The sequence below is a fragment of the Staurois parvus genome, unplaced genomic scaffold, assembly GCF_062004578.1.
Source record: "Staurois parvus isolate SC_StPar_1 unplaced genomic scaffold, SC_StPar_1.0 ptg000186l, whole genome shotgun sequence".
Classification (NCBI taxonomy): domain Eukaryota; kingdom Metazoa; phylum Chordata; class Amphibia; order Anura; family Ranidae; genus Staurois; species Staurois parvus.
This window is the reverse complement of record NW_028317982.1, coordinates 3,925,360-3,997,448: the sequence shown is the minus strand read 5'-3', so window position 1 is coordinate 3,997,448 and position 72,089 is coordinate 3,925,360. Positions and strand designations below refer to the sequence as shown.

The following is a 72,089-nucleotide window of genomic DNA, read 5'->3' as shown; positions in this document are numbered from 1 at the left end:
ATTCTGCAGCACCCATACTTCCCCCATTCACTGTCGAACCCGGAATTCAGGTGGAAACAGTGAATTTAACTACTCCCCTTGATTTTTTGGAGCTGTTTTTCACAGAAGATCTGTATGCATTGATTATGGATCAAAGCAGTTTATACGCACAACAGTTTATCGCCGCCAACCCAAATTCAGACCTTGCCAGACCAATCGTATGAAAACCCATTAGTTTCCAAATTTGAAGTTTTTTTTGGGCCTAACCATCAACATGGACATTACTAAAAAAATTTTACTGCGGTTGTATTGGTCCATAGACCAGATTCATGATATGCTCATGTTCTTTGCTGCCATGGCCAGGTATAGATATGAGAGTATAATGCATTTTATGCCTTTCAATGACAACACACTCTGGCATCCTCGGGTGACCCTGAATCTGACAGGCTCCACAAAATTTGACCCCTCGTAAATCACCTTAACCAAAAATTTCCAGATGTCTATACTCCCCAGCAAAACATCTGCGTTGATGAGTCCCACATTAATTTTTCTGGCCGCCTTGCTTTCAATTTCTCCCCAGCAAGCGTGCCGGATATGGAGTCAAGATATATAAGACTTGTGAGAGGGCAACAGGCTATATATATAAGTTTCGGATTTGCAAGGGAAAAGATAGTCACATGGAGCCCCCTGGATGCCCAGACTACATGGGGAGCAGTGGCAAAATAGTTTGGGACTTGGTGTTATCCTTTTTCCATATGGGGTACTACTTATACGTGGACAATTTTTATTCAAGCATGCCACTATTTAGACATTTGTACAATCTTGGAATTGGCGCATGTGGCACCATGCGACCTAATCGCCGGGGCTTCCCCCAACGGCTTGTAAATACCTGTTTTACAAAGGGGGGAAAAAGTCTGCTTGAGAAATGAGTATGTCATTCAGCTGCAGCACCGACTTGTTTATTCTGACAGCAACAGGGTCTTTCTCTCAGAATATACATAAGTAGATGTGTGCAGTGTTGTTGGATGAGATTTTTCATCTGCATTTAAAAAAAGAGCATATATGCCGGGGGGCCTGTGGATGACCTATATGAGATAAAACATTGCAGCACCCACCATTTTATTCACTAGGGTGTATGCTTTAAAAAGATATATAATGTTTTGGGGTTCAAAGTAATTTCCTAGCAAAAAAATACTGATTTTTTTTCATGTGAACACAGTGTCAGAAAAGACTTGGTCTTCAGATGGTTAGAAGAGTGAGTGATGTGTGGCATAAACTTCTAATGCTGGGTATAAAATGCCCCCACCCCCCAAAACGACCTCTTTTTGGAAAGTAGACACCCCAAACTATTTGACGAGAGGCATAGTGAGTCAATAGAATAATTTATTTTTTTGCCACAGGTTTTTGGAAAATACCATATATATATATATATATATTTTTTTTTTTTTTTTTACACAAAATTGTCACTTAAATGATTTATTGCTCACACATGCCATGTATATATGTGGAATTACTCCCCAAAATACATTCTGCTGCTTCTCGCATGTGGGGATACCACATGCGAGAGACTTTTTGGCAGTCCTGCGTACAGGAACTCAAAATCCAATAAGCACCTTCAGGCTTTTAAAGGGCTTTATTTCCTCATTACACTTCCTGACTACCTATCACAGTTTCAGAGGCCCTGAAATGCCAGGATAGAACCTCAAGAGTTGGTTCTGGCCAGCTCAGTGGATTGCTTTAACCACTTGCACTCCTGAGGTTTTACCCCCCTTAATGACCAGGCTTCTTTTTGCTACTCGGCACTGCACTAATTCAACTGATAATTGCGCGGTCATGCAATGCTGCACCCAAACGAAATTTATGTCCTTTTTTTCACATAAATAGAGCTTTCTTTCGGTGGTATTTGATCACCCGTGCGCTTTTTATTTTTCACGCTATAAACAAAAAAAGACCGAAAATTTTGAAGAAAAACAATATTTTTTAATTTCAGCTATAAAAAATATATAGTAAACTCAAAGTTAGTTATAAATTTAAGCCAAAATGTATTCTGCTACATGTTTTTGGTAAAAAAAATCCCAATACGTGTATATTGATTGCTTTGTGTGAAAGTTATAGCGTCTACAAACTATGGTATACATACTTTTTCACACAAATAGAGCTTTCTTTTGGTGGTATTTGATCACCTGTGCATTTTTTATTTTTGACGGTATAAACAAAAAAATTTTGGAAGAAAAACATTTTTGAAGAAAAAAAACTATATTTTCTCATTTCGGTCGTAAAAAAAAATATCCAAAACAAAACTAAAATTTCATCATAAATTTAGGCCAAAATGTATTCTGCTACATGTTTTTGGTTAAAAAAATCCCAGTAAATGTATCTTCATTGCTTTGTGTGAAAGTTATAGCATCTACGAACTATGGTATAGATAATGGAATTTACACAGCTTTTACTTTCTGACTGCTCATCACATTTCTTAAGGTGCTAAAATACCAGGGTAGTACAAACACCCTCAAATGACCCCTTTTTGGAAAGTAGATACCCTAAGCTATCTGCTGAGAGGCATATTGAGTCCATGTAAGATTTATTTTTTTCCACAAGTTTCTGGAAAATGACAAAAACATTTTTTTATTTTTACACAAAGTTGTCATTTAAATTATTTATTTCTCGCACAAGCTGGGTATATGTGGAATTACACCCCAAAATACATTCTGCTACTTCTACGAAGTATAGGGATACCACATGTGTGAGACTTTTTGGGAACCTAGCCACATGCAGGATCCTGAAATCCAATGACCACTTTTGAAAGCCTGAAGGTGCGTAACTTCCTCATTTCACTTCCTCAATACCTATCACAGTTTCGAAGGCCGTGACATGCCAGGATAGCACCAAACCCCCCCCCCCTAAATGACCCCTTTCTGGAAATTAGACACCCCAAGGAATTTAAAAAGAGGCATGATGAGTATTTTGCAGATCTCATTTTTTCTCACAAGGTTTTGAAATATAAAAAAAAATAGAAAAAATATGTTTTTGTTTTTTTTCTTCATTTTCCAAAAACTTGTGTCAACAAATGAGATCTGAAAAATACTTACCATGCTTATCAAATTCCTTGGGGTGCCTACTTTCCAAAAAGGGGTCATTTGGGGAGGTTAGGTGCTATCCTGGCATTTCACGGCCTCCAAAACTGTGATAAGTAGTCTGGAAGTGTAATGAGGAAATAAAGTCCTTTAAAAGTCTGAAGGTGCTTATTGGATTTCAGGGTCCTGTACTTGGCTAGACTGCCAAAATGTCTCTCACGTGTGGTACCCCCATCCTCGGGAGAAGTAGCAGAATGTATTTTGGGGAGTATTTCCATATATACCCATGGCATGTGTGAGCAGTAAATCATATAAGTATAAAAAAAAAGTGTCATTTTCCAAAAACTTGTAAAAAAATAAATTCTTCTATTGATTCAACATGCCTCTCAGCAAATAGTTTGGGGTGTCTACTTTCCAAAAAGGGGTTGTTTTGGAGGGTGGGGGTGTTTTATGCCCAGCATTAGTTTATGCCAGACATCATTCACTCTTCTAACCACCTGAAGATCAAGCCTTTTCTGACACTTTTTGTTAACATGAAAAAAAATCTGTATTTTTTGCTAGGAAATTAATTTATATTTCAATTTTTTTATTGAAAGATAGTCATACAGTGGCATAAAGAGAGATGGTAACAAATCCCACCTACATGGTGAAACAAAACGTGTGACCACAAACATAGAACAAATGAGCACATGAAAAAAAATATTAGCAGGCAATGGCAATGTACACGAGAGCGCCATCTCCACCCAGTAACATACGTTTCAGAAAGCAATAAACATAGGCTTAACCGTAGAAATAAATCAAGCATATCCAAGGCAATTCAACAGAAGAAAAACAAAGAGAGAAGAAGAGAAAAGAAAAAAAAAATAGAAAAAGGGGGGGGAGGGAAACTCCAAAGGGGGAAAGGGGAAAAGGAGAGGGTCAGCTGTAGAACTCTCAGGATATAGAAATATACCTGATCCAAGGCTCCCACGTCACCTCAAATCTCGACACATCATTATTGACAATACTTGTAAGTTTATCATTTACCATTATCCAATTAAGTTTTTGCTTAACCCCGTCTAGCGGGATCAGTGATTTTTTCCAACGTCTAGCTATGGTAATGCGAGCCGCCAGTAAGAGGTATAAAATGAATTTAGTCTATTTTTTGGGAACGTCAGTGGGTAGTAAATGAAATAAGGCTACTTCCGGTGATCTACGAATATTAATTCCTGTTACTTAATAGATACAATTAAACATGCGGATACAGAAACTACTCACTATCGGACATTTCCACCAAACGTGGAACATAGTACCCTCTTGACCACTACGTCGGAAACAACTAGATGATACTGAGGGGTACATTTTAGCAAGGCGCATAGGAACCAGATACCAGTGAAGCAGCGTTTTAGAATTAGATTCGATAAGATCAGTATTAATCAAGATTTTTGATAAAGTATGGGCCGCATTCCGCCAAGTATCCAGGTCTAATGAGCTATTCAAATCTCATTATCCCAGTTGCCCCGCAGGAGACCCCGAGGGGAGTAAGTGCACAAGGTTCTGAGAGTAATCTAAGTTTGCTAGTGATAAAAGAGCTAAGTTGGTAATAGCGAAATATTTCCCCCGGGAGGCATATGATACTTTGTCAAAAAATGTTGAAGAGACCGAGGGCAAAACCCATCTAGATAGTCTCCGATACGCAGCAAACCCTTATTCATCCACCATTGAAACACCAATGGAGATAAACCCGGAACAAACTCAGGATTACAAAATACTGTAGCCAATGGGGTATGCAGGGAGAAGAAAGGTTTGCGAGCTCATCATCTATTCCACACCGTTAACGAGTAGGATAGAGTAGGACACAAAACAGGAGGACGCAATCGACTGGGAAGCCACATGAGAGTACCAATAGCATTCGGATGGCATGATAAAGCCTCAATCCCAACCCACTGGGGGCCGTTGAGCCGCCTAAAAGTAGGCCAAAAGATTGGGAAAGTCACAAACCACCATGCCTCTTTAGAGAAAATAAGGTAGACTTATTATTCCTAGGGCGTTTTCCCCTCCAAACAAATCTGAAGATGGCTGCTTGTAGTAGCAGCAGTTCCCATTTGGGGCCATCATTGGTAACGTCCGTAAATAGTACAACAGTCGCGGTAAAAAGGTAATTTATAATAGAATTAATTCTACCAAACCAGGAAAGTGGAAGATCCTGCCAGTCTAGTAAGTCTGATTTAAGTCATTTGAAAAGTGGGAGATCATTGGTCTTATATAACGTCGAGATAGATTTTGTGAGGTGAACCCCCAAATAGGGGAGAGAACTAGGGGCCCACTGCAAGTCAAAATTGTCCTGGAGGTAATGAACCTCCGAGTGGGGTAACGAGATATTTAAGGCAACCGTTTTAGAAGAGTTAAGCGAAAGACCAGAGGCCTCAGAGAAACGATGAAACAGGTGGAGGAAACCAGGTAAAGACGTTCGAGGATTAGATATATACATAAGAACATCATCCGCGAATAAAGCGCATTTATGATCCCGTTGACCACAGTGGACGCCCGAGATGGTGGGAACAGAGCAGATAGTAATCGCAAGTGGTTCCATTGCCAAAGCAAACAGTAATGGAGAAAGAGGACATCCCTGTCTAGTTCCTCGTTCTATCGAAAACGAGGCTGATTTATATCCACGAATGGAATGGCTATATGGGGAATCAGGATATCAGGGAAAACTTTATAATAGTTATGGGGAAGACCATCCGGTCCTGGGGCCTTATTAGGGGCAAAAGATTTCATAGCACTCCCGATTTCTTCGCACGAGATAGGAGATAGGCCGTTCCATCAGTTCCCTATGGGCCTCCTGGAGGGGGGGAAGCAAAACAGAACTCAAAAAGGTGTCGAGAGATGAAGAGGCAGCCCCTTCAGGCGAGCTATAACGTTTAGTGTAAAAAGATTGAAATTTGTGGAGGATCTTACTAGGGTCTTGAGATAGTGTTCCATCATCCAATCTGAGTTTGGGGAGAGCCATCTGGGAATGTTTGGCAGTCAGTTTGCTGGCTAACAAAGTGCCAGGTCTGTCCCTCCAAGTAAAAAATGTATGGTTAGACTAACGAAGCTGTTTGTCAGCAGTGATAGTAAGACATAAATTAAGTTCCAGTCAGGCCTGGTCAAGTTTAAGTAGCAAGTCTGGACTGGGATTTTGCTTATGTTGAGCAACCAAGTCACTGTATGATTGGGTTTTTGTGGTAAGTAGGTAATTTCGGGCTTTTTTAATTTGAGAGGAGAGTTGAATAATACACCCCCTGACCGAGGCCTTATGGGCTGCCCAATTAATCGCCGGGTTTGTGTCCTCTGCTTTATTAAGTTCAAAGTATGCTTGTAAATGTGAGGAGATTTCCCAACAATGAGAGGGGTTACCCAAAATAGAATCATTAAGACGCCAGTGAAAAGCCGTCTTACCAAGTGTCCAGGATGACAAAGTTATGGAAATTGGGTCATGGTCAAACCAAGGCGTGGAGAGAATTTTAGCAGTGAGGAGTCTGGGGAGTGAGTGTGTATGAAGAAATATATGATCAATGCGAGAATAACAATTATGAGCCCTGGAGTAATGGGAGTATTCTCGAGAAGTAGGGTTAGATTCCCTCCACGCATCAATAAAGTCATAACGATACAATAGTTGGGCCAACTTACGGCTCCGTCTAGAAGGGGCTGAAGCGCGGCGGTTTGGGAATGATCCAGAATCTGGTCCAACGCCAAATTGGGGTCACCAGCCAGAATAACATCACCCTCGAATTCCTTGGCCATAGAGCTTAATAAGGATTGAAAAAATTTCACCTGATTGGTATTTGGAGTGTAGTAGATTAGAAAGGTGAGGAGGTTTCCTCCCAAGTGGCCCTTCACCAGAAGATATCAACCCTCCCTATCCCGGACAATTTTAGATTTGGTAAAGGACAAACGGCGAAAAAAGCAAACGGCCACCCCCCATTTTTTCTCTGTAGCATTAGCAAAAAAACAGACGGTGTAATTTTTATGAACATATTGTGGAGAGAAGGAGGGGGGGAAATGGGTCTCCTGCAGGGCAGCTATGTCAGCCCCAAATGAGTGGTATGAATTAAAGGCCTTTATGCGTTTGGAGGGGGAATTGAGCCCCTGAATGTTGTGAGATAGTAGACGAATAGCTCCTCTATCAGACTGTAGGGAAGACATAACCAATAGTTAAGGAGCTATGTAGGGTAGGAACCATCCATTCCCAAAGAATGGAAATATTCCAAGGAGTCCATAGATGTTGCCAGCTGACCCTGGGAAAAGACAAAAAATTCTGAAGTAGCTCTATCCAGTTTGCGCTGTAGCAAATCTGCGAACCAAGCTATCAAGGTTGCATCACCTGAGTATTGCGGTGAGTCTGGAGGAACTGTTGGCGAGGGAGCTGGGCTGTCATCTATGGGCTCTGGGCCACTATTCTGGCTAGAAAAAATAGCAGCGATTTCGCTGCTCAGTGGCAAGGAGGCAGGGGAGTCATGGCCCAAGGAACAGGCCAAAGCCTGAGATTCTGGCAGTATAGGGCTGGAAGGCGACCGGGGGGCCGCAGGGGGTCACCCACCCTAGGAGGCGAAGCTGCCGCAGTCCCCTCTAGTCCAGTGGAGGAGGTGCCTGATTTTTCCCTCTGGGGAAAAGGTGCTCCTAAACGTGGAGCAAAGGAGGTGACAGGAGCCGCGGGCGCCGAGCCAGGCGCCATCTTGGATCTCCCTATCCCCGCAGGGAGCATCATACGGAGCCTCCGCGGCTCTTCCCTGCCGCATTCCCAGGCATGATTCAAGGGCCCGAGGTCTGAGCAAGGTCCGGGGGGGGGTCCCAGGAGCTGGGAAAGCACAGTGCCCTTATATGGGCTGTTATCGGCGCCGGAGGTGTGCGGAGCTATAGCTGGGACATCCGATCCCGGAGGCCGTGCATGCGCACTGCAGGAAATTAATTTAAACCCCCAAACATTATATATTTTTTTTAAAGCAGACACCCTAGTGAAAAAAATGGTGGGTACTACAATTTTTTATGGCACATAGTACTTGCGCAGCGATTTTCAAATGCAATTTAAAAAAAAAAAAACAACTTTTTTTACTTTTAATGCACAAAAACACAATATATTGGCCAATTATTTGGTAAGATATAAAAGATGATGGTATGCCGAGTAAATAGATACCAAACATGACATACTTTAAAACTGCCCTGTGCAATGGCGGTAGTCTGCATACATTTGTAATATCCATAGGCAACGCTTTAAAAGCCTTTAAAAACTACCATTTTAGATTTACAGAGGAGGTCTAGTGTTAGAATTACTGCCCTTGATCTGACATTCACGGTGATACCTCACGTATGGTGCAACCGCTGTTTACATTTTGGCACAGGGTCAACGCTTGTGCACACAGGTGTGTGTAAATAGGTGGGGCGAGTTTTTTTTTTAGCTACTTTGATTTTTTAAATTATTTTTACACTGTACCTTTCATTTTTTTTTTATCACTTTTAATGCTATCACAGGGAATGCAAATATCCCCTATAACTTCAATGGGCATTGTCATATATTCTTTTTTGAGAAATCTGGAGTCTATCATACTCTAGATATCTCCTCTGCCCTTACATTATCTAACCAAACCAAGATCGGTGTGATCAGATGCTTTTCCAATTTACAAATGGCGCTGTTTATATCCTGCGAAAATGAAGTGATGAAATGCTTATAGCTTCCAAATTTTTAGACTATACTATAGAGATGATTGGCACCACTCTGGTCTCCAATCAGCTCTATGGTCAGCAGGCAGAAACACCAGCTGCATTCTCAGGTTCCCCCGATGGTACGGGACTGCCCGAGAAGGCGTGGAAGGCAGCGGGGGAGGGGGGCATCATATCCCGTTGCTTGTAAAAGCAATCCTGCAGCTAATTAGCCACTAGGATTGCTTTTATATGAAAGCCAATTGCCGGCTGAAAAAACTATACCAGGATGATGCCTGCAGCTGTAGGTATCATCCTGGTATAACCATTCAAAGTCCAGTGATGTACCAGTACGTCGCTGGTCCTTGTTGGGTGTATATGCTATGTTCTTTTTTTTTTTTGTATGCAGCCTGTGGACTGAATGAAAAAAAGAGAACAAATCTCTGCCAGAAAAAGTGTGTGGTATGTCCACCATTAGAATATATCACCCTGCATCCACCCACTTCTAATGGTGGGCACACATTAGGTCACACTTTGCCACATGCGCTAGTTTCAAGATTGTACAAATGTCTAAATAGTGGCACGCTTGAATAAAAATTGTCCACATATAAGTGGTACCCCATAAGGAAAAAGGATAACACCAAGTCCCAAACTATCTTGCCACTGCTCCCCATGTAGTCTGGGCATCCGGGGGACTCCACATGACTATCTTTTCCCTCGTAAATCTGAAACCTATAATAATTATATTAAAACCTCTCACGGGTCTTCTACATCTTGACCCCATATCTGGCACGCTTGCTGGGGAGAAATTGTTTGAATGCAAGGCGGCCAGAAAATTAATGAGGGACTCATCAACGCAGATGTTTTGCTGGGGAGTATAGACATCTGCAAATTTTTGGTTAAGGTGATTTGCAAGGGGCTGAATTTTGTGGAGCCAATCAAATTCAGGGTCACCCCAAGGATGACAGAGTGTATTGTCGTTGAAATGCATAAAACACATTATACTCTCATATCTATGCCTGGCAATGGCAGCAGAGAACACGGGCATATGATGAATCGGATCTGTGGACCAATACAACTGCAATTCATTTCTTTTAGTAATGCCCATGTTGAGGGTTAGGCCCCCAAAAAATGTAAATTTGGAAACCGTAATGAGTTTCCATGCGACTGGTCTGGCAAGGTTTGAATTTGGGTTGGCGGCAATTAGAGATGAGCGAATCGAACCAGGCGAAGTGGAATTCGTTTCGAATTTCAGGAAATTCGGGTGCGCGAATCGGATTTTTCCCGATCGGCCGGCAAAAGTGTCCCTGCAGAGAGCTCCGCTATTTCTGACAGTTCTCTGACAGTTCCTTCACATCTACAGCGGTTGAAACATTGTATCTATTTGTTTCCATTTAGGATACAGATGTTTTTATTTGGAAATAGATACAATGTTTCAACCGCTGTAAATGTGAAGGAACTGTCAGAAATAGCGGAGCTCTCTGCAGACACTTTTTGCTGTACTGGAATACTTCTTCTTTTCATTCTTCTTTTCATTCTTCTCATTCTTCTTTTCATTCTTCTTTTCATTCTTCTTCTTCTTTTCATTCTTCTTTTCATTCTTCTCATTCTTCTTTTCTTCTTCATGAAAAGAAGAATGAGAAGAAGAATGAAAAGAAGAATGAGAAGAATGAGAAGAAGAATGAGAAGAATGAAAAGAAGAATGAGAAGAATGAAAAGAAGAATGAAAAGAAGAAGAAGAAGAATGAAAAGAAGAAGCAGAATGAAAAGAAGAAGAAGAATGAAAAGAATAATGAGAAGAAGAATGAAAAGAAGAATGAAAAGAAGAATGAGAAGAATGAAAAGAAGAATGAAAAGAAGAAGAAGAATGAAAAGAAGAATGAGAAGAAGAATGAAAAGAAGAATGAGAAGAAGAATGAGAAGAATGAAAAGAAGAATGAGAAGAATGAAAAGAAGAATGAAAAGAAGAAGAAGAAGAATGAAAAGAAGAAGAAGAATGAAAAGAAGAATGAAAAGAAGAAGAAGAAGAATCTTTTCATTCTTCTCATTCTTCTTTTCATTCTTCTTCTTCTTCTTTTCATTCTTCTTTTCATTCTTCTTCTTCTTCTTTTCATTCTTCTTTTCATTCTTCTTCTTCTTTTCATTCTTCTTTTCATTCTTCTTCTTCTTCTTCTTTTCATTCTTCTTCTTCTTTTCATTCTTCTTCTTGTTCTTTTCATTCTTCTTTTCATTCTTTTCATTCTTCTTTTCATTCTTCTTCTTCTTCTCATTCTTCTTTTCATTCTTCTCATTCTTCTTTTCATTCTTCTCATTCTTCTTTTCATTCTTCTTCTCATTCTTCTTTTCATTCTTCTTCTTTTCATTCTTCTTTTCATTCTTCTTTTCTTCTTCATGAAAATAAGAATGAGAAGGAGAATGAAAAGAAGAATGAAAAGAAGAAGAAGAATGAAAAGAAGAATGAGAAGAAGAATGAAAAGAAGAATGAAAAGAAGAATGAGAAGAATGAAAAGAAGAATGAGAAGAAGAATGAAAAGAAGAATGAGAAGAAGAATGAGAAGAATGAAAAGAAGAATGAGAAGAATGAAAAGAAGAATGAAAAGAAGAAGAAGAAGAATGAAAAGAAGAAGAAGAATGAAAAGAAGAATGAAAAGAAGAAGAAGAAGAATCTTTTCATTCTTCTCATTCTTCTTTTCATTCTTCTTTTCATTCTTCTTCTTCTTCTTTTCATTCTTCTTCTTCTTTTCATTCTTCTTCTTCTTCTTCTTTTCATTCTTCTTCTTCTTTTCATTCTTCTTTTCATTCTTCTTCTTCTTTTCATTCTTCTCATTCTTCTTTTCATTCTTCTTCTTCTTCTTTTCATCTTCTTCTTTTCATTCTTCTTCTTCTTTTCATTCTTCTTTTCATTCTTCTTTTTCTTTTCATTCTTCTTCTTCTTTTCATTCTTCTTTTCATTCTTCTTCTTTTTCTTTTCATTCTTCTTCTTCTTCTTTTCATTCTTCTTCTTCTTTTCATTCTTCTTTTCATTCTTCTTCTTTTTTTCATTCTTCTTCTTCTTTTCATTCTTCTTCTTCTTCTTTTCATTCTTCTTTTCCTTCTTCTTTTCATTCTTCTCATTCTTCTTTTCATTCTTCTTTTCATTCTTCTCATTCTTCTTTTCTTCTCATTCTTCTTTTCATGAAGAAGAAAAGAAGAATGAGAAGAAGAATGAAAAGAAGAATGAAAAGAAGAATGAAAAGAAGAATGAGAAGAATGAAAAGAAGAATGAAAAGAAGAAGAAGAATGAAAAGAAGAATGAGAAGTAGAATGAAAAGAAGAATGAGAAGAAGAATGAGAAGAATGAAAAGAAGAAAGAAGAATGAAAAGAAGAATGAAAAGAAGAATGAAAAGAAGAGGAATGAGAAGAAGAATGAAAAGAAGAATGAAAAGAAGAATGAGAAGAATGAAAAGAAGAATGAAAAGAAGAAGAAGAATGAAAAGAAGAATGAGAAGAAGAATGAAAAGAAGAATGAGAAGAATGAAAAGAAGAAGAAGAAGAATGAAAAGAAGAAGAAGAATGAAAAGAAGAATGAAAAGAAGAAGAAGAATCTTTTCATTCTTCTTCTTTTCATTCTTCTTCTTCTTTTCATTCTTATTTTCATTCTTCTTCTTCTTCTTTTCATTCTTCTTCTTCTTCTGAGGATGAGGATGAAGAAGAAGAAGAAGAAGTAGGATGAAAATAAGAAGAATTCCAAGCCGGCAAAAAGTGTATCTGCAGAGCTCCTCTATTTCTGACAGTTCTCTGACATTCACATTTACAGCGGTTGAAACATTGTATCTATTTGTTTCCATAAATGGAAACAAATAGATACAATGTTTCAACCGCTGTATGGAGTGAATGTCAGAGAACTGTCAGAAATAGCGGAGCTCTGCAGATACACTTAGCGGAGCTCTGCAGATACACTTTTTGCCGGCTTGGAATTCTTCTTATTTTCATCCTACTTCTTCTTCTTCTTCATCCTCATCCTCATAAAAAGAAGAAGAGGATGAGGATGAGGATGAAGAAGAAGAAGAAGAAGTAGGATGAAAATAAGAAGAATTCCAAGCCGGCAAAAAGTGTATCTGCAGAGCTCCGCTAAATGTATCTGCAGAGCTCCGCTATTTCTGACAGTTCTCTGACATTCACTCCATACAGCGGTTGAAACATTGTATCTATTTGTTTCCATTTATAGAAACAAATAGATACAATGTTTCAACCGCTGTATGGAGTGAATGTCAGAGAACTGTCAGAAATAGCGGAGCTCTGCAGATACACTTAGCGGAGCTCTGCAGATAGATACAGCGGTTGAAACATTGTATCTATTTGTTTCCATTTATGGAAACAAATAGATACAATGTTTCAACCGCTGTATGGAGTGAATGTCAGAGAACTGTCAGAAATAGCGGAGCTCTGCAGATACACTTAGCGGAGCTCTGCAGATACACTTTTTGCCGGCTTGGAATTCTTCTTATTTTCATCCTACTTCTTCTTCTTCATCCTCATCCTCAGAAGAAGAAGAGGATGAGGATGAAGAAGAAGAAGAAGAAGTAGGATGAAAATAAGAAGAATTCCAAGCCGGCAAAAAGTGTATCTGCAGAGCTCCGCTAAGTGTATCTGCAGAGCTCCGCTAAGAAATAGCGGAGCTCTGCAGATACACTTTTTGCCAGCTTGGAATTCTCCTTCTTCTCATCCTTCTTCTTCTTCTCATCCTTCTTCTTCTTCTCATCCTTCTCCTTCTTCTCATCCTTCTTCTTCTTTTTCTCATCCTTCTTCTTCTTCTCATCCTTCTCCTTCTTCTCATCCTTCTTCTTCTTCTCATCCTTCTTCTTCTTCTCATCCTTCTCCTTCTTCTCATCCTTCTTCTTCTTCTCATCCTTCTTCTTCTTCTCATCCTTCTCCTTCTTCTCATCCTTCTTCTTCTTCTCATCCTTCTTCTTCTTCTCATCCTTCTCCTTCTTCTCATCCTTCTTCTTCTTCTCATCCTTCTTCTTCTCATCCTTCTCCTTCTTCTCATCCTTCTTCTCATCCTTCTCCTTCTTCTCATCCTTCTCCTTCTTCTCATCCTTCTCCTTCTCCTTCTTCTCATCCTTCTCCTTCTTCTCATCCTTCTCCTTCTTCTCATCCTTCTCCTTCTTCTCATCCTTCTCCTTCTCCTTCTTCTCATCCTTCTTCTCATCCTTCTCCTTCTTCTCATCCTTCTTCTCATCCTTCTCCTTCTTCTCATCCTTCTCCTTCTCCTTCTTCTCATCCTTCTCCTTCTTCTCATCCTTCTCCTTCTTCTCATCCTTCTCCTTCTTCTCATCCTTCTCCTTCTCCTTCTCCTTCTTCTCATCCTTCTCCTTCTTCTCATCCTTCTCCTTCTTCTCATCCTTCTCCTTCTTCTCATCCTTCTCCTTCTCCTTCTTCTCATCCTTCTCCTTCTCCTTCTCCTTCCTCATCTCCAAGGGCATTTAAATTAAAGGTACAGTGTTCTGCACTAATATAAAGGCTCTCTGAAGCCTAGAAACCCTTTTTATAAGTTAAATTCGTAGCGAATAAATTCGCATCGAATCGAATTTCTTCCTCAAATTCGGCGAATCAGCCGAATCGAATTTTTGAATAATTCGCTCATCTCTAGCGGCAATAAATTGTTGTGCATATAAATTGCTTTGATCCACAATCAACGCATACAGATATTCCGTGAAAAACAGCTCCAAAAATCAAGGGGAGTAGTTAAACTTGCTAATTCCACCTGAATTCCGGGTTGGGCAGCGAACGGAAGTATGGGTGCTGCAGAATTTGTGGGCTGTCAATCGGGATTTGCAAGCACATCCGGAAAGATACTAGGAGCTATGGGTCTGTGTGCGAATTCTTGGTGGCTTCGGGACAATACTTGAGCTCGCCAACGCACCAGCTTGTACTGCACTTATGGGACTCGCCAAGTCATACTGCAGTGCTGGTATTATTATTATACAGGATTTATATAGCACCAACAGTTTGCTCAGCGCTTTACAGTATAACGGGAGACAATACAGCAACAATACAGTTCAATACAAGAGGGTTAGGAGGGCCCTGATCCTGGGAGCTTACAATCTAAGAGATATGTAAAGACCAAGATGTACTAGACCGCTGGTATTCGCCAGTTCACCAAAAGGTAGCACGGCACTAGTACTGGCACTCTGCTGCATGAGAGTCATCAAAATTTACCGGCAAGTGCTAACAGAGATCAGGCCTGATTCTGCGAACACTACGGGTTTGTGTGCAATGTATCAAGTGAGTGACCTACAGACACTGCACTTGCTGGGGAGAAGGAGGGGGGGTAAGTGTAGGGGCTAAATGCAGGTGCTGGCCGGTGCCGGGGCTGATCCCGCTAACGCTGCATTTTTGGGGACACTATACTAATGTGAACGCTGGTATAGTGCTGATCTGATCAAAGATATTGATCCGTTCAGACACTATACTAGCAATGGAGGTTTATTGTGCATGAGCGTCTTCCTGGCAGTCAAGAGGTTCAATGTGATGACTGGTGTGCTGACGGGCTATCTGGGAGAGGCGTGAAAACCACGGGAGCGCAAATCATATATATATATATATATATATATATATATATATATACAGTATATATGTGATTTTGCGAACCAATGCCGCCCTGTAGCAGTATTTCTGCTATAGAGCGGTCAGGAAGCGGTTACAGAAGCGGTTTGTGTTACATCGCTGCGTTACTTTAACTGACAATTGTGTGGTCATGCAACACTGCACCCAAATTAAATTTACGTCCTTTTTTTCCCACAACTTGAGCTTTCTTTCGGTGGTATTTGATCACCTGTGTGTTTTTTATTTTTTGCGCTAAAAAAAAAAGGCTGACAATTTTGAGAAAAAAAACAATATTTTGGACTTTTTGCTATAAAACATGTCCAATAAAAAAAATGTAAAAACCAACTGGGATTTTTTTTTATACTAATAATGGCGGCGATCAGCGACTTATGGCAGTGATCAGCGATTTTTGAGTGATCAGCGACTTATGGCGGGACTGCGGCGGACATTTTGACACTAGGGGGGAACTGACTTGGGGTCACTGACATCCCCAGTGACACCAATATAGTGATCAGTGCAAAAAAAAAAACCCACTGACACTGTACTAATGGCACTGGGGAGGAAGGGGTTAACTTTTTTTAGGCAATCAAAGGGTTAACTGTGTGAGGGGAGTGTTTTACTAGTGGGCGGTGTCACAATCATGCACACAGGGAGAGGTGCAGTTCTCCTTTTTGCTCCAAATTTCTGCATTGTGGTATTTCTCTTAAACTCCCAACTCAGTATCCCTCCTCCGATTTCCCCCCTCCTTCAGGAATGCGTTCAGCGTACCTTGCTAGTCCCTGCCTTTAAACAATCCTCTTGCCAAATAAGGTATTGGCTTGTCCGTGGTAGGGAGTCACCCATTTGATTTTTGTAGAAAAGAAGTGTTATCTTTTGTGTTCAGAGAAGTGAGGACGGCCGGTCGGCTCTGTACCGAGAGTCTTGTTGTACCATCGGAACTAAGTGTGAGACCAGAAATCCCTTCTAGCTCATCAGATTCGACACTGCTTAACTCCAGGCATTTATTTGGCAAGTACTTATTTACCTAAACTTCTTTCTGTTATCTGTTTGCTGTGCTGTTGTGCTCTGTATATTTACAGTTGTGTTCAAAATAATAGCAGTGTGTTGAAAAAAGTGAATAAAGCTCAAAATTCTTCTAATAGCTTTTATTTCCATACACACAAATGCATTGGGAACACTACACATTCTATTCCAAATCAAAACATGAAGAAAAATATATCAAATGTGTGTTGTTCCTCTAAGAAATTTGAAGAAAAGTGAATATTAGACTGTTCAAAAAAAATAGCAGTGTTTATATTCTTCTTTACAAACTCAAACATTCACTATATAAACTGAAAAATGTTTGAAGATTTTGCTTTCCTTTGAATCACTTAATGAATATTTAGTTGTATAAGCACTGTTTCTGAGAACTGCTGTACATCTGTGTTGCATGGAGTCAACCAACTTCTGGCACCTGTGAACAGGTATTCCAGCCCAGGATGATTGGACTACATTCCACAGTTCTTCTCTATTTCTTGGTTTTGCCTCAGAGACTGCATTTTTGATGTCACCCCACAAGTTTTCTATTGGATTAAGATCCGGGGATTGGGCTGGCCACTCCATACCGTCAATCTTGTTGGTCTAGAACCAAGATGTTGCACGTTTACTGGTGTGTTTGGGGTCTTTGTCTTGTTGGAACACCCATTTCAAGGGCATTTCCTCTTCAGCATAAGGCAGCATGACTTCTTCAAGTATTCTGATGTATTCAAACTGATCCATGATCCCTGGTATGTGATACATAGGCCCAACATCGTAGTATGAGAAACATCCCCATATCATGATGCTTGCACCACCATGCTTCACTGTCTTCACAGTGTACTGTGGCTTGAATTCAGTGTTTGGGGGTCGTCTGACAAACTGTCTCCGGCCACTAGACCCAAAAAGAACAATCTTACTTTCATCAGTCCACAAAATGTTGCACCATTTCTCTTTAGGCCAGTCAATGTGCTCTTTGGCAAATTGTAACCTCTTCAGCACGTCTTTGTTTCCCACAGTGGGACTTTGAGGGGGCTTCTTGCAGATAGCTTAGCTTCACATAGGCGTCTTCTAAATGTAACAGTACTCACAGGTAACTTTAGACCTTTTTGATCTTCCTGGAGCCGATTGTTGGCTGAGTCCTTGCCATTTTGGCTATTCTTATATCCATTTGAATGGTAGTTGTTCGCTTTCTTCCACATCTTTCAAGTTTTGGTTGCCATTTTAAAGCATTTGTGATCATTTTAGCTGAGCAGCCTATCATTTTCTGCACTTCTTTATATGTTTTCCCCTCTCCAATCAACTTTTTAATCAAGGTACGCTGTTCTTCCGAACAATGTCTGGAACAACCCTTTTTCCTCAGAATTTCAGAGAGAAATGCACTGTAACCAGCATGTACAACATTTGCTGCCTTCCTTCCTTAAATAAGGACAATAATTGCCACCTGTTTTTCAAAGAATGAATGACCTCACTAATAGAACTCCACACTGCTATTATTTTGAACATGCCCCTTTCAATTAGTGATTCAATTACACAGAATCAGCAGCATGCATGTCATGACTGTTGGGTCTGTTGAATTTCTATTACTCTACTACACCTGCTAGTAAATTATTTGCCATGTAGAAATATAATTTCTACCAAAAACAGTGAATAATCAGGTTAGTGATGTCTGACTGCTATTATTTGTAACACAACTGTACCTCACAAGGATTGGACGTCGGTTGCAAAAATCGTGAAGATTTGATTCGGGACCTATTGGAGCATGATATCCGAGCAGAGCAGAACTCGGGGGAACTTGACCATGACGGGGTTCCCACTACATCCGATCCCAGTGGCTCAGAGGTGCCCTCACAGGATAGGCATACAGAGACTGACACTGGAGGATCACCGAATGTTGTCATCACACCACCGCCTAAGCGGGCCAGCACCGAAGTGCCTGTAACCAGCAGAGTCTCTCCTCAGATGCAGGAAGCCCTGAAACGCATCAAGGAGACAGATCTTGAGGCATACCTGCGGTTCATGGAACGCCAGGCTGACAGAGAGGTGGCGGAACACCAAGCAGCAGCTGACAGAGAGGAACGCCAGGCGCAGAGGAAAGCTGATCGTCGGCACGAGCTGGAGATGGCGAGGCTCCAGCCACAGTGACAGGTGCAGAACCCCGGGTCCCTAGAGCACAGGGACGCCACTCTGGCCGTGGGCACAGCCGCCAAGTTTCCAGTGATGGACAAAGATAGTGACATTGACACGTATTTACTGTCATTTGAAAAAACGTGCCGTCAGTACCATGTGCCCCCAACTCAATGGGCTCGATACCTGACCCCAGGGCAACGAGGCAAGGCCCTGGATGCGTTTGTTGAAATGCCAGAGGGGCAGGAAAACGATTATGAAGGTTTAAAAGAAGCCATCATCCGGAAGTACCAGATGACCCCGGAAGTGTACCGCAAGCGGTTCAGGTCCAAGCAAAAGGGACCTGGGGACTCTTACACGGATGTGGCGAGTTGCTTACGCACCACATTCCGACAGTGGACTAAAGGACTGAAAGCTCCTACGAGTCTTTAGAAGATCTCATGATACGAGATCAGCTCCTACATATCTGCCCGGCAGACATCAGACAGATTGTCTTGGAAAGAGAACCAGCCTCTGCTAAAGCTGCAGCCGATTTGGCAGATACCTTTGTCCACACGCGGGTGTCTGACCCTCGCAAGGCTCCTCTGAACGGCTGGAAAGGAGGGAAATCGCCCCTAGCAACCCCTCCTACTCCAGTGAGTATAGATCCCCATCAACCAACAATTGCAGCACCTGGGGCCAAGCCCTTCCTGACTGACAACCGCAGATGTTTCACCTGTGGGAAAGCCGGACATCTCAGGACGCAGTGTCCTGAGCAGAAGCAGGTGACATCATCTGGCCAGCCGGCCAGCAACTCTTTTTCAGTGCTGTTTGTCCGCAGGAAGATGCGGGTAACCCCCGCCAACTTGCAGCCAGTCACTGTGGGCAACCGGTCTGTAACTGGTTTCTGGAACACCGGAGCCGAAGTCACCTTGATCCGGCCAGAGGTGATTAAGCAAAGGAACCTCCTTCCAGGAAAGTTCCTTACCCTCACGAGAGTTGGGGGGACCTGTTCACGCATACCCTGTTCAAAGGTATTCATCGATTGGGGTGCGGGAAGGGGGATGAGGGAGGTGGAGGTCTCGGATGAAATTCCCACACCTGTTTTTTTGGGTGCCGATTTGGGTACTCTTGTGTCCTATTACGCCCCTGCCGAGAATACCCGGAAGGCCCCCCTGGAACTCTCTGGACATGCCGAGGTACTGTGTGCAGATGTTGCGGTAATGTCTGGGCAACCTGTGAATGGACAGAGGGAGGGGGCTGGGAATGGAGTGGGGTGGCAAGATTCTTCATTAGCTGGAGAACGAGAAGAAATCCCCTTGCAGGGGGAGGTATCGAACTCATGTGTCATGGACATTAGAAACGTACCTGTTGATAATGATGACGATGAAGCTGACATTGATAATGATGATAATGTTGATACGGTCAATGATAGTGACGATAATGATGATGAGAATGCTGATATTGACAATGTCAATCACGTTGATAATAATGTTGATAATGCTAATGATGATGATGGTCATGAAGATACAAATGATGTATTTTCATTGTTGGGGGGTCAACCACAGTGCTGTGAAGGGGGCAGAGGTACAATCTCTGGGGGCTGAGCAAAGGGATGGTCTGGATAGACCTGTTCCTTGCCTAGGCCTAGAGGATTCTACCTTGATAAGTGTCCAGGCGTTGTCCTTGCATGGTACTGGACAGCCGTCTGGGACTTGTAGTTCCACGTGTAAGGCAGCACTGGAAAGCAATTCACACATGGACCTCAGCAGCCAGATAGCTGTAAGCTTCCCTGCTGAGAAAGGTAAACAAAGGCCTGACAGGGAGACTGAAAGCATGTCATATGATCTGACCTGTCCTGGTGTGTCACCAGGCAGACAAACATGTGTCCTAGGCAATGGGAGCACACCTGGGGCCTCATTGGAGTTGATCAGCGGGTCTCCGAGAGGTGGCTGCAGCCTTCAGCTCCAATCACCTCTCCTTTCCATTCCGGTACAGGAGCTGCTGGCAAGGCCTATGAGAGATGGTGTCAGAGTTCAGGAAAACCCGGGGAGAGCTCACCGTGCTGTTCATGAGTTGGACGACAGGGTGTTTCCTTCCCCCATGCCTTCAGCCAACCTCATCTCACAGGAGGTGCAGACTGAATGGGCCAAAGAGACAGAGGAAATGGTGCCGTCAGGAATCCAGGGGTCAGCTAGAGTCTGGGCATCCCCAATATTCTCGGTCCCCAAACAGGATCAGATGACCAGACTTTGTGAGGACCGTGGAAAACTGAGCGCCAGTACTGTGGCCTACCCCATGCCTAGGAGCCATGGGGTAATGAAGCATCTGGAAGGGGCCCGCTATCTAACCATCATGGACCTGAGCAGAGGGTCTGGGCCACCGTCTCTAACCCAGGAGGCTCAGGACGAGTCAGCCTTCACCACCCCTTGTGGCTTGCCTGAATTCCCAGGAAAGCTACTTGGGGTTGAGAATGCACCAACCACCTTCCCAGGGGTCAGGAATGGCCTACAATGTGGAATGGAATGGGGTGCAGTTGCCCACTTTAGGGGCCTTGTGGTGTTCGGCCCTGTCTGGGAAGAGCAACTCAGGCCCGTCACTAGTCAGGAACAAACTGCCCGTGCCTAGTCTGACAGTCAAGAATTGTAACTGTCAGAGGGGCATGTCAGTTGTTCAGCTTTGGGAACTACCGGTAGGAAGAGGCCCCCAGAGGGCTAGGAATGGAGAGACTGAGGCTGTTATGGCCTGGCCAACTCCCAAGGTCAAGAAGCAGGTTTTGTCAGTCTTGGATGCAGCTGGCTACGATAAGACGCCTGGGTGCAACTATCATGGCTCAGCTGGACCCGTTACTGACCTAGCAGACAGAAAACTGACGGAACTGGTGTCCTGGATGCTAGCAGGTAAAGAGGACTGTTCATCTTGGACAAAGGTACCTGTGGACCCATCCGGGCAGCGATTTCCAGAACTCGCCTGTCCGGTTCCGATGCACACAGGTGCCACTACCTTTGGGTCAGATGTAGTCCTAGTTCAGAGGAAGGAGATGGGAGAGGAAAATCTCACTCTCTACCTTGACAAAAAGCTACATCTCAATATGTTAGCGGATGACACCCCTGAGCCGAAGTGTTTTGTAAACAGGTGGGCACCCCGGCAGTCGCCACGATGTCCGGATAGTCACAGCCGACTGGTGCTCCCCCGTTACCACTCACTTGATCGGCACAACGGATGGAACCTGGTTCTCCCACAGTGCAATGGCACCCTGTCAATCCAAGGTGAACCTCTGGGCAGAGGTTGGTTGCATCAGGAGGGAAATTGTAGTCCCCTCCCATGCAACCACTTGAGGGGGAAGGTGTCACAATCATGCATACAGGGAGAGGTGCAGTTCTCCATTTTGCTCCAAATTTCTGCATTGTGGTATTTCTCTTAAACTCCCAACTCAGTATCCCTCCTCCGATTTCCCCCCTCCCTCAGGAATCCGTTCAGCATACCTTGCTAGCCTCTAAAAAGAGCGCTATTATGTGTGTTTAACCCTCTGTATAACCGGTCTGTGGAGATAGCGGTATACTGTTGATTAACCAATCATCCTAGTGTATTGCTGAGTTTCCTCTTTCTCTATACAAAAAGGAGGTGGTGGCAGTGTGAAGGGTTAATTGCGTAATTAACCTGACCCAGTAACAATCGTGTCCAGGCTGCAGGTACATAGATTGTAGTCCATTATCTGGAAAATCTTTCTGCAGGGTGCAGCCGGGCGTGGCATTGTTACGCACGTGACAGCGCAGTTTTGGATTGGCTAGTCCTTCGGTCACGAGTTTGGTGAGAAGGGCTGGGGTCTGACGCCGCGCCCATCACAGGCGGGGGGTGTGTTCTTCACAGAAACACACTGATCCCGACAGCTAAACTCCACTCTCAGGATCAGTGTGTTAGGAACTGAAATTGAAAACAATGCAGCTGTGGTCTGTGTCACTGTTTTCCGGCAATCGCCGAGACCCGGTGATTAACACCCATGGCCGCAATCGGAGGCATGCGCCCCCTACCTGTTTTGCAAAATCACATTTTAAAACGTGATTTTGCACAGTGGTGCTGCCCTGTGGCCCGTTTTTATACAGTGGCTGGTCGGCAAGCAGTTAAAAAAGGCCTGGATTCTTTCACAGAATATAACTGGATACTAACATTTATAGGTAAAGTTGATCCAGCTAATAACCGATTGCCACTCGGGGGATCAGGAAGGAATTTTTTCTCCCTGCAGGAGCAGATTGGATCATACTTTGCTGGGTTTTTTTGTCTTCCTCTGGATCAACTGTGGGTATAGGATTATAACTTTTTTTTTTTTTTTTTTTTTTTTTTTAATGGTTGAACTGGATGGACTTTTGTCTTTTTTCAGCCAGACTAACTATGTATGCATCCTAATTCTTTGTAGTGGACATGATGCCCCACTACTAGTACCTGGCCTATCATCTGGGTGTACTGTACTGCTGGTGATCACCATTTCACTAGGATAATACAGTGCTGCTGGTGGATGTCTGCTCCTCTACAGACTGCCCGAATCTCTTTGAACCCCTTTCTCCTCTGTATCAGTTACTGACCCACTGGCACCAACAGATGTTGATGTTGCACTGGGACACTATTGCAGATGGTAATGGTTTACTGGGACACCAACAGATGTTGATGGTTCACTGAGGATACTGACAGATGTTGATGTGCAGTGCAACACTGACAGATGTGGATGTTGTAATGGGACACTGAGGTTGATGGCCCACCGGCAGATGTTAATGTTTCAATAAGAAGACACAATTGCAGATTTTGAAGTGCACTGGTACACTGTGACAGATGTTGATAGAACATTGGTACAGATGATGCTGTGCACCTGAACACCGGCAGATGGTGCTTGGTGAACCTGGTACAGATGGCTGCACTTTGTAGGATCTGTGGGATCACAGGACCATAAACAACTACTCACAGGGCCCTGACAGGCTGCATGGATTGGTTCTGACTGGGCCAGAGAGTAGATCTCCCAATCTGTGTTGGGCTATGTCCAAGAGACACAGCCATAACAGGATCATGCCACTGCTTGGCCCTGAGGCCACGCACAAGTAGCGAGAGGATGTATGGGAATGTCCTCTCAGAACTGTACTTGTCACACCTGGCCTTTTATGTACAGTGGCTGGATGGGAAGTGGTTAAAAACACCCACCCAAAAATGTTGCCTATGGAAAACATAGGGTACAAAAGGTCAGCCATTTCCTAGGCGCATGCAATTTAACACTTCACAGTTTAGTTATCTACTGTATTTGTGTACCCTAAAATGTTTTTTTTTTTCACTTTTGTACATAAACCACTGCACAAATCTTCTGACACAAAATTAGAACTACAATTATTTTATGCTTCAGTGTGTCTGCTTTACAAAATATATGTTGTTTGGGGGATTTCACTAATCTTCAGGCCTAAATGCTTTTTTTAATGTGCATAAAAAAGTTAAAAAACAGTTCTGGAAGTGAAATGGTTAATGAAAGACAGACAACACTAAAAAACTGACAGGAGGTTTAATTCCTCACCACTCTACTCAAATGCAAAAAAAAGTTTTGACTTTAGATGTACACTACTGAGCAAAAGTTAAGAAATTAGGAATGTGTTCAAAAATAGAAGTTTTAATAGTTTATCATCAACAAAATGGAAAGTAAACAAAACAGAAGATAAATCAATGTAACGTGACCGCCCTTTGCCTTCAAAACAGCATCAATTCTTCTAGATACAGTTGCACACAGTTTATGAAGGAACTCGGCAGATAGGTCAAACATCAGGACTAACCAGAGATCTTCTGTGGATGTAGGCTGCCTCAAATCCTTCTGTCTCTTCATGTAATCCCAGACAGACTCGAAGATTGTGAAATCAGGACTCTGTGGGGCCCAAACCATCACTGCTTTACACTGAATATAGTTCTTAAATGACATTGGCTGTATGTTTGGGGTCATTGTCCCATTGCAGAATAAATTTGGGGTGAATCACACGCCTCCCTGATGCTATGACATGATGGATAAGTATCTGCCTGTATTTCTCAGCCTTGAGGACACCATTGATCTTGACCAAATTTCCAACTCCATTTGCAGAAACAGCCCCAAACTTGCAAGGAACCTCGACCATGTTTCATTGTCGCCAGCAGATGCTCCTTTTACCATTTGTCTGCCCTTCAGCAAACTAACTACCTCCTGCTACAGCCAAATATTTCAAATTTTGATTAAATTAGTCCAGAGCATCTGCAACCAGATTTTCTTCCCCCCAGTTTCCATGTTTTCCTGCATAGTTGCTTAGCCTTGTTTCCATGTCAGAGGTATGGCTTTTTGGCTGCAATTCTTCCACGAAGACCACTTCTGGCCAGTAGATGAGTGTACCTGTGTCCCACTCATTTCCATCGGTTCTGTGCTGATGACACTGCTGGACATCTTCAACAGACTGAATCCACAGGTCTTGAGACACCTGTGACCCAGAGAGGGCAAACTGTAATATACATCATTCCACTCTTAGGAGTGAAGATGCCCCTTCATTGGGGAGGGGTTTTTGGGGAAGACTTGGTTGGCTTTGTGGGCCAAGTCTTGCTCCAAAAGAAAGGGCTGAACTTGCGCTTAGAAGTGGAAGCCTGACTACAGCACTGAAGTGCTCTGCATATTTAGTAGATTGTTGCTCCTGCAGAGGGGGGCTTTGGAACGTTCCTGTGACATCTTTGATGAATTTGTGACGTGCCTCAAACAGTTGTCCTCCGTCAAAGGACATAAAATTGTGAAGCATCTTTCACAGGCAGCTTCAGCTAACCAAGCTTTGAGCCATAAAATTCACTGAATGGAAATCAGAGCCAAAACCTTTTCTCAATCAAGGCATGAGGTAAATGCTTAAATAATGTACTGTACTGGAAGACAAGATCGTGTTGATTGTTCATTGCCCTAGTCCGGTTAGCTGAAGTTTGACAGACAGCCATCCCTGTATATAGCAGGTTGCAGAGCTGCACCTGTGAGGGTACCAAGTCTTTAAAAGTGTCTCAAACTTCCTATCAGCAGAATCTTCAATAGAAACATTGGGATATTTGTTTAAGACTGAGAAAGCAGGATCTAATATCAGAGCAGACCATTTTTTTGCAAACTTTTTCTGCACTAGAGTTCCACAATTATTTTTTGAAGGGGTGAAAGTATTTTCTGGATGGGTCCAATTGTCATAAACTGCATTCTATTTGTTCATAAACAGAGAATGTCTTTTTAGATTTAGGTTTCTTTGCACCTAAAGGAGCACAGCAAGACAGAGAATATTCAAATGCGACAATATTGAGACTTTCGCATGCAGCAAAAGTGGTCATATCAATATTGGCGAACTTGAAGCCAAAACATTAGCTGTATATGAATAAGGGAGTGAGAAATCCTCTGTAAACTCATTCAACGCCCCTTCTGGGTACTCTGCTTCTTCTAGAGCAAGCAAATTGAGTTCAGACTCAGGTAGAGTTAGTGGAGCTAGAGAAATGGGCTAGCATTTTTGAGCCCTGGACAGTGATGGCTGTAATAAAGTTATTTTCCCAAGAAATTGTGAAACAGTTACAGAAAAATCTGCCTTAGTCAGGTAGGCTGCCTGTTGCGTGCTTGAGAAAAAGCTAGAAGCAGAGACCATGTTAAAATTAGGTTCTGGTCCAGTTCAAGGAAAGTATTGTCACTAAGCCTGAGTGCTATGCTGGCCCACAGCACAACAAATGTTTGAGTGAGCTTTTTCCCAAGGCACATGTTAGCCCAGTTTCCACCAGTGCCATGGGTGTGGGTATTCCCCAGTGGGTTACTCAGAATTGGGTGCGGAAATGGGGTAAGCATGTCCAAGAAAGAATACTCAGCAAGCTGGGTGGTGTAGTCAAGGCTTTGTGGCAAAAGGGTGGGAGATAGCACCTGAGAACCTTATAAAGACTCTATGCAGAAGTGGCAGTAAATTGTAGTGTGATGTCACACTTGGTCATCCAGCTCTAAGTGGTAAAATATTAGTGCCAAGTCTTTTAACATTTAATATAAAGATAACCTGGTAAACATGTAAAAGGGAGTCTAGATGAATCAATAAAAGCATATAATATATACAGTATGCCATATTTTATATGTACTTGACAAAAATCTGGAAAACATATTTTTAAAATGTACATTTTAGTCAGATATAGGAGATCTATTTTAAAACACTATATATCCATAAACATAAATTGTTAAGTATACAGTTATAACAAATGCTAAAATTGGAACTTTTTTTTTTTTTTTTTTACAGAAATTTGATTCAGTGAATAAAATTATTGAATTTTACAAGAGGTCACCTCTACTGCTTGTTGATGGAAAAAGCAGAAGAAATTGTCAGGGAAGGCATTGTTTTCTAACCCGCCCTCCTCTTCTGATTGATTGACTCTTTGAAGAACATTTAACTTAAAATTTTGCCAAATCTGAACAAAAACATGCCAGGTACTCAAAACCACCTAGAGAGACTCTTATTTGTAAAGTGCAAGTTCAAGATAAAGATAGGGTTTTATAATTTGCTATGTCTGACTTGTTCATCTTTGTGGTTATTTTTGGCATCTACTGTCTTATAGATTTCCATTAAGATAGAGACACTGTATATGAGAACTGAAATCGAATTAGAAAGCTATGGGCAAAAATGTATCTTGGGTTCTTTTATTGATAATTTATGTCTACTATTGGGAATAAAACTAAGTTATCCTGTTCTTGCCCATACAGGGCTCACCTAAAGCAGAACTCCAGGTTCCATTTACTTTGGATCAAGCTGATCCAAAAAGCCATTCACAGGAAGCCTTGTACTTTATTGAATACAAGCCTTCTTCTATTTGGCTGAGGTGGACAGAAGATGTCACTATCAGTTGATTTTGCTCTCAACTGAACTGCCAATCCATCAAATGGAAGGTGTCACAACTGATCACCATAAAAATTGCATATCAAACACAGGCTAAGATGGATACTTCCTTGGCTGTAAAGGATAGGGGGGTGTAAGCAGCAGTCATGTGACCCTTCAGGCCCTAGTTTATTTCTTTTGCTGCTTGCACTTCAAGTGTTCATACCATTGCCTACATGATGTGAACACTTCCAAATTTCTCTCAGGAGAGAAAAGAGAACTGCGTCATCACAGGGGGGTGGTAAAAGGACCATAGACCACAGGGCACTATTGCCGCTCTGAATTAGCAGTCCAACACCAGAAATGGTGGTGGCAAGGGTTCACTAGGTGGGGGGGGGGTTGGGATTCTGTCAGCACAGGTTAGAGAGGCAGGTGGTAAAAAATTTTATCCCATGGTAAGGCCTAAAAGCAAGCATGGGGAATATGTGTGACTATTAATGCCTGTTAACAGCTAAAAAGTTGGATTTTTTTTTGTCAGAAATCTTTATTTAGGAGTATCCCTAGCAAAGACAGTTATAAAACTGCACAAAAAGGTATACAAATTTATGCAAACTGACAAAAACTCGCTACACAATTATCTATTCCAGGTTTAAGTGAAAAAATAGTAATAAAAACTGCTTACACACTGTGGATTATAAAACATTACAGAGATGTAAGACAGAAGTGTTTTGTGAAGAGAAACATCCAGGCACAGTCCAATTAAACTAGAAAAAGAATATATACTGTAGACTTGTATTTCATTTTATAAAAAAGTTTTATTTCATAACCACAAATGTAATTGTTTTGTAAAAATATTTTTGAACAATTTATTATCAGCGAGAACAAATTAATTATATAAATAGCCTAAACAAAACATTGCCTACAAAATAGATGAAATGAGAAACACTAAACTAAAATCCATTTGGATCTAGAGTAGAACTTGCCTCCAGTAGTATCATAGATTTACTAAAACTGCACATTAATAAAACCATTAAACGTCCAATTTGAACAACTTAGATTTAAGTAATGTCAAGAACATTAAAGGAAACTACTATAATGTTGACTGCATTTTAAACTTTAACATACACAGAAACTGGTACTACTACCTATTAGTTCTCCAATAGAGCTCACAGGTGCTTGATCTCCAGTCACATATGTGAAAATACTAATCCACAGATGATCCACACAACCAATGTTGCTTCTAAAAATCTTGATTTTATTCAGAAAACCACAGTGTACAGTATGCAAAATACAAATAGTTGATGTGTTTCAGTCTACACGGCTTTAATCCCTATAATTAAAGCAGGGTAGGCTGCAACGAGTCAGCTAATTATATTCTGCATACTTTACACTCTGGTTTTTCAGAATTCAAGATTTTATAGGCAACACTGGTTGTGCGGATCATCTATTTGCATTAGTAATTTTAAACTTTTTACACAAGAATTGTTGGGTTTCCTTCTTCAAAATTGCAATACTGTTTCCTATTTGCTGGTTAGACTTAAAGTGGAAAAATTAGAAAATGGAAAAAACTACCAAAATTATTACAAAAAAACTTTCAATTAGGCAATGCATGCTTTTCTTACTAAAATTCATTGTAAATCCTTTGCGACAAAATAGGAGGTAAAAAAACAAAATTACTACCCAAGTGTGAATAGGTGCACACTGTGCTATATACCCCATTTTTATCTGTTCTACAAAACCTACAAAAAAATGGAGGTTCTTTTCCAACGACTGGATTTCCATTACTACAACCTGTAGACACAGTGGGTTATTGACTAAAACCAGAGTGCAAAATCTAGTGCAGCACTGCATTGAAACCAATCAGCTTCCAGGTTTTATAGTCATAGCTTAATTGAACAAGCTGAAGTTGGAAGCAGATTGGCTACCGTGCACAGCAGCACCGGATTCTGAGTGCTCCAGGTTTAGTAAATCAACCCCATTACCTTTGCGGTCAAAAGCAACAACCGTCCACTAACATCCCCTCTTTAATACAGAACATTTTCTAATTTAGTTCTAACCTAAGTATACAGTGACAAGATGTAAAAAGAAATCAAAATGTACCAAAGTTCATGAAATAATTTCACTTACAACTGAGGAGGTTAATAAATATACAATGAAAAGGCTCCTCTTTACTGTATTTCTGCCACCAAGTCTACAGGCCTACTGTGCTAGCCCTACGTATGTCAATACCAGAACAGGGGGATAGAATGAATTAAAAAGAATAAAAATATAATCCATCCTACTTTGACCCATCCTTACGTAGACAAAAGTCTTTCACCAGCAGCTGCCTTGACCGTAATCTTTAGCTGTAGAGGTAATAGCACTCTGTAAGCATCCATTTCTCTATCTTACAACTTTGTAAAATGGAAGCCAAAAATGCCATGTGCACAGACCCTTAGAATGGCTCAACCACTAGCTAACAGACACAAAAAGGTTATTTGTTGTAACAGACACAAAGAGGTTATTTACTAAAACTGGAGAATGAAAAATCTGGTGCAACTCTGCATAGAAACAAATCATCTTCCAGGTTTTATTGCCAAAGTTTAATAAAACAAGCTGAAGTTAGAAGCTGATTGGCCATCATGTACAACCACCAGTTTTAGTAAATCTACCCCAAAAGTGCACGGTCAGTGGGACCAAACAACTGCAGGTAAAATAGTGGTCATAAAATGCTTGCTAGACCAATAAGATGTTTTTATTTAAAATTCAAAAATTCACATTTTGAAGAATACATCAATAAAGATAACACCTTGACAAAGTCTTAAAATAAAATTGTCACTAAAAATATTTAATCTTGGCCTCAAAAAGGTATTTAATTTTTCCTCAGATACTTTGGCAAAAATACAGAAATGTAATTTTAATACTACAGGTATCATTTTTCTTACAATACTTGTAAATTTCCAAATACATTGCACTGATAGTGCTACCAATAACCTAACTAGTTAAAGCTATTTTTTTTTATTTGCTTGAAATTCACCTTTTAATGAACACTTTACTCTCTTGGCATAACCTTTTATTCTGTGCTCTGTAAATAGGCACGGCTGTGTCACATATTGCACAGAGCCTGCCTTCTGAACTACAGATGTGCTGAGAGGAGTTTTAGGAGGTGTAGTCAGTAAAGGATTTACTGCAGGCAACAAGGTATCATGGGTTATGTAGTTGACTTCTAAATTAAACAGAGGAGAAGATGCAAAGCATGCAATAGTTTCCAAAAAGTTGTGGAAACAGAGGGCAAGCTGACATGCAGCACTCATCGTGAAAGATTTTTCAAGTAAGCTAATATTGGATTGTCAAAAAAAATTGTTTGACTTGTACAATGTTGATGTTCTAAAATGAAAGTGTATCCTATTACAAAAGGTAAAAATATCCAATAAAGGCTATAAAAGCCTTAAAAGAAAAAACCTACCAAACACTGTTATCTGTACTGTTTCCATTTAATTCAGCCTACTAGTATATATGTAGTATATACTGCATTCAAGGCATGCCTCTAGTAATTGCCAGCGTGCTAGGTCAGCACTTAACTGAATTTTCAAACTCTCAAATGTCTGGGATCATAGCTGTTGTCAATATTTTCCATCAAACACGTTCCTGGAATAGGTTCAGAAGTAGTGGGTGCTGTAGCAACTGCCAGCTGGAGACTGGAGACATCACAGATTAATGCACATATTTGCCAGCACACCACGGATCATCTAGTATCATCTGATTTATTGAAGAATAAATCACATCAAAACAAAGTACAATGTTTCTGAGCTGCACAGGACCACTTCATCAGGGTTGGTGAAGGGGTCCTGCGCAGCTCCAAAAAGTAGCATTTTGTCTTTGTGATCATTCTTCAATACATCTTTTGGATGATACGAGACGATCTGTGGTGTGCTACAAATATATGCATTGATCTTGGACCATAGCTGAACATGCGCAGCACAATGACAATTGCAGATCTAAAAATGCTAAGATGGAGCCCTCTTTGGCAGCAAAAAGATAGAAGGGTTTTGTTCATCTTTAAAATTCAAGTCTCTTGCCCTGCCAGGCAGGACTGTGCTGGGTGTGTAAATCTCAGGATTGGATGGACAAAAAAATCTCTGGCTCCCTTTCATGCATATCATTTTTGTATTTAGAGGTTTGCCTGGAAATCAGATTTAAATACTAGATTTTGACAAAAGATTAGTGTTACATAAATAAAACCCATGTGCAGCCTTGACAATTTCTACAACAGGACTTAAAGTACAACTACATTTTTACTAAATGATGTTAATTTGCACATCTCACAACAGCATCTCAAATATGCCAATATATGAAGTTATCCTAACTGAAGAGAAAGTCCTCTTTCCAAAAAAATACAGTATTCAGCTTCTGGTCTTCAAGTTCATCTAAATGTACTCTGCTCACATGATAAAAATTACTCATTGATCTTTATGTAGCAGGTCTCCTGTTCAAAGCAGCATCCTCACCCCCATATTGTTGGCTGGGAACTTTTTTTGTTTTTTTGTTAACTTAAAGAACAGATACTAAACACCATGATGTGAGAAAAGGATTCATCTTCAGTAATGGTAACCCATTGTAATTTTTTTCATATGTTGACAGCTATAAACGTGTAACGTTCAGTGAAAGTGCAGTTGTACTTTATGCTTTTTGTGAAGTATTACAACACATCACATCCCCATTCACAATAAAAGTTTCTGTTATGATAAATTAGCAGTATAGCTCAGAAGCTTTCTCGTTATCGGCTGCCATTCACAGAACATCATTAGGAACGGAAAATCACAATTCAGCACCTCAATGTTCTAAGTACACTGAAATGGAAGAGTGAAAAGGTAGTTTTAACCTTAATGTACTAATGGAACCGGAAGACAGGGTCAAGCAGCACCTTAAACAGCAAAACAGGATCTTCAATAGCCGCCAACTTCTCATCATAATAACCAAGGAAAATTCTACCAAGGAGTGCTGTTTTAAACAGCAAATTCCAACCATTTCTTATTGGTGCAGAGTATATTCATCCTTTAAATTTGCTGTGACAACACCAGTGCATATAGTCATGTTTATTACCTTGTTTTATATTATAGATTGTATTTTGTTTAAATCGGTGTCATTGGATTATAAAATCACTAAAATCGGTGGAAAAAAATACATCTAAATGCAAAAGGCTTAAAGAAGGAAGCATGACTTTACAAGAAAAAGCGGAAGCTTTGCCCACCAGAATGGTGCTGTGCTTGGGCATAGCGGCAAGGGTCAGAGGCTGCTGTAAGTACCTCTAGATACATTAATGGCAGCTGGCCATATAGAAGGCTCTTCTACTATTTAATTAACATTCTGTGCTCTCTACATTGTAAACCCACCTCTTCAGAGAACACAAGGAAATCTTTGATTTTCAATGAATGCAGTAAGAGGACAAACCTGCACCATAAAGACAGGATTTTGGTGTGATCAATAATTATAATTCTTAGTGTCAAAGTTAAAAATTAAAAAAACCTGGACAGAATAAAGTTCTCTACAAAAATAGATTCCTTGTTTTATTTTCACAAAGGGCTTGAATTCTGGTTACAATGGACACATTTCCACTATTGTAAAAAAACTTTCATTGATCTCGTTTGCCTTTTTTATTGCACTTGCACAAACTCCATCAGCCAAGGCTTTGCTCTCTAAACATTAGGGGCTCATTCACACATGTGCACAGAATGAAGTGCAGGGCTAATTATTTTGAATGGCATCTCAATTCACCTAGTCAGCAGTGTATAATGTACTTAACACACTGCAACAGTGTCTCTGCACTAAAAATAATGGTGTATGTCTGGTAAAATATGTATTGCTGTGTTCTGGCAGCTTATTCAAAAACAATGAAGTACCTTAGCGAACTTCACCTCAAAACACAAAAATGCATGCCTTACAGAAACAATCACAAATATAAAAAGAAATCCAACCAGAAGAACGGAAATGGGAATCTGAATATATATGTGTTCAGCAGAAGGCAAGTGAAATCTTTGCTCTCTGATAGAGCGGCAGGTACTGCTGCTATTCGACATATCAAAAGTGTGGAATGCCCGATACCCCACTGGTTGTGATATCATTACAGCATACTATTCCAAATGCACACGTTCCTGAAAAATGGCTGTATGTGTATATGGGTGTTTGTTACAGCAACCGCCGGATGGAACCAAAGGGTAATCAGAGAGAGAGCATGTCACCAGCACACCATGGGTCTACAGAATAGGTCCAAAACTTTATTTACCAATAACATCATTGTAACAAAAGCAATGTTTCAGAGCCACGTAGGACCCCTTCCATCAGGCATGTGGCCAATGACGAAGGGGTCTTGTGTGGCTCCAAAGACAAGGATAAATGGCTGACCACACTCTGATATAATAGAGAAGGTTTATTAAAGTCTTCAAGGCATAAAAAGTACAAATATCACATCTCCAAATCAGTGGAGTAAACACGTTTCACACAGAATGTGCTTGCTAACTGTGTAGCTCCAAAACGTTGCTTTTGTTACACTGATGTGGTCACTGAACAAAGCTTTAGACCCATACTGGAGATCCGTGGTGTGCTGGTGACATTCTCTTGCGCCAATTACGTTTTGTTCCAGCTGGAGGCTCTTTCGCTCCAACATCATTACAGAACACACAGCAGAGATACATTGGCCAGTGGGAGGAACAATGGCACCCAGCAGGGGACATGCTATCTGACACATGCAGACAGGTCGGATAGCAGTTGTACAAAAGAATGAAGATTTCACCATCTGAAGAGGTGCTTATGCAGCCTCTTTTACATAGATATGGCTGGATTTTGTTCCATATGCCTAGGACAAGGTTAATTTAATGTATATGTGTTACCGCAATACATAGTGTGAACCACGAACAATGGATGCCTACAAAAGAAGAAATAGGTCAGATTGCTATGTGTTAACTCTTAATGTTTTACCTGGAAATATACATGCACCAAATTCCTATATAAAATTAACATACTAACTCAAGACTGTCCCACTTTTAAAGGATTCTTCTATAAGGCACTGGGACCCATGTATAAAAAGTATAGTAGAAGCAAAAATTTCTCTGCTCACAGCAACCAATCTATTTCAAACTTACTTCTGCAGTCCAGGTTTGAAAATAAAACAAAACAAAACAAAAAAAAATAGTTAAAGATCTCAAATCTTTACTGAGAACTTTTATATCAGCTTATTAGCGAATTACTACTATTATAACAGCTTGTACAAAAGAGTATAAAACCAAATGTTTAAGTGACTGACCCCGTCTCAAGGTGACAGACCAGAGTGTCACCTTAAGAAGGGGATCAATATGCCTGAAATACCAGTGGCGTTAAATTTTATTATGAGAGGATATGCTGTTATTACAACTAAGATCTAAGTAAAGATTTCAGATTTCTGACCTTGTGTGCTGGCCATATTTTGTTATTTTAGATTCACACAATATCAATGTTGGCCGTGCTATGTCACCTCAAGGTGTCAAAGTTAAAAAGGTGCAGGATGGATTTTTGTTCAGGTTGAAAGCAAAACAAGGCATCTGATAAACAAGAAATGTCTCCTGTATTACAATGTCATACAGGAGCCTCACTGTAAAATTAACAAGTGTCCATAAGCATGTGCTAAAAAATATAAAGCATACCACCTTTAGAATTCTCAGTATACTGTGCTCTCCTCTCATCCATGTCATTTTTATTCAGATAATTTTCCTACGTGTCTGTTTAGATACGGTTACTTTTAAAACCATGCCTTTAAACATACTGATTGCTTTCATTATAGAAGAGACTTCTATTGATTCCATCTCCGGATGGTTAAGAACAACTACAGGTTGGTTGTTGTGTGGCATCTGCGTCAGCTGGTCAGCCTTAACAGGACAGAGTCTAAGGGTTTTTAACACTGGACCTGCAAACCTTTTGGTAAGGATTTTTCCCTTTGGTTTGGCACTCTGCCTTTTCACTTTAAGCTGGACAAGTTCATTTTCCCCACTCACAGCAGCCTTATGACCAGTTTGCAATACACATGAAAGCGGCTGCATGACTATTCTTTTGTCGCAAGACAAAAAGAGAGTCTGAGGCTTACTAAACAGATCTGTCTTTTTTTTACTGAGGCGGTTTGATTTACGCTCTCCTTTATTGTTGCTTTCATTAGAGGCAGATGTCTGGCTTTCAGTTTTCTTGCCATATGGCAATACTGCCTTGTTAAGGGGCAACTGTATTTCAGAACCTGTGTTTTTCACTTCCATTTTGATTGCTTCAGGCAGTTCACTTTCTAGAACAGTGCTCTGTTCGCAGGTAGTCTCAAATTCCACCTGCGATTTTGCTTCTTCAAATACCTTGGGTCCACCTTGACCTTCCGTACCACTGAAAGAGGGAGTAGTATCCACAATATCCTTTGATGTACTTGTGTTGGTGATAACAACGGGACTCTCCCACTGTATACCTTCAATGACATTTTGGGAGTCAGAACTAAGAGAAAACACAGATGATATGATAGGTCCATCTGAAATCTCCTCACTTTCATCAAAAAAATCACTGGAAACGTCATCACTGATTATTTCATTTTCATTAGGTTGACTGGTTAAGCTAGCAGGATTTTCTTCAGTTAGAGCAACTGTATTTTTTGTGGGCAATAGACGTTCCGTGCCACCAAGAGGTAATGAAGATCCATCTGAAGACCCTATGTGGTTTTCCAATGTAACCATAGATTCTGAAGCATTTTGTTCCGGTACATTTTTTTCCTTTAAGTGAACATTTTTTGTCCCATTTGAATCAGTCTTGTCTAAACACTTTAAAACTAAATAGAAAGTACCATTGACAGGTTTCACTTCTATGACCTGAACAAAACAGTTGTCAGGTACTCTGAACGATGGTGGTGCAGTAACAGTTAATGGCATCCAAGGACAGAGCTGTTGGTCTGTTGGTGAAATGACTTCCACTTCCACTTGATCTGCATGTGTGTTATTATTTCCATTCAAATGGCAGCTGTTATTAAACATGGAATTATCCACCTCACTTGTGAGGTCTATGAAGTTTTTGGTTATAAGGGTTGTGTTATTTGGCAGAATCTCTTGCAGGCTGTTCCTAATTTGTGTTTGTACTATGTTAACTGAAGCATTTTTGGACTCGTTTTCCACAGTGCTCACCGAACACTGAATCTTGCCATCACCATGAATTCTTTTTATGTGTTTCACAATGTAGTCATTTCTAATTGCCCCATAGCCACAGTACTCACAAGTATATGGAAACTTTCCAGTGTGAGACACCAGGTGTCTTTGAAATTCAGTTTTGGTGTATGACTCAAAATTGCAGTGTGAACAGACATATTTCATTTCATTGTGAAGAGCAATGTGGATCTTGTATTTGCTCACATCCTTTGTTGAAAATCTGCACTTTTCACAGTTGTATTTTTCCAACATTTGCATTTGTGACAAACTGTTCATGGTGTTATTTGCTGGGATGTTTAACTGTTTACTATAGAACTGCTTAGGTGTTAAAATGCAGATGTGTATCCTCAAGCATTTCAGGGTGCTGCACTTCATGCATCAATGGAAAAATTTTTTAAACATAAGGCATATTTCCAAAGTGTATATTTTATTCTTCTTACATTTTTTCCAATTTGGTTTAGTAAACCTAAAGAAAAAAAAAAATATATTTAAAATTCAATATCTCATCAGAAATCATTTAAAAAATTGAATTGTTTCTTATAAACTAGATGTCAGAAGTTTGTGGAAACCAGACCATTACACCTGAATGAGCTTGTTGGACATCTCATTCCAAAACCATAGGCATTAAAGTGGTAGTAAAGCCCACCTTATTTATTTGTAAGTACAGGTAGGCCTATTACATCTTTACATATTACAGCACATCTGGAGAAATGTGTTATCACTAAAACACATTTTGTGCACAGGAGCACAGTCATGCAAGAACAGAAAAGGAGGCCTTCTCCAAATTGTTTCCACATGGAAGGACAGGCACAATTGTCTAAAATGTGTATACTGTAGCAACAACAATTGCCCTTAATTGAAAAATACCTAAACTTAGTTATCTGAAGGAATTTCCACTTGCCTTTCTACCTTTTACAATATATATAAGTGTGATGGTCAAAATTCCACAAACATTTGGCTATTTTTTTTTAAAGAAAATAATCTCATAAAATGTAACACAATTTAACAAATGCAACACCAAATTGTTTTGTAGACTCCCCTTCCCTCCAATCACTGATGGATGTGAGAAGCTCTGTGTAAGCTCTGTGTCAATTCAGCTGGAGCTTACACAGCTTTGGGGAATCTCTCCCTACCTCCAATCTGATAGCTCTTGTGCCTAAGTGGCCAGAACGGACCAGCACTATCACGTGTGAAGAATTGGAAGCAATTCACATGATAGACTACACCCGAAAGGATCAGGAATTTATTTTTTCTCCCTTAAATTGATCAGCAGGGGAGCAAAGGGAGGTAAATTGAGTATATGTATTTAGAGGGTCAGGCATTTAAGACAAAATTGTTGCTTTGTCTTGCCTGGGAACAATATAGGTTGACCTTGAATAAACCATAAAACGGCACTGCAATGTGCTTCGCTAAGCAGCACATTCATAATAAGGGGGCGCAATCCATCTCGACCCATAGAAAAATAGGTATAGGCAGCTTTATTTTCACAGAGCCATGTACAGGACGCTGTATTATGATGTGGTGTATTGCAGCATGTGTATTCTGGAGGCACCTTGGTAGGCCAGAATACACATCAAAAGGCGTATGCAATCCTTTCACTGATGTTCCGCTAACCAACATTTGAGCCCAAAGAGTTCTCCACATATGTGCCAAAAAGAGGCGCAATAATATTGGGTTTAAATCAACACAGTGAAGTAGAGCCACAGGCATGAGCTCAAGCTCTTGGTGGACAAAGGGTATGGGTACTGCCAGCCCTTGAAATTTCCACTCGTCCAATGAGACTGGGGGAAAGCAGCGCCGGGACTAGGGGTGTGTGGGAGGGGCAGCGGTGGGGGCTGTGATAAGCAACGACATCCTGTATTGCTTTCAATGAACTGCATCAATAGGAGACTGGGCACTGAGGAGCACACAGCAGGGCGGGGGGGGAGGTGTTTGGGGGGTTGGGCAGAAAAGAAACGATCAGGTATGATCTGTGCAGCGGTGACAAGCAGCTATCTCCTGTATGGCTTTCAATGAAGCAGTTGGGAGTCGTTTTTGCTCCTTTCCCTCCTGCGGCTTTCAGCTGCTTCATTGAAGAAGGACTGAGAAGGAGAGAGATGCTGGATCTGCTCTGCCTCCCCCTGTGCCTGCCAACACTCCAGTCCATGCAGCTTCAGAGGATGTGTGGGCAGGAAACTGAACACAGAGCAGCCGACAACTGTGATGCTTCTGAATGAGCATGCGAGTCCAACCTCCCTTCCACCCACCCCGTTCTTCCCTCCAATCCTTCATTCCACCCCTCCCTTCCTTCCACCCACCCCTTCCTTTTCCTTTCTTACTCTTCCTTCCACCAATCTCTTCCTTCCTTCCATCCACCCTTCCTCCCCTCCCACCAACCACCCCTCCCTTTCTTCCTTTACTCCCTGAAACTTCCATCCACCCCTCCCAGCCTTCCTCTCCTCCCTCTCTTCCACCCACCCCTCCCAGCCTTCCTCTCCTCCCTCTCTTCCACCCACCCCTCCCAGCCTTCCTCTCCTCCCTCTCTTCCACCCACCCCTCCCAGCCTTCCTCTCCTCCCTCTCTTCCACCCACCCCTTCCAGCCTTCCTCTCCTCCCTCTCTTCCACCCACCCCTCCCAGCCTTCCTCTCCTCCCTCTCTTCCACCCACCCCTCCCAGCCTTCCTCTCCTCCCTCTCTTCCACCCACCCCTCCCAGCCTTCCTCTCCTCCCTCTCTTCCACCCACCCCTCCCAGCCTTCCTCTCCTCCCTCTCTTCCACCCACCCCTCCCAGCCTTCCTCTCCTCCCATCCTTCCACTCCTCCCATCCTTCCACTCCTCCCATCCTTCCACTCCTCCCATCCTTCCCTCTCTTCCTTCCACTCCTCTTATCCTTCATCTTTCCCTTTCTTCCGCCCCTCCCTTTCTTCCACCCCTCCTATCCTCTCCTCCCTCCCTTTTGTCCCCACACAGGAAATTTGGAACATGTATTTCTGACAGTTCAACATGTTTTTCAGAAATGTACTGCATATGCTTTTAACATTTGCTTCAACAATTTAAAATGTCCATACAATCACATAAATTTAGCATCTCTACTAAAGGCAAACCATTGATGGCAGATAGTGTGATTCAGTGACAAACATTTGGAGATCACCCACTGACATGAACTGAATGACACTTCACTGTAATGGCATTTGTGCCCTACAACCAAGAACAACCCTTGAGTAAGGGTAGCAATAAACAGCCAGAACTAGATACACATTCAGCAATCCAGCAGATCCAAACATAAAAAAAAGGCTGTCATAAAAAGCATACATTTACAGCAGATGTAAACCCAACCACTAAACTCTACCTAATCTTGACATGTCAATGTAAATTTTAAAATTTGTTTTCAGTCTTTTGAAAATCATTACAATAATACCTGGTGTCAGCTGTCTCCCAACTCCAGGTGAAAGCTGAAAGTGGCTGTGCTGACCCATATTGAATAGATATGGTCCACTGTTGTCAGTAACAGACCATGGCTTTGGATCGAACTTAAATGTGTGCTACCATAGGAAGCAGGTTTCTATGGTGACACACAGAGAAGAGGAGGAGCACAGAAGAGAAGGGTCAGGATTGCACAGAGCAGGTAAGTATGTACAACATGTTTGTTATCTTGATAAAAATAAAATTACTTGACAATCACAGCTAACTCTGGTACATCTTCCCAAGTTTTGGCGGAAAACAGAAGTGCCGAAAGAGGAGGATTGGATAGAAAGAGTGGAGCAGATTAGAAAGATGGAAAAACTCTATCATATTCAGGAAGATAAGATGGAGGTTTATTATGTGAAATGGGAGAAATGGGAAAAAGCCAGATTATACACGAAATATAGGAAAGTATAAAGTGAAAGGTAGGATAAAATTCACTTGCTTTGGTAAGAAGATAGGGAGAAAATGCAGGGAGGGGATAGAGAAATATTTTCTGAAAGGGTAAAGAATGATGTTATTCTTTTTTTATATAACGTGATGATGATATGTATTTAAATTGGAAAATCAATAAATATTTAAATTGGAAAAAAAAAAAAAAAAACTCTGGTACATCTTTCAGTTAGGGTTTAGATCTATTTTACTCATATGTTCCAGCATTGTACTTCACCACAAGTTACCCATGAATGATTCAATAAAAACCATGCGATCCTACTAATTGCTAATTATAATCAATAATCCTAATTGTTAATGCGCTATTCTTTTCTGAAATGTCTTTGGACACCATGATAGGTCTACTAGGAAGATCTTGCAATGGTTGGAACCAACTGTTACTGAGCAAGGAAAGCTTGATGGTAGGCCTCTCTACATGTTCCCTCTTGTATGGCGCAAGGGAAGACAGAAATTTTTTTGTACACATTCAGCCTACTGAACATCAGTATAGGTTCTCGTGCTGGGGATGGCACTGGAGCTACACATTCAAGGAAGAACAGATATCCAACTACAACTAAACAACAAAAATATTTCTCTATGCCAAGAAAATATTTCAGTAAAAAAAATAAGTAATAAAGCCATTGCAAAGAAATGATGGACATTAAAAGAACAAAATCAAAGTGGTCAATCCCAAGAAGTGCTGAAGTAAATTAAATTCAGGGCAACATGTCTAGCAAAAATTAATAAAAATGATTGCGAATGAATGGGGGGAAAATAAAGTGCATCCAGAGTCAATACAAATTACAGGCAAAATTTTAACCAATATGGACTGTATATGGCCGCTTACCTTTATATTGCAACTGCTTCTGTCCTTAATAGAAAACCTGTGGAAGCCACAACTGGGCTTAAAAAACATCCAATAGCAGTGTCTTCCCTGTGTAAAAGAATAGAACACAAAAGTCTGAAAAGGATTCCTGCATATTTGAGGAACTGGGTACAGTTCTGTCTCTTACAGAGTCTTCCCTTATGACCGGAAGGCAGGTGGAAACATTTTCACATACTCCAGTATGGTGTGAAAAGCTGGGCTGCTTGCTTTCTAATTTGGCACTGGAGTTCAGGTAAGGCCCCTTTCACACGGGATGGACTTCAATTAGATTAGCAGGGGATCTGTCCGCTGATCTGAGCAGAGCGGGTGTATGACAAGTCAGCGTCTGCTCAGTTTATGTGGAGCAGACATGGACCGAATGCTCTCTGAACAGGCGGGTAAAAATGGACTCAACTGTCCGTTTACACCTAACTGTCCTCCAATCCGATTAGACAGAGGTGGGGCAGATCCCTTTTTTCTAGCTTTTTTTCCTCCTGTACCAGATTGGAGGTATGCTAGTGTAAACAAACAAGTCCGTTTACACCTGCCAATCCATAGAGGTGAATGAAGGGTCCGATTAGGTCTGCCTGATAAACTGACAGGTGGACCTGATTAGGCTCCTAGTGTGAAAGGGGCTTTAGTTTAGTTCTCTGCCAATCCCAGAGCCACACAGACCAGCGTTTGGGTGAGGGGAGATCTCCCAAAGCTATTGTGCATATTTCCACGATAACTTTCTTTTGGTCATCGTAGCTGTCACTTTTTAATTGATTACTTGATTAGCTATGAGCAACAATTCCATCATTCTTCGATAAAACTTTGTAGCATAAGTTCTATTATAAACATGGCTAACCATACAAAAAATACAAACAAAATCAGAAATTGTTTATATCAATATACAATAAATCACTGTATAAAACAGTACAGAATAAAAAATAAAAAAAAAAAACATTTTCTATTTTGTCTAAATACTAAGCCAAAGTTTGGATTCAGAAACTAACTCATTTTATACAATATAGGAGGCGTTTATTGCCGTTAGCTCCTTGTTGGGAAGATTTCCCCTCCTTTCTGATGGAAGATCTCTCAAACAAGGACAAAGATGACAGTAGAAATTAATTCAGTGCAACTAAACAGCAAATCTTCCCCCCCCCCCCATTTTGGAGAGAGAGTTTAAGGTTTTTTGCTGTCTGAGCCCGTTAGCAAAATTCACCTTATTTGTCACATTTACCATTATCATCAAAAGTTAAAGTAAAAGAAAATCCCAAATTCTGAGTTGACACCAGAACACTAATAGCAGGTATAATTTCAAATGGGGACACTAATTTTAGTGACCCTGGTGACACACCGGAATTCTCTCACTTTGGAGGGATTTCCTTTCACTTTCCATTTTTGCTATGGGACAGAAAGTAAAAAGGGAAATCTCCCCCATGGGACACAGATGGCAAAAAATAAAAAAACACTTTAAAGACAGAAAGACTTTTAGTCTTTACCACTCTATCCAAAAATGCTTGCATGTTCTATTATTGGAATGTTGGGGTGCATTGGCAGCTCATTCATCTCAATGAGTTGCATTAAAGCAGTATACCAAAAAAAAAAAAAAAAAAAAAAAAAAAATGTAGACAGGCCTGTATTTGGGTGCTTTTATTTTAAAATCCATATCTTCTGCTTTAAAACATCATTAACTTGTCAGAAGAGTAGTTGAATTTGTGTGTTTAAGGGAGTGTGTATGTGAGCAGTAAATGTAGGGTGTAGATACACTTGTGTGCTGGAACATTTCAGAGCACCTGTATCCCTTATGGACCAGAGCAATTTTTAGATTTCAGCTAATAGCCTGTTTATTCAGCGATAACTTTATCATTACTTATGATAACAAAGAAATATTTTTTCAGAACAAGGCTAAAAGATTAATATTAAATGGTAGAAAATAGAAAAAAAAAAATCAGCAGAAAATGAATAGCTATGGAGTAAAGGTTGGTGGGGAGAAGTTAATTAGGATTTACCTTGGGGTTTTAAAAGAAAAAATTTTACAAAATTTGCAGAAATTGTTTACTGGTACCCAATACTTGTACAGTGTTACAAATGGCAGAAACAGAGGGCCACATGCAGCCCACAGGCAGCGTGTTAGGCACCAGGGCTAAGGGCTGAAGTGCACAAAGCTTTTCATACATCAATAACATACTATTAACCCTTGTTAACAGCTGTGTTATTTTCACTAATGACAGCTGCAATAGAGCAATGTAGCTACTTCTACATTACAATTGGCTGCGGCTGTTACATGCAAGCAGGTTTAGCAATCAAGAAGTGCCAAAGATTTGCCTGCCAGAACGGCCTGAGATTAAAGCGGAATTAAACCCAAAATTAAATATATAAATATACTACAGCGTACCAAACATTAGATGAGATGGCTGCATTAGGGTTTTTTTTGCGACTTTTTCCCTGTTTTCACCTATTCCCAGCAACAAAAAAAAAAAAAACACCTCTAAACCTTGAAATTCAGGATACACCCCTGGTTGCAGAAAATTAAAAATGAAGCACAGCCTGTACAGAGAAAGAGGATGGGAAGCAAATCAGTCCCACCATCTACAATGACTTGCATAAATATTTACACACGTAACAATTTGAGGCTGTAAAATATGACAGAACTTCATTTAAAAAGCATGCAGTAATTTCGTAAGTATTTACGCACGCAGCCTCCTGCTACCAAATACATGGTAGAACCATCTTTGACTTTAATTACAGATGAGCCTTTTGGGATAAGTCTCTTCTGGCCATTGCACATTGGGAATGAGAAACTTTAGGTGGATTCTTTTCAAAAAATTTTCTGTAGCCCTGTCAACCTGAATATGGGCTGTTGCGGAAGACCAATTTTTAAGCCTTGCCACAGATTATCAACTGGAATGAGGCTTGGGTCATTCTGGAATATAGTTGAAAACCATTCCAGTGAAGCCTTGAATGGGCATTAGATATATTTTATTGCTGGAAAGTGAACCTCTGCTGAAGTCTCTAGTATCTCGCTGAATGAAAGGGGTTATCCTCTAGAATTGACCTGTATTTGGCTTCATCCACCTGGTCTTTAAACCTGACCAGTCTTCCAGGCCCAGTTGATAAAACAACCCTAAAAACATGCTACCAAAAAGTTTCACCTTGGGAATGGTGTTCCCAGCATGACAAGCTGTTCTGGCCTTCTACTTAGGGGGAGATTTACCTACACTGAAGCACCCAGAATTTGGTGAAGATGTGCATAGTAGCCAGTTGGCTTTGAACTTCAGCTACTTCAATTAAGCTTTGACAATAAAACCTGGAAGCTGACTGGTTTCTATGCAGAGCTGAACCAGATTTTGTACCCTCCAGTTTTAGTAAATCAACCTCAATGTGTTGTGCACTAAGAGCCAAAAGTTACGTTTTGGTTTTGCCAAACTAGATGACCTTTTCCATGTTTGCTGTGCCTCCTACATTATGTCCAGCAAACTCTAATGAGATTAGATAGGGGTATTTTTCAGCAATGGCCATCTTATACCCCACTACTGTAAAGCCCTGTATTATGGAGTTTCCAGATTACAGTTGTCCAAGCATAGTTTTCTTTATCCCAGCCATAGATCTCTGCAACTCCTTGAAGAGTTACCACTGTCCTCTTGTTGCTTTCTAAACCCTTTATGATTAGTTTTGGAGTATGGCCTTCTCTGGACAAAGTTGTGGTTCTGACATATGCCTTCCACAGTTAATTATGTATATATCTGTGCTTTGGGTCTTTTTCCCCTCAACCCTAACTGATGCATCTCCTAAACTTGATTTGATAGCACAATGGCCTTCATGAATGTTTAGACTCAGTTCTTTAACAATTTTGGAAACGGTATATATATTTTAATTCATGTGACTTAATTCAACTAATAATGTGACTTCGGAAGGGAACTGGTTGTACCAAAGCTTACAGTATTTAGGGCTTTAGCAATATCAGAAAACATACTTCAGTCTTAACTTTTCAGTTTATTTGTAAAGCTGGAAATGTATGCAGATTTTATACCTGTAGAAACACGATCGTCAAAATGCCAATTAAATCCATTTTAATTTCAGGGTGTAACAATTCGAAATGTGGGGAAGCCCACATAATATAATATTTATGTAAGTCACTGTTTTGAACTTTAAAAAAAAAATAAAAAACAAAAAAAAAATATAATAATAATAATAATAATATAGATAAATATCAGCTATGGTTGGTCTGGTTGACTGAAAAAATAAAAACATACAATATCCATATTCAAAATGCAAGATTGACTCAACTTAATTTAGGAAAAATAAAAACACCCTGCAGCATATTTATAAAAACAGTGAATGTGACATTTACACAATATTTACTGCAGGTGAATCCCTGTAACTTAAATACCTGCATGAGGAAAATTTATAGACATTGAATGGTTGGCGAATGTCACATGTATCCGTAAATGTTCCCTGTAACTGGGCATAGCTGACTTTCTAAAATAAGGTACAAAACATTTTTCCACACCCTGATTATACACACGAGTATACTTATTATTATAGCGTGTTATATACCATACATATTTATTGTATTAGTATGCTAAAATCTAAAAGTCACTGAATGAATATTGAAAAAAAAAAAAAAATCCAAAAGAAGAATATTTTCAAGAAAGGCACAGACAGACCATGTCAACTTAGCCTGTCAACTAGTAATAAAGCTGAATTTAAAAAGGGAATGTATATTAGTTTTGTACACATTTCTATAGTTAAAAACTAACAAATGAAATTCAATGAGAGCCAACCTGCCTGAAAGAAGATAAATATTCATTTGCATGTTAGTTTTCAAGTTTGTAAGTTTATACATTTAAACAGAGCATAAATAACTGGATCTCCTGCAACTTCATTTTGTTGGGGACAAATATACTTTCTTCAGGGTCATTAGCTTTTAAATTAGCATTTTATTACATATTTACATATATTTAACATAGCAAAATCTTTGTCATGTAATGTTTAATCTGTAAAACGAAGGATCCCGAGACTGCTATGGGTTATCTGATGACACAGCAAAGCTATAGTGTTCTGCTGTGTAGTTGGCTTTGTCTGCCTGAACTTTGAAATGAAAAGGAATAATTCACCTCAACTTTTCCAGTGTGTTTACTGTAGATTGAGCTAAAGAGCTCTGTAAACAGGAAACATTTTTCAAAATAATTTTAAGCAGACCCTGGAAGAAAGACTAACACTCTAAACACTGACTAAAAACAATACAAATATATTAACCACTAGCCCCCCTGAGGATTTACCCCCCTTACTGACCAGGCCATTTTTGTGTTACGGCACTGCGTTACTCTGACAATTGCACAGTCCTGCAACGCTGCACCCAAATTAAATTTACATCTTTTTTTCCCCACAAATTGAGCTTTCTTTCGGTGGTATCTGATCGCCTGTGCAGTTATTTTTTTGCGCTATAAAAAAAAGACCGACTATTTTGAGAAAAAAAACAATATTTTTTACTTTTTGCTATTAAACATGCCCAGTGAAAATAAATTTTAAAAAATCAAATTTCGTCAAATTTACACCAAAATGAATTCTGCTACATGACTTTGCTAAAAAAAAAAAAAAAAATCCCAATACGTGCAAATTAATTGGTTTACATGAAAGTTATAGCGTTTACAAATGGTGGTATATATACACTGGAATTTTTTTTTTTTTTACTAGTAATGGCAGCGATCAGCGACTTATAGCAGCACTGTGGAGGACATTCTGACAATTTGGGGGGAACTGACTTGATGTCACTGACATCCCCAGTGACACCAGTACAGTGATCAGTGATAAAAAAAAAAAAAAAAAAAAACACTAGACACTGTACTAATGGCACGGGGCAGGAAGGGGTTAACATGAGGGGTGGTCAAAGGGTTAACTGTGTTCAGGGAGTGTTTTACTGGGGGACCATGTCAGTGTGCTTCACTGTAATCACACTGCTCTGGATGGCTGTGCACAGCCATCCAGAGCAGTGTGCCCAAGCTGACAGGGACGATGACTGTTAATAAACAAAACAGTCCTCCTCCCCGTTGGAGATATTCAGAAATCACCGGGTGCCTGCAAGTAATTACCAGCCAAGACCCAGTGATTGACAGCCGTGGCTGCGAATGGCGGCACAGGTAGGGCACACGCCCCCTACCTGGAAATGCAAAATCATGTACATACACACACACACACACACACACACGCACACAAGCGCACACATGTGCACGCACGATTTTGCGGACCCGTGCCACCCTGTAGCAGTATTTCTGCGACAGGGCAGACGGGAAGCGGTTAAGAGGCAATATTTAAAAAAATATATATTTGTTATTCTTGACCATAATAAAAGGGTGAAAACATATAGATAACCACTACATAAATCCTTTAACGGAAACCCATGCCAAAAGGAAATACAAAAATATATAATTGCTGAGCACCTTCTCAAAATGCTTTCAGCCTCTGCATCACATACTACTCAGGCAACATTCTGCCCACATTCCAAACGCACTCCCACTGGGGGAAGTAATGGAATTTAATGGCTAGGTGCTGCCTAATGGAAAGAATCAACAATAATTTGGATACAATAGAAGGCTTGGCCTGTCACCTTGCAGCTGTCTGTAAGTAACTTTGTTTCACCTTCCAGTGCATAACATTCAGATCTAAAATATTGCTTCTCCAAAGTCCAAATCTGCTACACCCTCTCTGTTGACTACAGAAGTTCAGCATGCTGCACTGAGTGATATGAGGGTTGCCAAGTTGCACTTATGAAGTGGAACTTTAGTCAGAAAATTAAATTCTGATATATCACTTCAGACTGGCACCTTTTGTAAAACATTAAAAATAAGTGCCTATACCATTTAGAAATCCAAGAATACACAGTATCATTCTGTTCTGCACATGCTCAGTTGCTCTCTATTCTTGGCACTGTACCTAAAATCAGTCACTAGAGGCTGATCAGCTGACAGATTTAGGGTTTACTGTTGCTGAAGTGGGAAAAAAGTAACAGGAATAACAGACTGTGCTTAAAGAACAAAAATTAGGGAGGGAGTAAAAAAGCAGGAGAGGTGACAGGTCAAACTCTGCTGCCAGGGAGACACAAGAGAGTTAAACTTACAAGGAAAGTGTTATCTCCCCGGTATTCTCTCCCTTCTCCCTGGCAGCCTGTGTACTTCAGCACTGTAATGCTTCTGTCATCCTTCCTAACAGAGCCAAGGTTGAACTTTTTGGCCATAATTCCAAAAGATAGGTTTGCTGCAAAAACAACACTGCACATCACCAAAAGAACACCATACCCACAGTGAAGCATGGTGGAGGCAGCATCATGCTTTGGGGCTGTTTTTCTTCAGCTGGAACTGGGGCCTTAGTCAAGGTAGAGAGAATTATGAACAGGTCAAAACATCAGTCAATATTGGCACAAAACCTTCAGGCTTCTGCTAGAAAGCTGAACATGAAGAGGAACCTCATCTTTCAGTATGACAACGCCCCAAAGCATAGATCCAAATCAACAAAGGAATGGCTTCTCCAGAAGATTAAAGTTTTGGAATGGCCCAGCCAGAGCCCAGACCTGAATCCGATCAAAAATCTGTGGGGTGATCTAAAGAGGGCTGTGCACAGGAGATGCCCTCACAATGACAGATTTGGAGTGTTTTTGCAAGGAAGAATGGGGAAATATTGCCACGTCAAGATGTGCCATGCTGACAGACTCATACCCAAAGAGACTGAGTGCTGGAATCAAATCAAAAGGTGCTTCAACAAAAGTATTAGTTTAAGGGTGTGCACACTTATGCAACCATATTTTAGTTTTTTATTTTTACTTCCCTCCACCTAAAAGATTTCAGTTTGTTCAACTGAGTTGTACAGTTTATAGGTTACATTTAAGGTGGAAAAAGTTCTGAAATTATTTCTGTCTCATTTATTTACATCACAGAAACCTGACATTTTAACAGGGGTGTGTAGACTGTTTATATCATACGTGTGTTTTTTTTAAAATTTATTTTCTATAGCTTGATTCAGGCAGACCGGAGTGTATTTTAGCCACTTAACTTCCGGTAGGTTTTACCCCCTTTATTACCAGGGCATTTTCTGCTATTCAGCACTGTGCTACTTTAACTGGCAATTGTTTGGTCATGCAACACAGTACCCAAAAGAAATGGATATCGTTTCTACACACACATAGAGCTTTCTATTGGCGATATTTAATCACCTGTGAGATTTTTTATTTTTTGCTATATAAAAATGGAAAACTACAAAAAATAATTTAGAAAAAAAATTCTGTTTTCAAATTTTTCAAACAAAATGTATTCTGCTACATTTAATTTGTTAAAACAAACCAAATCAGTGTATGTTATTCAGTCTATGTGAAAGTTATAGAGTCTACAAACTATGGTACAGTGGGGATCGAAAGTTTGGGCACCCCAGCTAAAAATTTGTATTAATGTGCATAAAGAAGCCAAGGAAAGATGAAAAATCTCCAAAAGGCATCAAATTACGGATTAGACATTCTTACAATATGTCAACAAAAGTTAAATTTTATTTCCATCATTTACACTTTCAAAATAACAGAAAACAAAAAAATGGTGTCTGCAAAAGTTTGGGCACCCTGCAGAATTTATAGCATGCACTGCCCCCTTTGCAAAGCTGAGACCTGCCAGTGTCATGGATTGTTCTCAATCATCGTCTGGGAAGACCAGGTTATGTCAATCTCAAAGGTTTTAAATGCCCAGACTCATCTGACCTTGCCCCAACAATCAGCACCATGGGTTCTTCTAAGCAGTTGTCTAGAAAACTGAAACTGAAAATAGTTGACGCTCACAAAGCTGGAGAAGGCTATAAGAAGATAGCAAAGCATTTTCAGATGTCAATATCCTCTGTTCGGAATGTAATTAAGAAATGGCAGTCATCAGGAACAGTGGAAGTTAAAGCAAGATCTGGAAGACCAAGAAAAATATCAGACAGAACAGCTCGCAGGATTGTGAGAAAAACAATTCAAAACCCACGTTTGACTGCACGATCCCTCCAGAAAGATCTGGCAGACACTGGAGTTGTGGTACACTATTCCACTATAAAGAGATTCTTGTACAAATATGGTCTTCATGGAAGAGTTATCAGAAGAAAACCTCTTCTACGTCCTCACCACAAAAGTCATCGTTTGAACTTTGCAAATGAACATATAGACAAGCCTGATGCATTTTGGAAACAAGTTCTGTGGACCGATGAGGTTAAAATTGAACTTTTTGGCCGGAATGAGCAAAAGGTACGTTTGGAGAAGAAGGGGCACAGAATTTAATGAAAAGAACCTCTGTCCAACTGTTAAGCATGGGGTTGGATCAATCATGCTTTGGGGTTGTGTTGCAGTCAGTGGCACAGGGAACATCTCACGAGTAGAAGGAAAAATGGATTCAAAAAAATTTCAGCAAATTTTGGATGGTAACTTGATGCCATCTGTGAAAAAGCTGAAGTTAAAGAGAGGATGGCTTCTACAAATGGATAATGATCCTAAACACACCTCGAAATCCACGGGGGATTACATCAAGAGGCGTAAACTGAAGGTTTTGCCATGGCCTTCACAATCTCCTGACCTCAACATAATTGAAAATCTATGGATAGACCTTAAAAGAGCAGTGCGTGACAGACAGCCCAGAAATCTCAAAGAACTGGAAGACTTTTGTAAGGAAGAATGGGCAAAGATACCTCAAACAAGAATTGAAAGACTCTTGGCTGGCTACAAAAAGCGTTTACAAGCTGTGATACTTGCCAAAGGGGGCAGTACAAGATATTAACTCTGCAGGGTGCCCAAACTTTTGCAGACGCCATTTTTTTGTTTTCTGTTATTTTGAAAGTGTAAATGATGGAAGTAAAATCTAACGTTTGTTGACATATTATAAGAATGTCTAATCTGTAATTTGATGCCTTTTGGAGATTTTTCATCTTTCCTTGGCTTCTTTATGCACATTAATACAAATATTTAGCTGGGGTGCCCAAACTTTCGATCCCCACTGTATATATATTGGATTTAAAAAGTGATCAATCCTGACAGCCGATCTAATTTCTTAGTATAATGCCAGGACAATACAAATTACCCCCAAATGACCCCTTTTTGGAAAGTAGACAGTCCAAGGTATTTAGTAAAAGGCAATTTTTTCAAGTTGTAATTTTTAGTCACAATTTTTTGTAAATGGAAGAAATTAAATAAAACTTGTTTTTTTCTTGCACTCTTTTTTTTTCCCCCCACATACTGTCACCAGTGAAGTACAAAGTCAACATATGACTGGTGTGGCAGTGAGGTGATCAGGGATAGTAAATGTACTGTTAGTGGGCATCAAGTAATTAAGCAACTAAAAGCTGAAATACATAGCAACAAATGATGCAATAGATGATAAACCCTGTACAAAAATGTTCAAAAACACGCGACAAGACACCTGAAAAAAAACACAAAAATATGATGCTCAGGTGTGGATGCAGGCCGAAATGCGTTGACTTTGTTTTCATTTTTTTTTTTTGTTTCTAAACCCAGGTTACTGCATTCACTGTATCTGATCACCCACAGTACAAACAACATGGAAATAAATTATTTAGTAAATATAAACTGCTAAATACCTTTTCTCATCAGTAGTTAGAGCAGTGACTTCAATTAGTGTCCAGCTGAGCATTGGTTAAAGCTTGCAGGAGGCGGTTTAATTTTTCTCTAGGAGAATGCAGAACCCCTTACCTATGTCTGGACAGTGCTGATTGGCCCTGTACTGCTCACATGCACTCTCCCAAGGGAAAAAAAATCTCTATGAATACACACCAAACTGAGCATGTGCAGAGTGACTCCACACAATATGTCTTATCAGGAGATAAGAGGGGGACACTGGAAGAAGGGTAGGATCAGAGAAGTCAGTACCGAACAGAATTTTTACACAATGCAGGAGGTTAATTAGGTTCCACAGTGGGTACAACAAACATGCTTTACTGCATATACAGACTGAATTTACGGTTGTGGGTTTTGTAACAATTTACGATTACTAAACCTTTCCTGGACGTGCACCATCATGTGACCCTCATCCTTTTACAGTTAGCTTTGACAATTCCAGGGACCCTCAGGGCTACCCCAAATAACAGATAGCTGTCACTTTCCATCTTAGATTGTAAGCTCCAAGGATCAGGACACTCCTTTCCCTCTTGTATTGAACTGTATTGTTACTGTATTGTCTCCCGTTATATTGCAAAGTGCTGAGCAAACTGTTGGCGCTATATAAATCCTGTTTAATAATAACTGGAGATAAAACACACTTTTCCCATTTGCATCGAGCCCTCCCAAAACACTTTTTGCAGCACTGAAATCTCAGTGTCATCAGCCCCGCCCAGCTCTCCTGTGCTGGACTACAGAACTACAATTTGGAGATGAGGGAAGGGGAGGTGTTCTGTAATCCAAATCAGGCCTGAGATGCCTAGGATACACCCCTGCTCCTCTAGAGAATACAGTGAGTGAGCATCGACATCCTAGGTTAGAAAAGGTGTTGCTGGTCTGATCAACAGAGGAAAAACAAATCCTAAAGTCCATTAGAAGCATTTTGTTAGATCAGGTTTTACTGGTTTATCTTGTTAGAAATTCAGATCTGTCCTGTGCTCTCTACCTGTGTTATATCAAAGAGACTATTTCACTCTCCCAGCTCTTATCTTGGACTACAGTTCAGTTAGTCCCCATGTTGTGGTTAAGAAGAAAGTGGGAGTGATTGACTAGTTTGGCAAAAGACGATGGGAAGGGCTGACACCACTTGTCCTTAACCACTCCAAGTCCGGACACTTTTACCCCCTTCCTGTCAAGGCCAATTTTCAGCTTTCAGCGCTATCACACTTTGAATGACAATTACACGGTCATGCAAAACTGTACCCATATGAATTTTTTAGCATTGTTGGAGACAGATGAAGCTTTATTTTGGTGGTATTTATTCACCACTGGGATTTTTTTTTTTTTTTTTTTGCTATATAAAATTAAAAAGTCCAAAAATTTTGAAAAAAAGTGTTTCTTATAAAATTTTGCAAATAAATAATATTTCATCATAAATCTTGGCCAAAATTTATTCAGTTATCTTTTTAGTAAAAAAAAAATAATAATAATAAATATATCTATATATCTATATATATATATATATCTATCCCAAATTAGTTTATAGCCAAAAATTATAATTTAAAAAAAATATTTCTTTTACATTTTTTATATTTATGGGTTTGTTTGTTTTTTTACATACTGTCACCCTAGCAGTACAGTGTCACCATGGTGACACTGTACTACTTCTGCGGGGTGAAGATTTTTTTTTTTTACACCGATTGCTTTTACAGTCTTTATGGGTGTAACAGCAATCATTTCTCCTTCTCTCTGGCTGCATTCTTGCAGCCTTTGAATAATACTGTGTGTGAGCTGTGATTGGTCACAGATTGTCACATGGTACAAGGCTGTTCTGAATAGCCTTGTACCATGTGGCCTCTGTGATCATTCACAGATTTCACACGTAGTAAGCAATGATGTCAGAAGTGACATCTTGCTTACTACTCTGCATGTGATCACTGATTGGCCAATCAGTGATCACATGATCGGGACCTCACACAGAGGTCCCGTACAACGTTCGGTGTTCCACTGTGTTCGGAGGACACAGCGGGCACCGGATCGCGGTGCTGCGCGCTCCCAGGGAGCGCGCACAGTCCACAAAGGTGGGCGCCATTTATGAACGGCAACCCGCCCCTGGACTGCCACCGTCCGGCCATTTACAGTGGCCGGACGGCCCGTGGTTAAAAGAATGCTGTGCTTAGCCCACAATAGAAAAGAGTTGAGTGCATTTATGTCAGATTTGTGCTTAGATACAATCTAAAACTTTGATCAAGGGATTGGTGGCTACAGTCATCCTACAAGAGGGTTGTAACCCATCAATATTTTTGTTCCATTGGGGAGATTTCCCTTCACTTCCTCTCCCATAGCCAAAAGAGAAAATGAAAGGAAATCTGCCCCCCCACAAAAAAAAAAAAAAAAAAGCGAGGGAATCCCTGATTGTTAGAAGCGTTGCCAAGTTGGAAGATTTCTCTTTTATTCTTTTTCTGGTGAAAACCCAAACTCTGGGATTTTTTTTCACTTACTCTTGGTGTCATTGGAAACATGGCAAATAGAGAGGGTGAATCCGCCTCGAGAACACAGACAGAAATAAAAACCTGGCAGGTGTTCTATCCCCTCTGGCCAAAACTAAAAGAAGGTCTGCCTTCAGTTATACTTTAATGGCAAGCTAAGCTATCAATATTGTGATACAGTCAGGTCCATAAATATTGGGACATCGAAACAATTCTAACATTTTTGGCTCTATACACCACCACAATGGATTTGAAATGAAAAACAATATGTGCTTTAACTGCAGACTGTCAGCTTTAATTTGAGGGTATTTACATCCAAATCAGGTGAACGGTGTAGGAATTACAACACTTTGCATATGTGCCTCCCACTTGTTAAGGGACCAAAAGTAATGGGACAGTTGGCTTCTCAGCTGTTCCATGGCCAGGTGTGTGTCATTCCCTCATTATCCCAATTACAATGAGCAGATAAAAGGTCCAGAGTTCATTTCAAGTGTGCTATTTGCATTTGGAATCTGTTGCTGTCAACTCTCAAGATGAGATCCAAAGAGCTGTCACTATCAGTGAAGCAAGCCATCATTAGGCTGAAAAAACAAAACAAACCCATCAGAGAGATAGCAAAAACATTAGGCGTGGCCAAAACAACTGTTCGGAACATTCTTAAAAAGAAGGAACACACCGGTGAGCTCAGCAACACCAAAAGACCCGGAAGACCACGGAAAACAACTGTGGTGGATGACCGAAGAATTCTTTCCCTGGTGAAGAAAACACCCTTCACAACAGTTGGCCAGATCAAGAACACTCTCCAGGAGGTAGGTGTATGTGTGTCAAAGTCAACAATCAAGAGAAGACTTCACCAGAGTGAATACAGAGGGTTCACCACAAGATGTAAACCATTGGTGAGCCTCAAAAACAGGAAGGCCAGATTAGAGTTTGCCAAACGACATCTAAAAAAGCCTTCACAGTTCTGGAACAACATCCTATGGACAGATGAGACCAAGATCAACTTGTACCAGAGTGATGGGAAGAGAAGAGTATGGAGAAGGAAAGGAACTGCTCATGATCCTAAGCATACCACCTCATCAGTGAAGCACGGTGGTGGTAGTGTCATGGCGTGGGCATGTATGGCTGCCAATGGAACTGGTTCTCTTGTATTTATTGATGATGTGACTGCTGACAAAAGCAGCAGGATGAATTCTGAAGTGTTTCGGGCAATATTATCTGCTCATATTCAGCCAAATGCTTGAGAACTCATTGGACGCCGCTTCAAAGTGCAGATGGACAATGACCCAAAGCAGACTGCAAAAGCAACCAAAGAGTTTTTTAAGGGAAAGAAGTGGAATGTTATGCAATGGCCAAGTCAATCACCTGACCTGAATCCGATTGAGCATGCATTTCACTTGCTGAAGACAAAACTGAAGGGAAAATGCCCCAAGAACAAGCAGGAACTGAAGACAGTTGCAGTAGAGGCCTGGCAGAGCATCACCAGGGATGAAACCCAGCGTCTGGTGATGTCTATGCATTCCAGACTTCAGGCTGTAATTGACTGCAAAGGATTTGCAACCAAGTATTAAAAAGTGAAAGTTTGATTTATGATTATTATTCTGTCCCATTACTTTTGGTCCCTTAACAAGTGGGAGGCACATATGCAAACTGTTGTAATTCCTACACCGTTCACCTGATTTGGATGTAAATACCCTCAAATTAAAGCTGACAGTCTGCTGTTAAAGAACATCTTGTTTGTTTCGTTTCAAATCCATTGTGGTGGTGTATAGAGCCAAAAATGTTAGAATTGTGTCGATGTCCCAATATTTATGGACCTGACTGTATATGGGATATAAGAGCTCAGGTGTAAGTTGGTGACTAATACCTTCCATCAGCACCGGAATATATTGTATAGGATCGCAGTTACTTAATAATATATGGTATGTAGAAGTTCAGAATGAACTTGGTGAATACTAGAACTTCCATCAGCATCATGATACACTATATTGTCAAAAGTATTGGGACACCCCTCCAAATCATTGAATTCAGGTGTTTCAATCACCTCCATGGACACAGGTGAATAAAATAAGCACTTAGGCATGCAAACTGCTTCGACAAACATTTGTGAAAGAATGGGTCGCTCTCAGGAGATCAGCGGTACCTTGATAGGTTTGCCACCCGTGCATCCGTGAAGTTTCCTTGCTACTAAATATTCCACAGTCAACTGTTAGTGGTATTATAACAAAGTGGAAGCAACTGGGAACAACAGCAACTCAGCCACAAAGTGGTAAGCCACATAAAATGTCAGAGCAAGGTCAGCACATGCTGAACCGCAGTGTGCATAAGTCACCAACTTTCTGCAGAGTTAATAGCTAAAGACCTCCAAACTTTGTGTGGCCTTTGGATTAGCACAACAGTGTGTAGAGAATTTCATGGAATGGGTTTCCATGGCCGAGCAGCTGCATCCAAGCCTTACATGAAGTGCAATGCAAAGCATCAGATGCAGTGGTGTAAAGCAAACTGCCACAGACTTGTATGACTGCATTGGGCCAAGTGCAAAGTTGGTGGAGGGGGGATTATGGTGTGTGGTTGTTTTTCAGGGATTGGGCTTGGCTCCTTAGTTCCAGTGAAGGGAACTCTTAAGATGTCAGCATACCAAGACATTTTGGACAATTTCATGCTACCAACTTTGTGAGAAGAGTTTGGGGATGGCCACTTTCTGTTCCAACATGACTGCGCACCAGTGCACAAAGCAAGGTCCATAAAGACATGGATGAGCGATTTTCGGGTGGAAGAACTTGACTGGCCTGCACCTCAACCCGATAGAACACCTTTGGGATGAATTCGACTGGAGACTGCGAGCCAGGCCTTCCCGTCCGACATCAGTGCCTGACCTCACAAATGCGCTTCTGGAAGAATGGTCAAACATTCCCATAGACACACTCCTAAACCTTGTGGACAGCCTTCCCAGAAGAGTTGAATCTGTTACAGCTGCAAAGGGTGGGCCAACTCAATACTGGAACCTACGGACATGGGATGCCATTAAGGTTCATGTGCGTGTAAAGGCAGGCGTCCCAACACTTTTCGCAATATAGTGTATAAGCTATATAGGATCTCAGGTTGAGGTTGGTGAATATATGGGAGCCAAGACTGAAGTCAAATCATCACAGTAATCTACGGTCTATAAGATTTAAGTTACTGAATAATACATGTTATGGCTAAAGTTGGTGAATTAGAACTGATCAGAGTATAAATCAGCTGAGCTGAGGTTCAAGTGATGAATGATAGGTTTGATTGTCATTATGATATACAGTATGAGTGCAGGTCAAAGTTGGAGAATATTATATGGTATATAGTATCTCAAACTGAAGTCGGGGAATAATATACGGTATATAAGATCTCAGGTGGAAGTCGGGGAATAATATACAGTATATAGGGGCTCAGGCGGAAGTTGGGGAATAGTATATGGTATATAGGATCTCAGGTGGAAGTCGGGGAATAATATACAGTATATAGGATCTCAGGTGGAAGTCAGGGAATAATATACGGTATATAGGATCTCAGGTGAAAGTCGGGGAATAATACAGTTGTGTTCAAAAGTTTGCATACCCTGGCAGAAATTGTGATATTTTGGCATTGATATTGAAAATATGACTGATCATGCAAAAAAAATGCTCTTTTATTGAAGGATGATGATCATATGAAGCCATTTATTATCAAATAGTTCTTTGGCTTCTTTTTAAATCATAACAGAAATCACCCAAATGGCCATGATCAAAAGTTTCCATCCCCTGGAATGTTTGGACTTGGTTCAGACACACAAGGTGACACACACGGGTTAAAATGCCAATTAGAGGTTAACCACTTGCCACCCTGCCACTGTAGAAATACGGCGGCAGGGCGGCACGGGCAGGCAAAACCACATTTTAAAACGTGTGTTTTGTAAACAGATAGGGCGGCGGTGTGCCTCGCCCGCGCCCCCTATCTGTCCCGCCGATCACCGCCGCGGATGCCAGTCGCCGGGTCACAGCCGGTCCTTACTGGCTGTTTCCCGGCGATCGGCGGCAAACAATGACAGACAGCACAGCTGCAGTAGCTGTGCTGTCTGTCACTTCCCTGACAGCTCGAGGATGAGCTGATCGAGAAAGAAGAGTTTCTCTCTCTCTCAATCAGCAGTGTCCCGTGCAGCACACACCCCCGCCCCCTAGTAAAACACTCCCCCTCATACAGATAAACCCCTTCCTCCCCAGTGCCATTAGTAGTGTCAGTGGTTTTTTTTTTTGCACTGATCACTGTATTAGTGTTTTTGGGGAGGTCAGTGACCCCAAGTCAGTACCCCCCCAATGTCAGAATGTCCGCCGCAGTCCCGCCATAAGTCACTGATCGCCGCCATTATTAGTATAAAAAAAAAAAAAAAAAAAAAAAACTAAAAATCCCAGTATCTTTCCCGCCATTTGTAAAACGCTATAACTTTCACGTAAACCAATTAATTTAAACGTATTTTTTTTTTTTTTAGCAAAGACATGTCGCAGAATGCATTTTGGCAGAAATTTGACTAAATTTGATTTTTGCATTTTTTTTTTTACTGGACATGTTTTATAGCAAAAAGTCCAAAATATTGTTTTTTTTCCTCAAAATTGTCAGCCTTTTTTTTATAGCGCAAAAAATAAAAACTGCACAGGCAATCAAATACCACCAAAAGAAAGCTCAATGTGTGGAGAAAAAAAAAGGATGTAAATTTCATTTATGTACCATATTGCATGACCGCACAACTGTCCGTTAAACTAGCGCAGCATAGCAGAAAAATGGCGTAAATTGCAGTATTTATACCATAGTTTGTAGACGCTATAACTTCCACACAAAGCAATCAATATACACTCATTGGGATTTTTTTTACCAAAAACATGGAGCAGAATACATTTTGGCCTAAATTTATAACCAACTTTGAGTTTACTATATATTTTTTATAGCTGAAAGTAAAAAATATTGTTTTTCTTCAAAATTTTTGGCCTTTTTTTATTTATAGCGTGAAAAATAAAAAGCACACAGATGATCAAATACCACCGAAAAAAGCTCTATTTGTGTGAAAAAAAAGGACGTAATTTTCGTTTGGGTGCAGCATTGCATGACTGCGCAATTATCAGTTGAATTAGTGCAGCGCCGAGTAGCAAAAAGAGGCCTGGTCATTAAGGGGGGTAAATCCTCTGGAGCTCAAGTGGTTAATGTTCCACATCTGTGGCTTTTTAAATTGCAATTAGTGTCAGTGTATAAATAGTCAATGAGTTTGTTAGCTCTTATGTGGAAGCATTGACTGGGCTAGATACTGAGCCATAAGGATCAGAAAAGAACTGTCAAAAGTCCTGCATAAGAAGGTAATGGAACTTTATAAAGATGGAAAAGGACATAAAAAGATGTCCAAAGCCTTGAATATGCCAATCAGTACTCTTAAACAACCTATTAAAAAGTGGAAAGTTCGGGGATCTCTGGATACCAAGCTAAGGTCAGGTAGACCAAGAAAGATTGCAGCCATAACTGCCAGAAGAATTGTTCGGGATTCAAAGAAAAACCCACAGGCAACCTCAAAAGAAATACAGGCTGCTCTGGAAAAAGATGGTGTGGTTGTTTTTAAGGAGTACAATACGGTGACACTTGAACAAAAATGAGCTGTTTGGTCGGGGTGCCAGAAAGAAGCTTTTGAGGAACAACACAAATTTGATATATTTTTCTTCATGTTTTGATATGGAATAGAATGTGTAGTGTTCCCAATGCATTTGTGTGTATGGAAATAAAAGCTATTAGAAGGATTTTGAGCTTTATTCACTTTTTTTCAACACACTGCTATTATTTTGAACACAACTGTGTATATATAAATATATGTAAAGTGCCACATAAATTGATGGCGCTATATAAGTACCTGTACTACATTAAAAAAAATGTAAATATGGTGGTCTATAGGGTGTCAGGTTGCAGTTGGTGAATTATACAAGTTTGCTCCCCCCAGTGATATCTGATCTATAGGGTGTCAGGGGAAAGATTATGTATAGTAAACGTTTGCTCCCCTCCGATGGTGTATAATCTATAGGTTGTCAGGGTGACGTAGGTGAGTGATATATGATCTATAGGCTGTCAAGGTGAAGCTGGTGACGGTATATAACCTATAGGGTATACGGCGTAGTTGGTGATATATGGTGGTCTATAGAATGTCAGGGTGAAGTTGGTCATATATGGTGGTCTAAAAGGTGTCAGTGTGTAGTGATGGTATATGGTGGTCTATAGGGTGTCGGGGTGTAGGTGGTGATGGTATATGGAGGTCTATAGGGTGTCGGGGTGAAGCTGGTGATATATGGTGGTCCATAGGGCATCAGGGTGAAGCTGGTGATATACGGTGGTCTATAGGGTGTAGTTGGTGATATACGGTGGTCTATAGGGTGTCAGGGTGAAGTTGGTGATATACGGTAGTCTATAGGGCGTCAGGGTGTAGTTGGTGATATACGGTGGTCTATAGGGTGTCAGGGTGAAGTTGGTGATATACGGTAGTCTATAGGGCGTCAGGGTGAAGTTGGTGATATACGGTAGTCTATAGGGTGTCAGGGTGAAGTTGGTGATATACGGTGGTCTATAGGGCGTCAGGGTGAAGCTGGTGATATACGGTGGTCTATAGGGCATCAGGGTGAAGCTGGTGATATACGGTGGTCTATAGGGTGTAGTTGGTGATATACGGTGGTCTATAGGGTGTCAGGGTGAAGTTGGTGATATACGGTAGTCTATAGGGTGTCAGGGTGAAGTTGGTGATATACGGTAGTCTATAGGGTGTCAGGGTGAAGTTGGTGATATACGGTAGTCTATAGGGTGTCAGGGTGAAGTTGGTGATATACGGTGGTCTATAGGGTGTCAGGGTGAAGTTGGTGATATACGGTGGTCTATAGGGTGTCAGGGTGAAGTTGGTGATATACGGTAGTCTATAGGGTGTCAGGGTGAAGTTGGTGATATACGGTAGTCTATAGGGTGTCAGGGTGAAGTTGGTGATATACGGTAGTCTATAGGGTGTCAGGGTGAAGTTGGTGATATACGGTAGTCTATAGGGTGTCAGGGTGAAGTTGGTGATATAGGGTGTCAGGGGGAAGCTGGTGATATATGGTGGTCTATAGGGTGTCAGGGGGAAGCTGGTGATATATGGTGGTTTATAGGGTGTCAGGGGGAAGCTGGTGATATATGGTGGTCTATAGGGTGTCAGCGGGATGCTGGTGATATATGGTGGTCTATAGGGTGTCAGCGGGATGCTGGTGATATATGGTGGTCTATAGGGTGTCAGCGGGATGCTGGTGATATATGGTGGTCTATAGGGTGTCAGCGGGATGCTGGTGATATATGGTGGTCTATAGGGTGTCAGGGTGAAGTTGGTGATATATGGTGGTCTATAGGGTGTCAGCGGGATGCTGGTGATATATGGTGGTCTATAGGGTGTCAGGGTGAAGTTGGTGATATATGGTGGTCTATAGGGTGTCAGGGTGAAGTTGGTGATATATGGTGGTCTATAGGGTGTCAGGGTGAAGTTGGTGATATATGGTGGTTTATAGGGTGTCAGGGTGAAGTTGGTGATATATGGTGGTCTATAGGGTGTCAGGGTGAAGTTGGTGATATATGGTGGTTTATAGGGTGTCAGGGTGAAGTTGGTGATATATGGTGGTCTATAGGGTATCAGGGTGAAGTTGGTGGTCTACAGGGTGTCAGGGTGAACTTGGTGGTCTATAGGGTGTCAAGGTGATATATGGTGGTCTATAGGGTGTCAGGGTGAAGTTGATGGTCTATATGGTGTCAGGGTGAAGTTGGTGATATATGGTGGTCTATAGGGTGTCAGGGTGAAGTTGGTGATATATGGTGGTCTATAGGGTGTCAGGGTGAAGTTGGTGATATATGGTGGTCTATAGGGTGTCAGGGTGAAATTGGTGGTATATAGGGTGTCTGGGTGATATAGGTTAGTCTATATGGTGTCAGGGTGATATATGGTGGTCTATGTGGTGTCAGGGTGAAGTTGGTGATATATATTGTGGTCTATATGGTGTCAGGGTGAAGTTGGTGATATATATTGTGGTCTATATGGTGTCAGGGTGAAGTTGGTGGTATATGGTGGTCTATAGGGTGTCAGGGTGAAGTTGGTGGTATATGGTGGTCTATAGGGTGTCAGGGTGAAGTTGGGGGTATGTTGTGGTCTATAGGGTGTCAGGGTGATATAGGATGGTCTATAGGGTGTCAGGGTGAAGTTGGTGATATGTTGTGGTCTATAGGGTGTCAGGGTGATATAGGATGGTCTATAGGGTGTCAGGGTGAAGTTGGTGATATGTTGTGGTCTATAGGGTGTCAGGGTGATATAGGATGGTCTATAGGGTGTCAGGGTGAAGTTGGGGGTATGTTGTGGTCTATAGGGTGTCAGGTTGATATAGGATGGTCTATAGGGCGTCAGGGTGAAGTTGGTGATATGTTGTGGTCTATAGGGTGTCAGGGTGATATAGGATGGTCTATAGGGTGTCAGGGTGAAGTTGGTGAGTGATCAGGTGAAGTTTGATCCATATGGACCCATATACAGTATCTACAGATATATAATGGGAGGTGTGGGGTCATGTTGCCCCCTCTCCCACCGCCTGTCATTAACCCCGCACATGCCGCCTCCTCACCGTCCTCCCCCTTCCGGCCGCGTTCTCTCCATGTTGTCTCGCCATGCCCGCTGACCTCACTCACCCGGCCGCACGCGACTCTCCGCACTCCTTTGTCTCGTCCCCGGGCTAACCATCGGTGATCCCGGGCTGACACCGGCTCCCCTCCGGGACACCGACCACTACAGATCCCGCTACCCCCGCACCGCCAGCACACCGCACTCCCGGCCCTGCGATCCGAGACGTCACCAGTCCCGAGCAGTGGAAGCTGATTGGAGCAGACGCTCGATGTCTCCAGTAGAACTCTACAGGAGGCGTGGCTCCGAGACTGCACCAACAGCGCCCGGCCTGTGAGCCACAGCGCCATCAAGTGTCTGCCCAGAGGCATGGCGGTGTCCGGGGAGAGAACAAGGAAGGGAAAGGAGACAGAGGAATAATGCGCGGTGTATGTTGTATCACATGACCTGGGCGGATGTGGGCTTAACCTTTTCAGCTCCGGCCCATCCCTCCTCCTGCATGGGCTTGGTTAACCCTTCCCAGACCCGTGACCCACCGATGGTAGCACAGAATTAGTCATTTTTGTTGCTGGCAGATCCCTGGCGACTGGTCATGATTAACCCTTCTATGGCTAGCAGATCCCTGATCGTTCATTGCTGGCAGATCCCAGTTGGAAGGGAACGATTAACCCTCTCATTGCTGGCAGATCCCTGGTGCCAGGGCACCATTAACCCTCTCATTGCTGACAGATCCCTTGTGCCTGGGCACGATTAACCCTCTAATTGCTGGCAGATCCCTGGTGACTGGTCACGATTAACCCTCTCATTGCTGGCAGATCCCTGGTGCCTGGGCATCATTAACCCTCTCATTGCTGGAAGATCCCTGGTGGCTGGGCACCATTAACCCTCTCATTGCTGGCAGATCCCTGGTGCCTGGGCACCATTAACCCTCTCATTACTGGCAGATCCCTGGTGCCAGGGCACTATTAACCCTCTCATTGCTGACAGATCCCTTGTGCCTGGGCACGATTAACCCTCTAATTGCTGGCAGATCCCTGGTGACTGGTCATGATTAACCCTCTCATTGCTGGCAGATCCCTGGTGCCTGGGTATGATTAACCCTCTCATTGCTGGCAAATCCCTGGTGCCTGGGCATGATTGACCCTCTCATTGCTGGCAGATCCCTGCTGACTGGACACAATTAACCCTCTCGTTGCAGGCAGTTCCCTGCTGACTGGTCATGATTAACCCTTCTGCGGCTAGCAGATCCCTGATCATTCATTGTTAGCAGATCCCAGTTGGAAGGGAATGATTAGTCCTCTCATTGCTGGCAGATCCCTTGTACCTGGGCATCATTAACCCTCTCATTGCTGGCAGATCCTTGGTGCCTGGGCACAATTAACCCTCTTATAGCTGGCAGATCCCTGGTGCCTGGACATGATTAACCCTCTCATTGCTGGCAGATCTCTGGTGCCTGGGCATGATTAACCCCCTCATTGCTGGCAGAAACCTGGTGATGGGTCATGATTAACCCTTCTACGGCTAGCAGATCCCTGATCGTTCATTGTTGGCTGATCCCAGTTGGAAGGGAACAATTAACCCTCTCATTGCTGGCAGATTCTTGGTGCCTGGGCATCATTAACCCTCTCATTGCTGACAGATCCTAGCTGACTGTTCATGATGAATCCTTCTATGGCTAGCAGATCCCTGATTATTCATTGTTGGCAGATCCCATTTAGAAGGGAACGATTAACCCTCTCATTGTTGGCAGATCCCTGGCGCCTGGGCATGATTAACCCTTTCATTGCTGGCAGATCCCTGGTGACTGGTCATGCGTAACCCTGTCATTGCTGACAGATCCCTAGTGCCTGGGCATGATTAACCCTTCCATTGCTGGCAGATCCCCGGTGGAAGTGCAGGATTAACCCTTTCATTGCTGGAAGATCCCTGTTGGACATGTATGATTAACCATTTCATGGCTAGTAGATCCTTACTGGCTGGATATGATTAACCCTTTCATTGCTAGCAGATTCCAGTTGGAGGTGTATGATTAACCCTTTCATGGAATTAGACCCCGGGTGGCTAGACATAAATGACCCTTTCATTACCAGCAGATCCTTTCTGGATGGAGATAATTAATTCTTTCATTTTTGTTAGGGCTCTTATGGAAGCACATGATTAACCCTTTCTTTGCTAGCAGATCCCTGATGGAATTGCACATTTATCCCTCTCATTGGCAGCAGATCCCTGATGGAAATACATGAATAACTCTTTCATTGCTAGCAGTCTCCTGGTATATGGGCATTATTAACCCTTTCTTTGCTAGCAAATCCTGATTAGAAGTGCATGATTAACTCCTTCCTTGCTATCAATGTGATTGGCTATCCAATCATTAGCAGAGGGCTGTCTTAGACAGCTCGATCAATGTGCTGTGAGTGAGAACATAAGAGTAGAACTTGAGCGTTAAAGCCCATGCTGTTTGCTGACCCAGACACATATATGCTTACGCAGGCAACAAGAAATTCTGAGCCTATTTTCACTTCTAAAAGGCATGTGTGACACGCCCCACGTTAAAGATCGTACCTGTTTCATCTCTGCATTTTAGTGCATTGAGAGACCTGAGGGGGGTCAATGACAATGCATATACCATGAGTTCTGATTCATTGACAACATATAGTAACAGGTCTTGGTCAATGTCTCTTAACTTCATCCACTACAAGTTCTAAAATAAAAATGAATGGAAAAAATACCAGTACATGTCAAAACGCATGTGAACGCACAAGGGAAACACACACTGATACATGCAAAATGTACCTTCCCAATGCTGCCTCTAAGCACATGCATGGATCTAAATGAAGCCTAGACCTTTCATGTCTGGCAGCTCTTCCATGTCTCTATCATTAAGACTTCCATGACTCATGGGGCTGGTATTAGTTTTATGGCATGCTACAGCTCCTCAATTTATACAACCCTTTCCTTGCCAGAAGCAGCATACCGCTGCTCTGCTATATACTAAGAATTTCCTCACAAACATTCTCCCTGGTGCCTGTTTGTTAACCTTCTTTGCACTAACAATTTCTCCAGCAGCTGAGATGATTATGAAGCAGCTATCAGGCATCCTATAATATACACAATACTGCCCATGGACCTGCCAACAACAACCCAGCTCATTTCAGTACTTGTAGACCCCAAAACAGCCATTCCTCTAAACAATACCAAATTGCCGAGCAGCATTTCAATGTATTATAAAAAGATGATGACCCTGTGGGATGACAAATATGAATATAGAAACTGAGATTCCTGTGAAATTTGGCATCTAAATCCCATTACAAATATTATTTTCCCTTTGACAAACAGTAAATCCACTGTGTAGTTGTCTGTACTCCGACCTGTGGGTGGCAGTACATTTTCCTACCATACAGTTGGCAATGGCCAGTCCATCAGTCAGTTCCATCACCAGCGCCAGGCATGCACATCAAAAGCCCTGCATCTCCTGCGAGGTGCCCCAGGGATTCCCTGCCATTGCAGCAGCTGGCATCTCTCCCTGCTGGTTGCCTGTCACAGACCTCAGAGCCAAGGGTAGCTTCCCCTAAGCTCCTCCTTGGGTCTGACATGTCACATGACACACAGAGGAGTCTTGGAGGAAGAACATCTCTCATACTGTCCTGTATCTGAGGTCTATACAGAATAATCAAGATTAGTGCTGGGAACAAGAGGATTTGCGCCAGGAAGGGGGTTTGGAAGGAGGAGATTTTTGCTAGGAGGGTGGTTAATTGGAAGAAGGGGGTATTTGTATTGGGGGGAGATAATTTGTGCTGGGAAGGGGGTTTTGGGGTAATCAAGATTAGTGCTGGGGTGGATTTGGTGAAGGAGAGAATTGGGAGGGGAGATTTGTGCTTGGAGGGTTAATTTTAGGGGGGAGGATTTGGGATTTGTGCTGGGGGGATATTTGGAGGGAGTTGTGGGAGGGTGCTTTGTGCTTGGAGGATTTGTGCTAGAAGATGGAATTGGGTGAGGGGAGATTTGTGCTAAGAAAAGGAAATTTGGAACAGTAGAGGATTAGTGCTAGGGGGATTGGGGGAGGAAAGTATTTTTTCTGGGGAAGAGGGATTTGTGTTGGGGAGGTGTGATGTGGGAGGGGCGAGGGTTTACATTGGGTTTGTTTGTGAGAGGGATCATTAGTGCTTAAAGGGGGGATGGTTGGATGAGGATTATTGCTGCGGGGGATTTAGGGGAGGAGAGGAAGGGGGGGGTTAAGGGTGAGAGGATTTGGAATGGGGTTTGTGCTAGAAGTTAGCGCAAACCAAACACCTGCACTCTTAATTTTATAATAAATTTTATCATGTTAAAATACTGAGCCCTGCACATTACTCACATGTGGCCCAAGCACTCTGTGCATTATGTATTCCTGACCCCTGCATGCTGTGTGTTACATATTCCAGTCCCTTGCACTCTGTGCATTACATATTACTTTCTCATGCACTCTGTGTGTTTGTGTTCCTGTCCCTGCACTCTGTGTGTTATGTATTGGCTATTGGCTACACCCAATCTTCACCATGACAGACTACACACCATGTTACTACTCTGCTAGGGGTGCCCAAGGGTGCCCTAGGTTGTAGCAATGCCCCTGCCATCAGTGTTCCCTTTGCAGATCCTTTGCGTGTATTCTGCTTAAAGTTTTAGGTCTTGCAAAAACCACTTTGTGATGCCTGCATTGTTCCCTTTCTCTGAGCCATTCACTAGTGGAGAATGGTCTGTAATCAATCAGAACAGTCTGCCTAAATGACTCAGTGACTCTAGGGCCCACTTTTTTTCTACTGTTAAATTGAGTTACTCTCTACAGCACATGTCAAACACAAGGCCTGTGGGCCGAATCTGGCCCACCAGACTATTTCATGTGGCCCTCGCACCTCTCCTGCAGCAGTGGCACCCCCCTCATCTCCACCCCACCTTGTCTCAGTAGTCGGCAGTAGAGAGGAGGACAGAACACCTCTGCCAGATCCTGCACGTCTCCGTGCAGGTGCAGAGAGGTTCATCTCTGCCCCCATCTCAGCAGTTGGCAGCAAAGAAGAGAACACACCTCCTCCATCAGATCCTGCACCTCTCCATGCACTCATAGAGATGCTCATCTCTGCCCTCCCTCATCTCAGCAGTAGTCAGAAAAGAGGAGGATAGAACTCCTCCTACAGATCCTGCGCCTGCCTGTGCAACCACAGCCCCTTGTTTCCACCTTCCCTGTTCACAGCTATCAGTAGACTCCGGGAATGACTCCAGCCCTTCTATGGTCCTCCTCCAGACCCTGCACTTTTTGCTTCCCAACTCTGCCCCCAGCTTCTTCCAGCAGCACAAGGTAGGGGGTGCACTGTGATGCAAGGGCAGGTGGAGGACTTCTTATGGTGGGGGAGCCCTAAACATCTGATGTAAGGGGGGGTGCTCTGAACATCTAGTCTTACAGATACAACTGGCGCTTTGAGAGCAACCATAATGCTGATGCGGCCCATGATGAAATTGAGTTTGACACCCCTGCCCTACAGGAATTAATTATTTCCCATTCATTTCCTTAGCCAACACTGCTACGAGGCCAACTCCATGGAGTTCTTGTTCCCCTTGGTGGGATTAGTAATTGGAATTACTATCATAACAAAGTAAGACACAAACTTGTGGTAGTGTTTTTCAATCACCAAAAATCTGCCAATCTGTTTTTATTTATACTAGTTAGGGCTAACTTTTCCTTTCTTCGTCTCGTGCATCAAAGGATGTATGACTCTCTGTCCAATGCTGTAGCCTAAATACTGGGTTAAATCCAGGCTGATTGCCCAAATTTTTACTTTGGCAGTAAAAGTGCATACTCTCTGTTCTCAACTGCATAAGGAGCTGGGGGGAGAAGAAATAGCAGCATATTGGTCTTCCAAGTGAATGGCTATGCAAGGGGTTGTGGCAGGAGAAGTCTGATCATTGGAGGAGAGCACACTGAGTTCCTAGCACAGCTAGAAAACTGACCACACCGTGCTCTGACACCTAGTGTGATCAGTTTTTGATAGAAATGCTAAGGGACTGGCAGAAACACCATGGATTTCACACAAAGGAAGCAATACAAAGAGAACAGGATACTTTTTCAAACAAGTACATGGTACCACAGGCACATATCAGGGAAATGAAATGTTAGGTTTACATATTCTTTAACTCAGCCTAAAGGATGGAATCTAAAACTGCCTTCTGGAGCTAGAAGTCCCAGACTATCTAGATATGCAGAAGCATATGCTTTAGGTACATAAGAATGTGAACTATCATTCCTTGAGGAATGAGGACAGGACCTCATGTAAATTAAAGAGGACTACTTAGTGGTATACCCCATCTGAGGTCACGGTAGCTGTATTTTCCTTTGCCCTGGCAGTTAACAAAATCTTCCAAAACACCTTAATAAGATTAATTAAATCAAGTGTAATGTTTGAGATTCTGCATATGAGGTGGTATGAAAAAGTTTTGAAACTAGGTTTGTAACACGCCAACAGATGGCAGCACAAGGCTGCACACACAATTGCAGGCAGCACCGACCTTCATGAGTCAGTGTGCCAAAAGACATAGTCCTGTGTACATCGAGAGCTGTGCAACTGGTGCTATTCTGACCATGTGCATTACCATGTCTGCTGTTTCATCATGGCCAGCAAGTTAGAACAAAGAGCAAACATGAAATTATGCTTGAAACTGTGCAAATATACCACTGACAATGAGTCGTACGAGGTGTTTTGAGTGGCACTGGTGCTTTGAGAGTAGAAGAACATCACTAGAAGATAACAAGAGATCAGGAATACCTTCAATGAGCTCAACCCCCAAAAATGTCAAAACCATTCGGCAACTTGTGTATGACGACCGTCGGAAAATGATCCACAGCATTGTTGCCATTGTCAGTGTGCCATACAGAACAGTCCAGGCAATCCTCACGTGTGATTTAAACATGCACTGTGTTGCTTCCAAGTTTCTCCCCAGGCTGCTGACTCAGAACCAGAAGGATTATCGCGTCACAGTCTTCCTAGAACTCCGTCAGAGTGTCGTGGATGACCCATCCTTTATGTCGAGGATCATTATTGGCTCTTTGTCCTAACTTGCTGTCCATGATGAAATGGCAGACGTGGTAGCACATGTGTTAAGAATAGCAACAGTTGCACAGCTCCTGATGTACACAGGACAATGTATGTTGGCACACTGACTTATGAAGGTCATTGCACCCTGTGACTGTGCATGCAGCCTTGTGCTGTTATCTGTTGGCGTGTTACAAAACTAGTCTCAAAACTTTTTGATACCACCTTGTATAGCCCTACATAACAGACAGTGCACAGTCCACATGAGTTTTTTCTGTGGCTTCTCTGAAAACAGGAAACAAACTTTTATTCAGAGAAAAGACATAGAGTTTAACCATAGATGCAGCTACAGACCTATAAACACAGCCATCTACTGGTTGAAGAATGTATCTCTACTGAAAACTACAGAAATAAATGAACAATGTATTCCAACACCTCCACTCAATAACTACTGCTTATATTAGTCCCGTTTCAGATCTCAGTTCTATAGATCTGTTTCGGTTCACTAAGAAATGTCATCTCTTCATTAGCAGTTCTGATTCAATTTGTTTCTCTTGAGTTGGAAGTCTTTGCATTTCGCCTATGAATCTGAGTCTAGTTTTATTGTTATGTGAGCAACATTGACAGATGTTTGTCTTGGATGCCTTTATTGCTTCTGGTGGATTTCCTGACTAAAGCCTCTTGTGGTCTGGTTTCTTCTTTTACAATATTTGGATTGTCTGCATTAATTTCTATTTCTGTGTCACTTTGTTGCTTATCTTTATGTGACACTGGTGTGAAATTTCTGCAGTTTGAAGCGTTTGTGTTAATTCATAAAATTTTGAACACACTGAAGTTTCATCGACAATTACACTTCTACTGATGGTTACCTTGTTTGTGTCTTGGTGTAGAGTTCTGTGTCCCTTTTGAAATTCACTGTGCCCTACAAGTACACCTTCCTTTGTAGGAGCATCCCATTTTGTACATTTTTCTTTTGAGATGTGCAGTTAGGCTTTGCTGCCAAAAATTTGTAGATGGTTCCAACTCAGGACTTTTCCATTCCACAGTTCATATGGAGTTCTCAGTTGATTTTCCTGGTAGTTGATTTTGGGTCATAATTGCCTCCCCCAGTATGTGGTTGACACATCTGCATCAAACAGCACAGTTCTTCCACTCTCACATAGAGTACGGGTCCTTCTTTCTGCAACTCCATTTTGTTCTGGGTTGTATGGTACAGTAGTTTGAAATATTATGCCATGCTTTCTGAGAATTGCCGTGTGTTATCACTATTCAGTTCCATTGTCTGTGCGCAATACACGCAGCATTATGCCAAATTTGATGCTTACTTGAGCCAACTACTGTTCAAGGTTTTCTGGTACTTCACTTTTGTTGTGTAACAGATATAGTTTAGTATACCTCGAGTAATCATCTATAAAAGTGAGAAAACACCTCTGCTTTCCTGGAGTAAATTTTTCCATAGGAACGCAAAGACCTGAATTAATTAGGTCCAGAGGGTTTTTAGCTGGGCTGTCACTCTGCTTTGGAAAGGCTTTTCCTGTCATTTTTCATACAGCTGGTGCATTTCATTGCTTGATCACATGGACTAATTTTTATTTCACTTGCATAGCCATTCTCAGGTAATTTCTTTATTATGTCAGGACTTCTGTGCCCAAGGTGTCTGTGCCATGTGTGAATACAGTTTGAATTTTTTTTTCTCCTTGGCAGTACTAACCACCTCATAGCAGTTTAGCTGATACAGTTCATCTGTAATTTTAGATACTTTAAAGCATTTGCAAGTAAGATACCCTCTTTTGTGAAGGCACAACTGTCTCTTTGGAAGGTCACTTCATTGTCTTGTTTTGCGAGCTTCTTCACTGACAAAAGATTAGTTTCAAGAGCAGGGACATACAGGACATTTTTCACAGGTATCTTTCTGGTGACACTCTGGGAAATAAGACAGTAAAGAAAACTGTCTCCTATTCTTTCTGATCCCATTATTTGCCCATTAGCTGTGGTGATTTTTTCTGTTTTACTCTGGTCAAGGTGAATAAAGAAATTTCTGTAATTGGTCATGTGACTTGTAGCTCCTGAATAAACACACCATGCCCGAAAAGAGATTGTGCAACTTTTTGG

At 41.4% G+C, this 72,089-nt stretch overlaps 1 protein-coding gene across 3 annotated transcripts; it reads right to left on the bottom strand.

Moving 5' to 3' along the window:
* Positions 1–28,053: 28,053 nt before the first annotated feature.
* On the bottom strand, positions 28,054–63,224 carry ZNF518B (zinc finger protein 518B). 3 transcript variants are annotated; one of them, XM_089677409.1, is made up of 3 exons: positions 62,924–63,224; positions 41,160–41,246; positions 28,054–36,905 (listed from the first exon to the last, which is right to left on the bottom strand). In XM_089677409.1, the coding sequence occupies exon 3, from the start codon at positions 36,812–36,814 to the stop codon at positions 34,973–34,975; it is 1,842 nt and encodes a 613-aa protein (XP_089533535.1). In that variant the 5' UTR covers positions 36,815–36,905; positions 41,160–41,246; positions 62,924–63,224; the 3' UTR covers positions 28,054–34,972. The 3 variants fall into 3 exon arrangements, with proteins under 3 accessions (XP_089533535.1, XP_089533536.1, XP_089533537.1); XM_089677410.1 differs by having other exon boundaries at positions 62,988–63,224; XM_089677411.1 differs by lacking the exon at positions 41,160–41,246 and having other exon boundaries at positions 62,988–63,224.
* Positions 63,225–72,089: the final 8,865 nt, after the last annotated feature.

Excerpts from the sequence above, each read along its gene's own strand:
- ZNF518B (XM_089677409.1), bottom strand. The coding sequence starts at position 36,814 with ATGAAGTGCAGCACCCTGAAATGCTTGAGGATACACATCTGCATTTTA.